The 72,089-nt window shown below is 38.6% G+C and overlaps 4 protein-coding genes, 1 long non-coding RNA gene and 1 other non-coding gene across 6 annotated transcripts; 2 read left to right on the top strand and 4 right to left on the bottom strand.

The window, feature by feature from the left end:
• Positions 1-38,945: 38,945 nt before the first annotated feature.
• On the top strand, positions 38,946-39,383 carry LOC149397770 (uncharacterized). The gene has a single exon (XM_089614346.1). The coding sequence runs from the start codon at positions 38,946-38,948 to the stop codon at positions 39,381-39,383; it is 438 nt and encodes a 145-aa protein (XP_089470472.1).
• A 3,871-nt stretch (positions 39,384-43,254) lies between these two features.
• Positions 43,255-48,560, top strand: LOC149397768 (uncharacterized). The gene is made up of 3 exons (XM_089614345.1): positions 43,255-43,569; positions 45,046-45,411; positions 48,066-48,560. The coding sequence occupies exons 1-3, from the start codon at positions 43,279-43,281 to the stop codon at positions 48,558-48,560; spliced, it is 1,152 nt and encodes a 383-aa protein (XP_089470471.1). The 5' UTR covers positions 43,255-43,278.
• TRNAE-UUC (transfer RNA glutamic acid (anticodon UUC)) lies at positions 47,610-47,681 on the bottom strand. Its single transcript has one exon. It is a non-coding gene; the product is annotated as a tRNA-Glu (tRNA).
• A 578-nt stretch (positions 48,561-49,138) lies between the features above and the next one.
• On the bottom strand, positions 49,139-53,695 carry NUB1 (ubiquitin-associated (UBA)/TS-N domain-containing protein). The gene is made up of 10 exons (XM_089615778.1): positions 53,166-53,695; positions 52,396-52,518; positions 52,159-52,255; positions 51,648-51,683; positions 51,326-51,513; positions 50,698-50,800; positions 50,337-50,596; positions 50,151-50,253; positions 49,986-50,079; positions 49,139-49,755 (listed from the first exon to the last, which is right to left on the bottom strand). The coding sequence occupies exons 1-10, from the start codon at positions 53,474-53,476 to the stop codon at positions 49,409-49,411; spliced, it is 1,662 nt and encodes a 553-aa protein (XP_089471904.1). The 5' UTR covers positions 53,477-53,695; the 3' UTR covers positions 49,139-49,408.
• A 9,276-nt stretch (positions 53,696-62,971) lies between these two features.
• Positions 62,972-65,217, bottom strand: LOC149397766 (uncharacterized). The gene is made up of 3 exons (XR_016297137.1): positions 65,063-65,217; positions 64,898-64,964; positions 62,972-64,206 (listed from the first exon to the last, which is right to left on the bottom strand). It is a non-coding gene; the product is annotated as an uncharacterized LOC149397766 (long non-coding RNA).
• A 1,899-nt stretch (positions 65,218-67,116) lies between these two features.
• Positions 67,117-69,004, bottom strand: LOC149397765 (malonyl-CoA:anthocyanidin 5-O-glucoside-6''-O-malonyltransferase-like). The gene is made up of 2 exons (XM_089614344.1): positions 68,457-69,004; positions 67,117-67,942 (listed from the first exon to the last, which is right to left on the bottom strand). Exons 1-2 carry the CDS (start codon positions 69,002-69,004, stop codon positions 67,117-67,119), a joined length of 1,374 nt encoding a protein of 457 aa, XP_089470470.1.
• Between the last annotated feature and the right edge of the window lie 3,085 nt (positions 69,005-72,089).

Here is a 72,089-nt window from a genome sequence, read left to right as displayed (position 1 = left end):
CTTTTACTATTCCTGTGAGGATAAGTGTTCTTCTGGAATCGTTGTTGGAAATTGTCCTTGACATCTTGTGGGACATTTTTCCCATTCATCTGGTTGAGTCTTTTCATGACCCTGCCATAGTTTTTTGCAAGCATAGCTATAGTATCGTCAATATCATTGTCAGAGTCTGAATATACTTGATCCCTTTGTTCATGAACAGAACTTTTGAGGGCCATCCCTCTTTGTTTCTTTTCCACCTTAGGAAGTAAGAGCTCAAACGTCATGAGAGATCCCATTAGTTCGTCGAACTTCAACGTCTTTAGGTCATGAACTTCCTCAATGGCCGTGATTTTCATTTTGAACCTAGAGCTCAAAGCTCTCAGGGTTTTTTGAACAAGATCTTCATCAGTCATTGGTTTCCCGAGAGAATATGATTCATTGGCGAGGTCACGAATGCGAACGTTGAACTCATCGACTGTTTCATCCTCAAGCATCGTGAGGGCTTCAAAATTGGTTGTGAGATATTGAAGCTTTTGTTCACGGACCTTTGTAGTTCCCTCATAGGCAACAGCGAGGATTTCCCAGGCCTCTTTGGCAGTAGAGCAAGTATTTATCAACATGAAAACATCTTTATCGACACCGTTAAATATAGCATTGAGAGCAGGGGAGTTACCAAGGGCCGCCTCATCTTCAGTGGGGGTCCAGTCCTTTTCGGGTTTTGTGCCAGTACGGGCTCCTTTGTCATCAGTCGTCATAGGAGCTTCCTACCCATGTATCACAGCTTTCCATGTTCGGCTATCAAGGGACTTCAAGAAAGCGGTCATGCGTGCCTTCCAATATCCATAGTTGGTTCCGTCGAGTACTGGAGGGCGATTGACAGAACCTTCTTCTCGGGAACTATCCATAATAGGCAATCAGAAAAAAATACAGGAAACCACCTAAGAGATCAAGGTGCCTGCTATGATACGAATTGAAATTCTGATTAGTTGCAAAGGCAAGATGTCGCACACAATGTGTTGACAATGTGTCCGACAACTTGCTTGAACACAGATTTGGATAAACAACAAAACAGTGCAGTAAACAAAGTACACACGATATGGTTACCCAGTTCGGTGAAACACACCTACATCTGGGGGCACGCTGCCAGTGGAAAGGATTTTCACTATCTTGTAGTCAATAGTACACACGGTTTATATCTGATTACAAGCAACAAATCAATAAAACCTAGAGACTATTACTACCAGTGATCACCTAGACAGGGACTCCCCCTGAATTTGAGCTCCGTCTCAATTCCACTCTTCGAGCAACCTCCTGGCTCGGATGACCTTCAGTCTTCAGTGATACGTGAACCTTCAATCACGAAAAGCACAAGAACCCAATTCTCACGTACACTCAATCTGTGGAAAGTGTTTGAGAGAATACACCACTTAAAATCAAAACACACAGCCTCCCAGTCCGCCGGTCTTGCACGTCTAAGAGCTCTGAGTGTTTGATCAAAAGTGTCAAACCTGCTAAGGGGGAGCGCATGGCTTTTATAGCAGCTGTACAAACCTGGAAGGTATCTCGGGTTTCCTTACCCGGCCTCAAGCGAATATCACAAAGTAAAGACTCCATCAAGCTAAATATCGCATAGTAAAGACTCCATCAAGGCGAATATTGAGCAAATGAAGATGGCAGCGAGAGATATCTTGCAATGAAGTCACCAGCGAGGCAGATATCTTGTAATGAAGACAGTAGCAAGACAATAACTCAGCAATAAGTCATCAGCGAAGCATCTTGAGCAAAACTGGAAACTTGCCTGAAAAAGAGTCTTCATACAGAAGGAAAGATGTCAAACCAGAAGTGGAAACATAACAACCGACATCTTTCCATACCACTTGCACTAAAAAATAAAGCCAACAAAACAACGTATCAACAATATATATATATATATATATATATATATATATATATTATAAAATCAGTTTGTTGCTTTTCTAATAGATAATATTATAAAATTCAAGAGTATAAACGCCTTACACTGCTTATCACTACTACAAATACTATTTTCCGGTGCGGAAGACATTCGGGTGCGACTTTTCGCACCCAAAATTCACACCAAATGAGTCTTTCAGGTGCGACTTGTCGCACCCAAAACTAAACCAGCATATAAAAATTTTCACTGATTTTTTTAAATTTTGGGTGCGACTTTTCGCACCCAAAAGTCCGTCAAAACTTTCGAGTGCGACTTAGTCGCACCCAATGCTTCATCAAAACTATTAGGTGCGACTTAGTCAAACGAAAGCACATTCTGGCAGAAATTTTGATGAATACTATATAGATCACACTCAATTTCGAGTAACTCATTAGCTCTTTCAACCCAAGAAGCATAACAAATTTAGAAAATATCCATGGAGCTATTCTTAGATTGTAAGCCATAACTCACAACATCGGGACAACATCTGTTTCAGTATCTACGCTTCGCTTCAATACCTTGCATGAAGACGACCTATCGACTGGTAGGAAAGTGAGTGTTAAACAATGGAAGATCCTCGCTTGAATCGAACAGATTGATACAGGAGACACTCAATGAAAGGAGAGGAATCGAACGGATTGGTACGGGAGACACTCGACGAAATGAGAGGAATCGAACAGATTGATTTAGTGAGGTTCCCCACATAGGTCACACTCTTCCATTGATAGAAATCAAACACATGTATCTCTTGAATAATTTCTATTTATGCAGAGCTGGATCTAGTACCATGTTAGCTAGGTAAAATAATGAAAATGTATCGGACTGCAAATCCTGGTTTGACCTATTACTTGAAGAGCTGATGGCATTCAAATTTAACTATAACTTTATTTGAAACTCATTTAAGAAGTCATTGATTATTTCTCTCCTGTCATTATTCTCATTAGTCTCTATTGAACTTGTTGAATTAATTACCTATTTGACAGAAATTGGACTTTCAGCTGTCCAATTTGCTCGACATTCAAGAATAAAGGTTTTTTTCCCATGCAATCTATAATGCAATCCAGTTTTGGTTATTTAATGTAGTGATCAACACATTTTCGTTAATCCATGAATAGGATCTATATAGACCCATGAATCCATACATCTCAATCGGAAAAGAATCAATAGAAAAAGTCGATCCCGACTCTATCGTTTTATTTTTTGAAATTGATAGATATATTTCTCAAAACAAACAAATGACGAATTTTACTTCCAAATGACACTTCTTCTCGTCGCATCCGTTTTCAGGATGATCTAGTCGTAAGATTACACTTCTCAGTGAGTGAAGGATTTACCTCTGTGGGGTGTTCTACGTTGTTAAGGGTGAGGAAAAAGAAATTGGTCTATTGAATCCAATGAAAGCTGATTGGGGAGCCTAGACTCGTACTATCAGAGGGATTAATCGAACGGAGAGGCCCAAGCGGAAGGCCCACACGATGGGCTATTAGCTTAGTGGTAGAGCGCGCCTCTGATAATTGCATCATTGTGCCTGAGCTGAGAGGGCTCTCAGCCACATGGATAGTTCAATGTACTTATCAGCGCCTGAGATGTATATCATCCAAAGCACAATAGCATGACAACCCGTTAGAACAACCTACATTCTACATACATAATTGTTATAAAAAATTGAAAGACATCAATTAGTCTAATGAGTTAACATAGTTAAAAGTTAATAAAATAAAAAATAGAACTGGAACACGTAAATATACTCTCGAACAAGACTGCATTGGATTCATCGGACATGATTGGAGTTCCGTTCTGATAGACCTTTGATTGCGGATGTTGATTAAACTCATTTCTTTATGTACACTCATGAAGAATAAATAGTATGTCTTGACATTAGGTAAACTACATTCTGACTCGATATACGGACAACCCACAATGTCTCATTTAAAGATCGTAATTTTCCCCGTTAATTAAATAGACATACCCGAATTATTGTTAATTGGGTAGTTAAATTATGATAATGATCTTATGGGACATTTTGAATCACGCATAGATCTATAGAGACTTACTAGTTGTCTATCTAGGGAAGATATAACTCTATATTTAGAGTAGAAAGCGTATAGCATATTGATAGACATGAAAGATAGCCCTTCTTTTGATGACCATTACTTAGGCTATGTGTCCTTAACTGCATTGGTATATAGTTATGGTATTTAACTATGAACTGTCAAGTCTGTCTATTTCATTAACACTTATTTCTTTTTATATTAATTTCGGGCCCAACCCATCGTTACTATACGCGTTCCGAAGGCACCCCTCTCTTTCAAGGGGATTCACGGCATGTTAAGCCAGACAGCCGGTGGGGGCGAGAAGTATGAGATATGTTTGATCCCGTCAGGGCATTACGTTCACAAGAATGAAACTAAAAGGAATTGACGAAGGCTCGCATAAGCGATGGATCATGTGCTTTAATTCGATGCAAAGCAAAAACTTATAGGCTTAAATCGAACAGAATGATTCAATAGGATAGAGCCTATACGAGATGGAATACACCATATTGTCATAGAGGTATGATTAGAATATTCACATATCTAAACCTCATTGTACTACTGTGATCTCACTATGCGGGGTATAGCTACGAAAAGCTTATATTTCTAGTTACGGTATTCGGAACCAACTGCTTTCACTCACATCTCTGGTGTGGAAATGGTAGAACTCAGTTCATATTTCACTCGGTTGTTCTTGTTGTATTCTCGATCTTACCTCAGTTCATCTCGACGTTATGTATGTTGGGTGTTCGAACTGGAAGATTGGAAGTAGGGTTTGATGTATGAATTACTAAAAAAAAACGTTTGAGTATTTGCACCACCAAAACACCAAATAAGTCAAACTAAAAATTAACCTAATAGATGATCTACTGAGATAATACCACAAGTATAACATTCTCAATAATTTTGAACCAAAATCGATTTAAGTCTAATTTAATTAAAAAATATATGACTATATGTACAATTACTGTTGTGTATTTATTATTTTCTTTCTCTTCATAAAACTATGTTTGTTAAATTAAAAAATATGGGAAAAATCCAACCGCCTATTCTCTCTCTCTCTCTCTCTCTCTCTCTCTCTCTCTCTCTCTCTCTCTCTCTCTCTCTCTCTCTCTCTCTCTCTTCTGTATAAACTTCTTATCCACGCTGATTCTTCTTCTTCTTCACCATTCATATTCGTCTCCACCACAAACGGCTTATACGGCCCAGTTAAGCTGATATATAGGCCTATTTTACCGAGCTCTTCTCATATTCAGTCCCATTTTTCCTTTTTTGCTCAGAGATTCAGTCACTTAGTCCCATTCCATCGTCTTATAGAAAGGTATATAAAAGAGATAAAGGCCTTTTTTTATAGTGTGAGTATTGACTATTGAGTACAATACAAGCGTGTATATATACACACACAGAAAAGACATTGAAAGCGAAAGTAATAATGACAGTATATTGCCACAACAGAACCCAATCAAAGAAAGAATAAAAAAGGCACTCCTTGCTGCTATTAATCAGCCTTGAATCAACGTTAACAAAGTCTCGAAATTATGTTGTCATTGGTGGAGAATCCTATGCTGGCAGATTGGAGAGAATTGGGCCAGAGTGTTTGGGCTTGGTTGTTTACACGTTTTATTTGCACTTGAAAAATGGCATCAACTAATAGCAATTTTGATAATTGGATCAAAATAGTAACAATTATGTTTTCGGAGACTTTTACTAGTAACTGTAAACATAAAAGTATATAGTTGTCATAAAAAGTAGACTTACAAGTCTATAACTAACAACAATTGTAGATACATAAATCTACGGTCACTAGTAAAAGTGTCCAAAAATGTAGATGCTATTATTTTTGTTTAAAGTATCAAAGTTGCTACGGTTGATGCCATTTCCCTTCACACTTTTTGTAAAAATGTGCTATTATTTCCTCAAATTATTATTTTTTTTTAAACCACCAAATTATTTTCTTAAATTTAAAGAAATCTTCAAAGAAAATAAAATGATTAATCAATGGAGGGTATTTTGGGGACACATTTTTTTCTCTTATATGCCATAATCAAATTTTTTTTTTTTTTTTGTTAAACAAATTTAATGGATTTTTGTCCAAAACTAAATAAATAGTCATAGTTTTGGTAGTATCCCATGACTAATTCATCTCCGGAACACAAAAATTCTCATAGCAAAGTGGACAAAATATCAAAATTTAAACAAACTAAATACGACCCTAAACATCAAAGGTAAAACATACAAATCTCCAGAAACAAACATTATTAATAATCTTACTATCCTCTCTAAAAAAACCAACCATATAAGAAACAACAACAAAAGCTACAAATGCACGAATGAGTCCCGGCAGAACAGGCCACGCAGTCAGAAGAGGCATGAGGAAAGGATGGCCACGAAGACACAACTGAGAGGATTGGAGAATAAGGCATCAAATGTGAGACTGAATCCGAGGGACTGACACCGCTCCAAGTATTCAACCCACTTGGCTCAAGAATCATAAGAAACTCAGTGCTAGGGATGAAAACACAGTGGAGAAAAATTAGGCGAGAGACTCAGGATCTACCTTATTCGGAGCAAAGATCCGTCGCGGGATGGGGGAGGCAGAATCCGGCAAGATGAAGGAGACGGAATCCACCACAAGTGACGTTAAATGCTCCAAACATAATGGTCTCTAGATATGATAACAGAAACTGTTTAGGTTTGAAAACACCAAAAAGTGGTATCGCACGCTCCCCCATATGGAAGCGGTGGCTCAAACCCACAAGAGACCTTGGGGTATGCTCTACAAGAATAATAAAAAAAATTACCTTGGTTGTTTGTGTTGATGTCCTTATTGTGGCTCTTGTTTGTGTTGAAAGAATGAGAAAATAATTTTTGTATGGTTATATTTATTTACGTATTCCATATTATTACATGTCTATATTCAATTACAAATAATTGAACTAAAGCTACAAAAATAATACACAAGGGTTCAAGATTTTCTTTAAAACATAAATTCTTATTCAATTATAATCAATCACATCTGTTACTCACATAATTCGAGATGACCGAGAAGGTTACTCGGAGTCCCGAGAACAGGGTATATCCAGCATAGAGTTCGAGTCAAATAGGTCCGAGAACTCACGAACGATAAGGAACGACTCATTCATAAGTCAAGAATGGCCCCTACCGAGCAGAACTTCGAAGAAAAGAGAAATCGATAGGTCAAAGACTAGTCAAAACAAAACAAACACATTTATATAAGCAGAATAAAAGATAAAACGCTCACCTCAACAGTTATGACCGAGAGAAGCAGGAAGAGCAACCCCCATTACGAACATAAATTCAGAGAAATTATTGGGTAATCGTCAGAGACGTAGGACTGATCACCCCATTTATTCGACTCAAGACATCTATAAATAGAAGAGTGGCTCAAAGGAATGGACACTTCACTTTTTTCAAGCACACAAGCCATAGTTTTCACCTTCCGAAACCCTCATGTACTTTCTTTCTTCTATGGGATTAGTCTACAGTTTGGAAAAGTCTTGCCTAAATATACTTGGAATCCTCGGGACTGCATTCTCGGTACCTAGTGTCTTTCGTGAGATATTGTTTTACTAATTTTTTAGGTCAATAGTTTGGCGCTAGAAGGAAGAGGGGGGGGGGGGGGGGGGGAAGAAAATTCGTTGACGTTCAATGGCAAGCTCATTAAACCCACCTGACAATGTTGCTGATCACGAAATCGAACACGAACAGCATAGCCGCAGTCTACCGCTCACGGCAGAAGAAATTGAGGAACTCATCCCCCAACCCAGTTTGGCCGAGCAGTTCAAGGAGATGCAAGAGTGTCTCCTAAAGCTGGAAGCCCGCAACCGGGACCTAAGGGGAAGAATCCAGGCGAAGAAAGTCACCTTACGAAGCGCAGTGATGATTCTTGATGAAGAGCCCTCGCATCAGTCTGGGAAGAGCCCATGTAGCAGGAACAATGGGCTAAGAAGTCTTGAAAACGTGGAAAGGACCGATACGAGAGAGACAATACGGATTCAGAAGGGTACCAGGCCAGTCAGGAAAAGATTTCTGATCGGTATCAACCTTCTACAAAAAAGTTCCGTTTGCTGATCATGAAAGATCGTGAGGAAGGTTCATAGACCGGAGACAGTGCACCGAAAAAGCAAACTTCAAAAAACTGGTGCACCGAACTGAAGAAGTAACTATGGGTTAGAAGGAACCAACCCTAAAGATAGGGGATGCCGTGTCTCCATTCACAACACGAGTGTTAGAACACCCGCTGCCAAACTGCTTAGGATGCCAAGCATCCCGATGTATGATGGGAAAACTGACCCGAGAGATCACCTCGATACTTTTTCATCATGGATGCTTTTACAGGTTGTAGGTCCCGAGATGATGTACCGAGTCTTCTCCATCACCTTAGCGGGATCAGTCAAGAGGTGGTATCGAAAACTCTGGCCTAACTCGGTGGGATCCTGGAAGCAGTTGGCGAGGAAGTTCATGAAGCAATTCGTTGGCTCAAACTCAGGAAAAACTCCCAAGGAAAGGCTCCTAGCCGTCAGGCAGACCCATGATGAAACGCTACAGATAAATAATTAAATGATAAATATAATTATTGTAAAATCTTCAATTTATCATTTATATAATTAACAAGAGTAAATATAATATGCATTAATGAAGGTTATAGCCTTATAAGTATGTATAAATGATTTACTATTCTAATATGTACATTTGTATTATTATAAAAATATGATGTAGTTTTACATCCAATTATAAATAAAAAAAATTAGTATTTTTTTTACTTTGTAATTGGTCTTTTCATATGTATTATTTTTTATCAATCCTTATATATATATATATATATATATATATATATATATATATATGTATGTATATTATAATATATTTTATAAATATTTATTTATCGGATACCTCTTCGATAAGTCCGGTATTTTGCCGATAAATCACGTCGATAACGGTAAGTTCATCGACACAGTTTACCTCTATCCTCACGGATACCCCGGTAAATCAAGGATATCTCTCGATAATCCGGCAAAATCTGAGTCTCTATAAATGTATTTTATTTCTAAAGGTATTATAGGCATATAGACGGAAAAATAATGGACATCCATTTACACCAATTAATAAATTTTTTGTAGCTAATCTCAAATTATTTCATAAATGGTGTCTATTATGTAATTCCTACGTTTCTAAATTACTAGTTAGTTATAGTGCTTTTATTTAATATAGAAAAGATAATAATTATAGTGTTATTTTTAGGGTGATGTAGCTAAATAGCTAATTTAAAGTTATGAATTCGTAAAATAATCATGGTTTTAAATTTAGTGAAATACAAAAAATGTGCAGTAATTTGGTTTCAATTTTTTTTTTCGCCAAAAGAATAATTTTTGGAAAGTGATACATTGTTTTTAATAATTGTAAAAAAAATTTATCTTGACTGTCAAATAATTTTTAAAAATGTAAATTTGACTACTTCACTAAAAAGTTGAAATTTTGACTATTTTGCTAATCAATATAAGTTTCAAATTGCTATTTTGTACAATATTTCCTTCTTTTTATTTGTTTTCCTTTATTAATTTTATTTTCATTTATTTTATAGTTCTTTTTATAAGTTTACGAGCTTGACCTCATTTAAGAATCATGAGACTACGATATGCCAACTTAAACTACAGAAAGGGCTTAATTAAAACTTAGACCGCAAAGTGTTAAAGAAACAATTTTGGGGACAAATACATGATTTATCGTAAAATAAATAACGCATTTTTAAAACTTTAAATAGTAAGTTCCCCTAAAGAATCAGCGACTAAATCAAAATAATATATTTAAAAAAATTAACGATTTAAAATACAATATTATCTGAAGACGGAAAAAGAATGAAAGAGAATAAAATTATTAGGTATATTTATATTTTCAGTGTGTATCGCAACTGGCATATGGCCGAATCTCAACCCTACGAACCCTAAACACACAAACACAGATTCACCAATCATGCCGTCCCTTAGGGAGAACTACTTGCTGTGCCGAATGATCATCAGTACAACAACAGCAAGTGCCTCCGATTCCAACTCCGACACCGATTCCGATCCCGATTCCGTTCACACGCTCTCCGTCAGCGGATTCTTTCAAAGCCTCGGCACCGAGACCCAATATGTGGCGCCGCGTCTGGTCCCGCGCCGAGAATTCTTCTCCGGCGGCGAACAGAGCATCCGACCCCTTCTCGCCGACCTAAGCATCGAATCGCCGCCGCAGCGTCTAGTCGATTCCTTCACGTCGATGCTCTCCGAGGTGACCCAATGGGTCTCCGCGGTCCCACGCGCCTCCGAGGCACGTCTGCTCACGCTCCGAATCTCCATCCTCTCGGCACACGGTCGGAGCGTCGAACGCGAGAGCCTCGAGCTCGCGCTGAGAGAGTCCGAGGCTTTTGCTGATCGGCTTCCGGGTTTCGGGGCCATCCCGGCTGATGATGAGGCCATTGAAGCTCTTCCCGTGGCCGAGGACGGCGAGGAATGTGATCAAGGTGTTTGCTGTGTCTGCATGGAAAATTTTGACGATGATGATGATGATGATGATGGTCAAGATCGGACGGTGGTGAAGATGCCGTGTTGTCATTACTATCACAAAAGTTGCATTGCTCCGTGGTTGAAGAACAGTCATCTATGCCCATTGTGCCGTACACCAATGCCTATCTCGTAAGCCAAAAAAAAAATAAAAAAAAATATTGCTTTTTTGGCTTGCATTTATTAGAGTCGGATATTATTAATGATCACTGAACTTGTTACACCATAGCTAGTTGTGAATTGTGATGGTGCATTGATCAATTTTCACATCTTTTTTCTTATTTCTTTCTTTGCTTTGTTAATTTCTGTTTTTTTACGAACCAGATCTTTACGTCCAGAAGTAAAAGAGACGAGTGAGGTGGACGATGAGCGTGATATTATCTTCGATTTTTGAGGGATTTTTGCCGAAGAAAAGAATCTACAAGGGAGACTGACTATCGTTCGTGGGAGAGAGTATTTAGCGTGCGATCATACTGTAATTAAGAGCCTTTTTTTTCTTTTTTTTTTTAGGTGATTTGCAGATTTTGATAAAAATATATTGGCAGAAAATCCAAATATAAAAAGATATTTTATTTTAAAGAATGTTAGGGTAACTAACTTTCGCCTTTATTAAAGATCAGAAAATTGATGTAAAGGTTATAATATAGCTTCAATTTAATTGAAAGGTTATAATATTAATTAATATGCTATAGTGAAAGGCATATATTTGATATATTTATACAATTAAGTTCTAAAGATAATTGGAAAAACCAAATGTGCTATAAAGAGGTGGACTCTGTTGCGGTACTTAGTCAAGTAGTTATAATATTCGATCTCGCAATGCGCATAAATTAGAATAAGTTTTCTTTTCTTTTGAATATTGAGAGATATACTTATAATGTTAATTTATAAGAAGAAAACAAAAAACTTTTGAGTGAGTGGAATTGTTATTGAGAATGCAGTTGGTCGTCTACTTTTTTTTTTTTTTCTTCTTCAGACTTGTTGCCTGTTTATATCATACGACAATCTTTTCTTTTTCTTTGTTATTAACTCATACGACAACGTTTTGCTATAAGTTGTTCATTATGTTCGTTAATACTGCTTAGCTCTTCTATATATATTTTCTTGTATTCATTTTATCGGAATTAATGAGAAAGTAAGAATGCAATCGAGGTATTGTTCAATTTTTGTGTTCTTCTTTATCTCTTTCTCTCATTCGATTTCATCTTCTCCGATCATTCGATCGTAATATAGTATCAGAGCTTATCCGCTAAATTCACAGTGATCGAGCTTAGTTTTTCGCCTATCTGAATCAATGGGGGAAGGAACTTCACCAACATCTGCCTTGACGACGAGGAACACGGCGGAATCGCGTCAACGGTCTGAGATCAAAGATCCAATTAGAGCTTTTTATCCTCATCACTCTAATTCACCAGGAACAGTGTGATGTATCTCAAATCGATAAACACAATAAATCGCAGCGAAGGATATGCCGACGGGAATCCACAAATCGTAAATCCCCATTTATAATAATTGAATAGAAATCAACAAACAAAGTCTCGTCCGAACCTTCGAGAACATGGACGATGTTCTCCAGGAGTCTTGACGGCTAAACCAAGCAAATCAAAACTGAAAACCCTCCTAAGCATAATTATAGGAGCAACCTATAGGTCAATTTTAGACCCACGGGCTTTATTTTATTGGTTTATTCCTAATTAATAATTAAAAGGCCTAAAGAGATGATTATAGGCTTTTTTCTAGTTGCTGAAATAATTAAAGAGAAAATATCAACAGTATCCTTTCAGTTTAATCGAAATGTGAGATTTATACCCTCAGTTTTTAGAAATATCATACATATCCTGTCAGTTTAATATAAATGACATATGTCTCCCCTAAAAGTATGTTATATTTCAAATACCACTATTTCATTTATTTTTTTACAAAAATAATTTGAATTCTCTAAAATACCCTTAATAAAATAATTTTTTATTTTCTATATTATATATAAAAAAATTAAATTAAAAACTTTCTTTATAAAAAGTTAAGGATTTTTATTTATAAGAGAAATTTTCATTTTTTTTAAAATAAAATAGTAAATAAATATTTATTCTATTAGGGGTATTTTGGAGAATTCAAATTATTTTTTGTAAAAAAATAAACGAAAATAGTGGTATTTGAAATATAACATATTTTTAGGGGAGATATATGTCATTTATATTAAACTGAAAGGATATGTCTGATATTTCTAAAAACGGGGGTATAAATCGCACATTTCGATTAAACTAAAGGGATACTGTTGATATTTTCCCATAATTAAATAAAGCATAAAAAAGACTTAATATTAATTAAGCCCGCTCGGCCCGATTCCTTCTCTGATACATTAGGCTTGCGACTCTATCATTACTCCCCCTCGTAGCGACAACCTTGTCGTCAAGGTTGAATTCTGGAAACTGTTGCAGCAGCATCTCGTGACTCTCCCACGTGGCTTCGTAGCTGGGCAAATTCTTCCACGAAATTAGATCTCCTCTCCGCCATATGCCCCTGTCCGCCGGCCTTCAATCGCACCCAACTCCATGATCAGCTCCATATTATCCTGTAGGGTCGGGGCAGCTCCAGCGAAGCCTCGTGGTCGCCGATTGCCCGCCTCAACTGCGAGACGTGGAAAACCTTGTGGATCGTCGTTTCGGTCGGAAGTGTCAACCGGGAAGCGACATGTCCGATCCGTGCCTCTACCAAGTACGGCCCGAAGTAACGTGCATCAAGCTTTTCATTCCTCCGCTGGGCGAGGGACCGTTGTCGGTACGGCCTCAGCTTCAAGTAGACCCGGTCGCCGATGTAAAAAGTTGCATCAAAACGGTGGGAGTCCTCTTGTCGCTTCATAATCTCCTGAGCGCGTGTCAAGTGTCCTATCAGCTCTTCGAGGCTCCGGTCGCGCTCTTCCAAATACCATTCCACATCGGAGACCGGCGATGACCCGTGCTTGTAGTGGATGAGGCCAGGAGGGTCACGACCACGTTTTCATGCCGCGGTGGTATGAAGTATTGTACCAATACTCCACCCACGGTAACCATTTCACCCACGCCTTCGGGGTGTCAGACGCGAAGCACCGAAGGTAAGTTTCGATGCTACGGTTGACCACCTCGGTCTGCCCGTCGATTTGAGGGTGGTACGTCATACTCCGCTTCAACGTCGATTTCTGAGCACGAAAGAGCTCGCACCAGAAGAAGCTCAAGAACACCTTGTCCCGATCCGACACAATGGACTCCGGAATGCCATGGAGGCGTACAATCTCCTGTAGAAAAGCAGCTACCACTGTCATTGTCGTATACGATGCCGGAGAGCAATGAAATGGGCGTACTTGCTGAGCCGGTCTACTACAACCAAGATGACTGTGTTGCCATCGGAACGCGATAAACCGTCAATGAAATCCATCGACACCTCCTGCCAAACCAAATCGGGAAGTGCCAATGGCTGCAATAATCCCGCCGGTGCTTCTGGATTCCGAGGTAGTACTGGATCTCGAAATCGTATCCCAAAAGTTTTGAGAGCCACCGTTGATGCAACTCGATAACCATACGCTGATCGAGAAGGAATTTGAGGCTCTTCTGGTCGGTGCGGATGATGAAATGCAGACCTAAGAGGTATGGCCGCCACTTCTGGACCGCCACGACGATGGCCATTAATTCTCTTTTGTACACCGATTTAAGCCTGTTGCGCCCAGATAAAGTTTGACTGAAATAGGTGATCGGTCTTTTTTCCTGCATAAAAACAGCCCCCAACCCATACCCCGAGGCGTCGGTCTCGACTTCGAAAGGGCAGTCAAAGTCGGGCAGCGCCAAAATGGGCGCCCTCGACATTGCCGTCTTGAGCTTCACAAACGCCTCCGATGCTTCCGTACCCCAAAGGAAATTATCCTTTTTCAACTGATCAGTGAGAGGTTGTGCTATCGACCCATACCCTTTAACGAACCTCCGATAATTCCCGCATAAGCCGAGGAAACCCCACAATTCTTGGAGCATTTTGGGTTCAGCCTAATCCAGCATGTCTGGTACTTTCTCGGTGTATGTGCCCACACCCGACCCTGAGACGATATGCCCAAGATACGCCACTTGCGGCTGTCCGAACAAGCAGTTCTTCTTGTTCGCATAAAGCTGATGATTAGCCAGCGTCGGGAGAACTTCTTCCAGGTGTCGTAAATGCTCCGACACGTCCTGACTGTAAACTAGAATGTCGTCAAAAAATACCAAGACAAACCTATGTAGATAGGCCAGAAAACATCATTCATAAGCGACTGGAAGGCGGCCGGAGCGTTGGTCAAGCCGAATGGCATAACGAGGAATTCGTAGTGCCCCTCGTGTGTGCGGAAAGCCATTGTTTCCACGTCCGAAGGTTTCATCCGGATCTGATGGTACCCCGACTTGAGGTCGATTTTTGAAAAAACGGTGGCGCCATGCAGCTCGTCCAACAACTCATCGATGATGGGAATTGGAAATAAATCGTAGCGAAGGATATGCCTACAGGAATCCACAAATCGTGAGTCCCCGTTTATAATAATTGAATAGAAATCAACAAACAAAGTCTCGTCCAAACCTTCGAGAACACGGATGATGTTCTCTAGGAGTCTCGATGGCTAAACCATGCAAATCAAAACTGAAAACCCTACTAACCATAATAGGAGCAACCTATAGGTCAATTTTAGACCTACGAGCTCTATTTTATGGGTTTATTCCTAACTAATAATTAAAAGGCCTAAACAGATTATTATAGGCATTATTTCTAGTTGCTGAAATAATTAAATAAAGCATAAAAAAGGCTTAATATTAATTAAGCCCGCTCGGCCCGATTCCTTCTCCAATACACCAGGTCTGTGACTCTATCACAGTGTTAGTTTCTCAACTCCTTAATGGAGATAACTACACTTTCTTGGTCTCGATCGATGAAGATCACCCTATCGGTCAAAAAATAAGTTGGGGTTTGTAGATGGAACGATCTTGAAGCCATAGATTGAGAATGTCGTCCTCTACAATGCCTAGAACAGGAACAACAACATTGTTCTTACCTGGATCTTGAACTCTGTCTCAAAGGAGATCTCATCAAGCATCATCTTCGGTGAATTGGTGTTCAAAGTCTAGAAGGATCTCGAGGAGAGACTTCAACAGAGTAACGGTCCTCGCATCTTCCAGTTGAGACAAGAGTTGATTAACATGGTTCAAGATCAGAAGCCAGTCGCTCACTACTTCACCAAATTGAAAGGAGTTTGGGAAGAGCTCTCCAACTTTCGACCAAATTGCACTCGTGGAGGAATCAAGGATCTGAACCCTTTCCACCAAAGCGAATACGTGATGCAATTTATGATGAAATTGAATGAAAGCTTCACCCATGCATGAGGACAAGTTCTGTTGATGGATCCGATCCCACCAATCAATCGCAATTGAGATGGTCAATACTTCTGATCCGTCAAGCTCCATGGCCATGGCTATTGCTGATCAAGTCGAGAAGTCGATGAAGAAAGATAGGCCTCTTTGCACTCGTTGCAAAATGCTTGGCCACACCATCAACAAATGCTACATGATTCATGGCTATCCACTGGGTCACAAGTCAAGATTCAAATATCAAGTTAACAATGCAGAAGGAACCAGTGCATATCACAATCCATTGATAGCCTCTCCGATGAACAATGCCACAAGCTCATTCAGATGCTTTCTAACAAGATATCCTCTTCTGGCGAGAGAGGAAAATCTGGTGATGTGAACATGGCTACGTTCATTGCATGTTCTTTAAAATTTATTGCAAATTTGACTGATTCTGTTTATGATCGTGATCTTTGGATAGTTCACTCTCGTGCTTCACGATATATAAGTGATGATGGAAGTCTTTTGAATAACCTCAAGGCTATATCTAACTCTAGCATCACGTTGCCAAATCATCATGTTATAGCTGTTTTTCATTGTGGTGATGTTAGGCTTAGCGATGATCTTCTCCTGAAAGATGTTTTATTAGTTCCCAGTTTTAAATTTAATTTATTTCTGTTAGTGCTTTGACTGAGAATTCGACAGTCAAAGTATCATTTTATTCTAACTTTTTTTTAAGATGTAGGATATTTGTCCCAAGAAGATGATTGTAATGGCTGAAAGACAAGGAGATTTGTATGTTTTTACAGGGAAATCTCGTACTAGCTATATCAACAAAGTCACTGTAGGCATATGACATGATCGCTTAGGTCATTTATCCTTCAAGAGACTAGAAACCTTGAAGAACAAATTAGACTATATCTCTCATACAAATAAAAGTAACAGGCCATGTTGTATTTGTCCTTTAGCAAAACAGCGTAGACCTTCTTTTCCTTCTATGAATAACATGTCCCCTAATGCTTTTGATTTAATCCACTGTGATATCTTTGGTCCTTTATCAGTTCCTTGCAGAACTGGACACCAATTCTTTCTTACTCTAGTAGACGATTGTACAAGATTTTATTAGATCTTTATGTTAAAATACAAGTTTGATGTCCACACTATTATCCCTCTTTTTGTGCTATAATCACTAACACCTTTGATACTAACGTCAAAGCCTTTAGGTCTGACAATGCAAAATAACTAACCTTTACTGACTTTTTTGCTCAACAAGGCATCATGCACCAATATTCATGTGTTGAGACTCCAGAACAAAATTCAGTAGTTGAAAGGAAACACCAGCATTTACTAAATGTGGCCCGTGCATTGTATTTTCAATCCGGCATTCATATACCATTTTGGTCTGATTGTATTCTAACTGATGTGTATCTCATTAACCATACTCCAACTCCTTTATTGCAATCTGCCTCACCTTTTGAAAAGCTGTATAAAAAAGAAGTTGATTACAAATTCCTTGTTTTTGGTTGTTTGGCCTTTGCCTCAACCACTCGAGCTCACATGACAAAATTTTAACCTAGAGCATGCCTATGTGTATTCATTGGATATATACCAGGGGTCAAAGGTTATATACTCTTTAGACGTGAACAATAGAGAAGTGTTCCTATCATGAGATGTAGTTTTTCATGAAAACTACTTTCCATTTCATCATACGAATGTTACTTATTCTTTCCTTGATCCCTTTGAAGAAACTGTTTTGCCACACATATCACATGATGTTCATGACATCACTTCTGACACTTTGATCCCACCTAGCACAAGCTTGGATATCGCTCATCACATTGAGGTTTCGCATCATGAAGATTCAACTATACATGATGTTGTAGAGCACACAACTGAGGCACCAACATTGCAACTGCTGAGAAGATCAGAGAGAACAGTGGTTATCACTCCATATCTAGATGATTACCATTGTGGATTGGTCTCATCCTTATTAGGTCAATGCTATATTTATCCACACTCTCTTTATCTGGTTTTGAATTATGATCATCTATCTCTTGTATTTCGGGACTATATTCTATATGTGTCAGTGCATTACACTCAAAGCTACTATCATCAACCTGTGAAGCATCATGAATGGAAGCAAGCCATGGATCAGATTTGCAAGCAATGACATAAAACAAGACGTGTTTGGTTGTTCCTCTCCCTGAAGGAAAGAATTCCATTGGATGAAAATGGGTGTAAACAAACAAGCTCAATTCTGATGGATCTCTAGCCAACACAAAGCCAAATTGGTGACCAAAGGGTATTATCAAAAGAAATGAGATGACTTCATAGAGACTTTTTCTATAATGGCGAAAAGGATCATTGTGAAACTTCTTTTGGCACTAGCAGCATCCAAAAATTGGATCTTAGCTCAACTTGAAACCCAAAATGCATTCTTGAATGGAGATCTATTTGAAGAAGTCTACATGGAATGCCTTTGGTATTTGAGTCTCAGGGGGAGCTTCAATCTACACAAGGAGATTGGAAGTTGGTTTGCAAGCTGCAAAAATTCATCTATGGATTAAAATAGGCCTCATGCAATGGAATCTGAAGTTCACACAAGACATTATTAGATGAGGTTTTGTACAATATAAATCTGATTACAACTTCTTCACTAGAGGCGAAGGAATGGGGTTTGTGGCTATACTACTCTACGTCGACAACATCATAGTGGCGGGTCCTTCTCCTATGCTTGACTCTTTCAAGAGCTACCTCCACTACTACAAAAAGACTTTTAGAAGCGATGCTTGGAAGTAGAAGCGACAAGTTGCTTCTAATAAGAAGCAACATTTGTCGATCAAGTCATTTCTAATTAGAAGCGACATTTGTCGATTAGAAGTGACTAGTCGCTTATAACATATTCCACAAAAAGACAAATATTTTTCCTTGAAAAGTCATACTTTTGAGATTAGAAGCGACAAGTCGCTTCTAAAATATTTCTGCTGATTAGAAGCGACATTGGAAGTGACATGTCGCATCCAATCTCTCAAAATTTTAATTTTCTTGTTGTCTCCGCCAAAATTTATCAATGCTAACAAAAACGACGACGTTTTATGGTATGCTAAAAATTAGAAGCGACTTGTCGCTTCTAAATGTCGTTACTAATCTACTGACATTTTTGGCTCGTTGTTTTCTCCACCAAATTTTTTAATTTTTTTTCACAAAACGACGCCGTTTTATTTCACCTAGACATTAGAAATGACTAGTCACTTCTAATCTAGATGTAATAAATCGCGACTTGCTTCTTCTTCTTCCTCATTTCTTCTTCTCTTTGGTGTTTCTCATTCTAAAACTCTCTCTCTCTCTCTCTCCCTATCTCTCTCTCTCTCTCTCTCTCTCTCTCTCTCTCTCTCTCTCTCTCAGACTCTCTTTTCTGCCTCTTCACCAACCATGCCACCACCACGCCGTCCACAACATGGCCGCCACCGAAGACCATGCCACTACCACGCCGACCACCGCGACAACGCGAGAGTGAACTCAACCACCGCCTTCTCGCCAAACTCTGCTTTATCCACCTCAGCTTCTCCGACTCCCCGCCGCCTTCTCACTCGCCGAACTCCCGCGAAGAAATCAGGCCTCGGAGACTCCTTCACCTACCAAGCCATCGTCGGTGCTGTTTGTTGCCGTACGAAGCGGAGCTCGAGTACTTCCAGAAGGTTTTACACCCGAGGTCCAACGATCGCTGAGCTTGGCCTCTGCTGTCGATCCGTTCTCGTCGAGCCTTTGCACCGAGCTCCTTGCACGCCACCGGTAAGCCTCTACCCCTCTCTCTCTCTCTCTCTCTCTCTCTCTCTCTCTCTCTCTCTCTCTCTCTCTCTCTCTCTTTCTCTCTAAGTTGCTATCTCCGTCGCTAAGTCTCTCTCTATATGTCTGTCCCCTATAGCCTCGGTACTCCGCACGCTACGAGCTCCGCACTCCCACACAACCAACCCCGCGCTACCCTCGACCGTGACGAGTTCCGCAGTCCCGTCGACCTCCGCATCCCCGTTGTCGACCTCGCATCTCCGCCTAGTCACGTCGTCATTTCAGCCCAATCGATCGCATCCCTGTCGGTGAAGGTAATTAGTGGTTTTTTATGTTAATAAAGTTAATTGATTAGTTAATTTAGTAATTATTTAATTAACTTAATTATTTACGTAAATAATTAAGTTAATGAGTTATTTAAATAATTATTTCACATGTTAATAAATTGACTAGTAAGTGGATTAATAAATTTGTTAATAAGTAGTTAATTTAATTAACTAAGTAATTTGTTAATTTAATTAACGAGTTTGATTTGTGTCTAATTTAACTTGTTTGTTAATTTAATTAACTAATTAAATTTGTGTTTAATTGTTAAATTTTTTATTAAATAAGTAGTTAAATATGTGGGCGTTCTAGAAATATGGACAAAAGCAAACCTCTTGTTTTGTTTTATTTCATGTTTGCCAAACTTTAGAAATATAGAGAAACACTGATAATAAAAAAGTCTGATTTGCCCTTATCTATTAACACAATGGGTCTATTTTTGAAGATCTTGGTGCCACGAATCTGTAGGATTTAGAATCATTCAATTTCGAGTTCGTATGAGAAAGATATGGATTTGTGAAGTTTTGATGAAAAAAAAGTAGGAGTGAGAAAGTGACTAATTAAAAAAAATGATGAATCTAGAAAAAAAAAATTATATTTATTTAAGGACAAATATGGAATTTTAACCCATTACCTCTAGTGCCACTTAATAATTAGTCAATCTAAGCCACATCAAACGTTGCAATTGTAAACTAGCCAACGTTTCCCTTAATTTTCGAATCTAGCCAATTTTGATGACGTGTCATATTTATGTAAGATTGTATTTACTATATTAGCCTTCCTTTCAATTCAAAAAGACTAGCCCACGTTTGAATCTTGGTTATATAGTCGATATTGTTATATTCTGTTTTTTGTATTCGGTGTATATAAATATATTGCGTGTATTAATTATATTTATTAATGGTAGTGAATCATGATAAGTTGACCTCCCTTTTTTGTAGCCACATTTAATGGAAATGAGAATATATCAACGTTTCATCAGTTGACCTCCCTTTTTTTAGTTGGAAGATTATCCCATTTTTTAGGGATTAGATTTGTTTTTTATTTTAAAGCTAAAATTTCTCATATATCGCTCACATTTAATCTCTCTCATGGTATCTGGACTTACTGGTAAAGCTCTAAACCTCTTCACGAAGGCTGAATCGGATGCACGTACTATGAATGTAAGCGTCACAGTGTTAATTTTTGTAAATTTTAGTTAATTACAAACATTTTGTAAATTTCTGTTAATTATCGTAAATTTACCGATGTCCAGGTGGAGCCGATCAATGCCGACCAGTTTGAAGTTATCGACGGGGTTATTCACAAGGTTGTTGACGTTGCCAACAAGACCTGTTCATGCGGTGTTTGGAAATTGGATTTGTTCCCATGTTCGCATGCTTTTTCTGCTTTGTGGAGGTTGAACCTCAAGCCAATGTATTTTATACCTCAATACTACACACAAAAGAGTTATGTTCGTATTCCATGGACGTTAACCCAATTGAACATGACGAAGATTGGGTCTTACCTCCAGAAGCTCAACTAATTCATCCTCCAATTCACAAAGTTCAAGCAGGAAGACCGAAACTGAAGCGATATCGTGCTAAGAGTGAGACCTTTCATCCATATCATCAAAGATGTGGAAAATGTGGACGAGCGGGACATAATAAGCGTTCTTGCAAATTGTAGTTATTTTTATTTTTTTTCTTTCATTTTCATACAATTTTCAGTACAACTATGTTTTGAATTTTTGTTTTTCACACTACTACAAATATGAGATTCTACAACGGACTTTCTACAACGCTTAACATAAGCGTTGTAGAAACTAGGGATTCTACAACGCTTAACATAAGCGTTGTAGAATCTGGGTGATTCTACAACGCTTATGGATAAGCGTTGTAGAATCTGGGTGTTTCTACAACGCTTATGGATAAGCGTTGTAGAATCTGGGTGATTCTACAACGCTTTACAAAAGCGTTGTAGAAGAACTTAAATTTCAGATTTCCCACAACGTTACAACAACCCGTTGTAGAACCTTCGCCGCGGCACCATGTGATTTTCGCCGCGGCGAAAACTTTCTACAACGCAAGTTCAAAGCGTTGTAGAAGGATGGACCTCGCCGCGGCACGATTTAAACCTCGCCGCGGCGACAAATTCTACAACGATTTCTTTAAAGGGTTGTAGAATAGAGTCGCCGCGGCGATGGTCCTCCCTCGCCGCGGCGAGATTATGTCGCCGCGGCTGGAAATATACTCCGCCGCGGCGAGAAGGATACCGTGGCCTAGCAGTTTTCTATGAAACTTCCTCGCCGCGGCGATGTAGGACTCCCGCCGCGGCGAGATGATCCTACAACGGTTAGAAAATCCGTTGTAGGATCCTCTCGCCGCGGCGAAGACATATTCACGCCGCGGCGAGGTTTTTAGGTTTTCACTATATAAACCAGTTTTCAGTTTTTTTTCTCATTTTCCTCAAAATACAAACGCGAGACAAACTATTTCGGCCGATTCTGTCTTCATTTTCTCTTCCAAAATCCCTCGCCACGTCCTCGCCGCCCCGATTTCTCGCCGTCGCCTTGTCCTCGCCGCCATTCTCGCTCGCCACATCCTCGCCGCCATTCTCGCTCGCCACGTCCTCGCCGCCCAACTCTCTCGCGCCTCTCTCTCTCTCACCGCCTCTCACTCTCTTTTTAAAGGGTATGATTTTCTAAGTTTTTAAGGTGGTTATTGATTTAATTTCGTGTTGTTGAATATGGATTTCGTGTTTTTGAATATGGATTTCATGTTATTTCCCCGAGTTGCATGTTGTGGTTATTGATTTAACAAAATTAGGGTTATTGATTTAAGGTGGTTATTGATTTAACAAAATTAGGGTTTGTTATTTTATTATGAATGAATTTGAGTTAGAATTTGTGTTAGAATGAATTTGAGTTAGAATTTGTGTTAGAATGAATTTGAGACGTTAGAATTTGTGTTAGAATTTGTGTTAGAATGAATTAGAGTTATAATTTGTGTTAGAATGAATTTGAGTTAGAATTTGTGTTAGAATGGAATTGTTTATGAATTTGATATTGTTATGTTTAAATGAAGTTGGAATTGATATAGAATTTGTGATTGTTGTGACATTGTTAGTATTTAAAATGGTTATGTTGATTGTAGATGTCGAGATTGAATTTTTTATGATTATGCTTTGTGAAGGTGAAAAATGGTTCGAACAAAAAATCCGGCGGGCGCCACGGCTCCGAGCACTTCCAAAGGTCCTAGTAAAAGTAAAAGTAAGCGAGCTCGTCAATCGTCTCCTGAACCAGATTATAACACGAATATCTTCACCAGCAAGGCCGCGGAGGATCGTTACGACAAAATCTCGTCGCGCAGTGTGATCCCTGAGCGGGGATTCAATGTGAGCTCTAACACCGAGATAGGAGTGTCAATCCGCAACAGTATTCTTGGTCATGAATGGGTGAAGTATTGTGCCGTTCCCGAGTTCGAGACGAACTTAAACTTCGTGTACGAATTCTACGCAAACTTACCGGATCACAATGGAGATGTTGTGACGGTCCGAGGTAAAAAGGTCGATGTGAGCATCGAAGCGATCAACGATTTGCTTGGGACCCCAGATGTGCCTTTCGAGAATGAAGGCTATCGGGAATGGTTGAGAACTTGCAGCCACGAGGAGATGGCGAGGTTGCTGTGCATTCCAGGAGAGGATTGGGTCCTTGAAAAAGGGAAAAGGGTACTCAAGCGTGACCAACTCACCAGGATTGCTGAAGCTTGGATTTACTTTGTTTGTGCTCGCCTCTATCCGATCAAGCACTTCATCACTCTTGACGAGGGCCGTATCCAGGTGTTGTTCTGCATCATAAAAGGTCATTCTATCAACGTCGGTCGATTCATCTACAATTGGATGAAGAGTCTAGACTATACTAATGAACGCCACGGTTTGCCATATCCGTCGATCATTACCGGCCTTTGTACAAATGCGGGGGTAGGACGCTCGAAAAGGGATACGATCAAGGGTCCTATGGGGCCTATTACGAATAACATCATCGATCGCTACAAGATTAGGGAGGAACCACAAGAGGAGGAAGCGGAGGATGAGGAGGAGGAAGGGGAAGAGGGACCACCAGTCAACGAGCCTCGATTGTTCTTACCAGCACCTCCGGTAGTCGACCCCGCCACCATCGACTACATAGCTCAATGCTCCAACTATCTCGTCGGCGGGTTCCAACACACGCAACAGTAATGCACCAACAAGCGGAGTATGGCGCCTCTCACATCAACCAACTGAACGATCTCTACTCTCGGTGGGACATCAACCAAGAGAACCAGGTGTTATTTCCTCCATATCCTCAATACTCCGATTATCCGTACCCACCACCACAGTGGCCACCGCATATGGCACCTCCTCAATATCCGGCGCACTCACCACCACCACCACCACCGAATGACGACTAAACCAACAACACCAACTTTAAATTTTAAATTCAAGACTCGTTTGGTTTGTTTAAGCTTCATTTTAAATTTAAATTAAGACTCGCATGGTTTGTTTATGTTTAAGACTCGTGTTTTAGTTAATGTGTGTTTGAGACTTGATTAATATTTAAAAATTATGAAATCTGAATGTGTGATGGTTTTTTACTTGAATGATAATTTTTCTGTTGAAAATCAAGTTTAAAATGGGAAAGAAAGTAAAAATGTGTAGGGTGAGGTGATTCTATTCTAATCTCGCCGCGGCGACTTAGACATTTCGCCGCGGCGTATAACTCTCGCCGCGGCGTGTTTTCTACCTCGCCACGGCGAGACATTCTACAACGCTTTCCAAAGCGTTGTAGAAAGTCTTCGCCGCAGCGGAACTTACACGTCGCCGCGGCGAGAAACTTACCGAGAGCATGCGTTTTTTAAAACAGAATCTCGCCGCGGCGTAGTAGTCTTCTCGCTGCGGCGAAAACGTGTCGCCGCGGCGCAAATAAGCTATAGCCGCGGCGAGAAACTTACCGAGAGCCTTCATATTTGGGAACATATCCTCGCCGCGGCGAGTTGATATTCCCGCCGCGGCGTAATGACCTCGCCGCGGCATGGAATATACGTTGCCGCGGCGAGGTTTCTACAACGCTTTTTTAAGCGTTGTAGAAGGGTCCTCGCCGCGACAGGATTTGTATCTCGCCGCGGCGAGAGTTTGATATTTTTATACCGAGAGTCTGTGTTTTTTAAGAACTTGTCTCGCCGCGGCGTGGTGATATTCCAGCCGCGGCGTAATGACCTCGCCGCGGCATGGAATATACGTTGCCGCGGCGAGGTTTCTACAACGCTTGTTAAAGCGTTGTAGAAGGTCCCTCGCCGCGGCAGGATTTGTATTTCGCCGCGGCGACATTATCCTGCCACCGCGAGAGATGTACTCAGCCGCGGCGATGTTGGAGAAATGTAAATGACATTGTATAGAGAAATTTTGAATGAAAAATAACGTTGTCCACAGGAGAATAACATAAAATCCAAAATGAAAATACATTATCTAAATGTTCAATATCAAACAAAAATAGGATCTATATCCTTACGAAGTAGATGTGAAACATCGTCATCATTAAAATCATCCACCTCTTGATCAATTGGCGGTAATCCTGATGTGAACGGAGGAATGCTAGACATGTCTTCGTCTTCTTCTTCGTTACCGTTTCTCGCTTTCATATGAACCACTAACGATAACTCAGGATTTGCTGGATCTGAAACATAAAACACTTGACTTGCTTGCGAAGCCAAAATAAATGAATCATTCTCGTAGCCAATCCGTCTAAAGTCGACAATTGTAACTCCTTCATTATCAACTTTAACGTGATTATTGTCTGCCCATTTGCACTTGAATAATGCGACTCGCAACCCGCAATAATCAAGTTCCCAAATATCTTTAATGTATCCGTAATACTTCATAAAAGCATGTTTTGGATTCTTATCTTTTGCCGACGAAACATGTAAAGCTTCAGCAAACAATGTAACACCGCTATTTTGTACGGGATGCTTGTTGTCTCGTTCCCTTGTGTAAAATGTAAAACCATTAACAGACCAAGCAGTGTACCTTGTAACCATTGAGGACGGCCCGCCAGATAGTTTACTCAACGTAGATGAATGTCCTGCCTCTATAAATATGCGTTTTCCAAGCCAGTTCTGAAACAAACGGTTGTGCTCTTCTTGCAACCATTTTTCATTTCTACCCTTCTTTGGATTATTCACTCTCAACTCATTCAAATGAATATCCACAAATGGCTTGACCTCGGAAACGTTGTGTAGCACATGGAGACTTGCTTGCTCCCATTCTTTTCGGTTGACGATCGAATAACTACCTATATATAATGAAACAAATACTTAAAAATAATGTTCATATATAATTTAAATAAACAAATAAAGTGTTAAAAAAAATACCTTTAGATAGAGCTTTTGAATCAAAATTGGTATTCTTGGGTAACCCAATTTCGTCTGTTTTAGCTAAATACTCAGAACAAAACTCAACCGACTCTTCTGCTATGTAATTTTCAACTATGCTCCCTTCCGGCCTATTGTAGTTCTTCACGTAGCTTTTCAACACTTTCATATAACGTTCGATTGGATACATCCACCGTAAAAACACGGGCCCTCCTAATTTCACTTCACGTACCAAGTGGACGGTTAAGTGGATCATTATGTCGAAAAACGAAGGTGGAAAGATCTTTTCGAGCAAGCACAGAGTTTTCACCAATTCTGACTGCATTAAATCCAATCGAGTTGGATCGATGACCTTCGAGCAAATCGAGTTAAAGAATACACATATCTTTGATATTGCAAACCTCACATCTTTTGGCACAATTCCTCGTAAAGCAAGAGGCAACATTTGTTGTAGCAGCACATGACAGTCGTGCGTCTTCATTCCAGTAAGTCTCAAATCTTTCAAAGACACGAACCTCTTATAGTTTGACGAATGACCTTCGGGGACTTTAATAGAAGCAAACCAGTTACACAATTTCTTTTTCTCCTTTCGATCTAGAGTGTACTTTGCCGGTGGTAATTTTGTTTTTTTCCCACCCCCCTCCTCGGGATGCAAAATGCTTCTTATATTCATCTCTTTGAGATCCAATCGAGATTGTATTCCGTCTTTCGATTTATTTGGATCATCAAGAAGTGTACCAATAAGCGATTCGCAAACATTTTTCTCGATGTGCATAACATCCAGACAATGCCGGACGTAGTGTGTCTTCCAATAAGGAAGGTCGTAGAAAATCGATTTCTTCTTCCAAGGATTCTCTTTGAACGATTCTTTAGTACTAGCACTCCGCTTTCTTTTCCCAAGCACTTCATTGACGTTTTTAACCATCTCATAGACATCTTCACCAGACAAAATTCTAGGAGGGGGTCGTTCTTCTGAATTTCCATCAAACGCTTGTTTCAATCTTCTATACGAGTGATCTCTTGGTAAGAATCTTCTATGACCCAGAAAAACAGTTTTCTTACCATGCTTCAAACGGATGGAAGATGTGTCTTTCATGAAAATCGGACAACCAATCGAGCATTTCACAGAGTATCCTGACAAGTTTCCATAGGCCGGAAAATCGTTAATAGTCCACATTAACATTGCCCTTAAGTTGAACGAATCTCCACGGTAAGCGTCTTTGACTTCCATCCCTTTCTCCCATAACATCTTCAAATCATCGACCAACGGTGCCAAATAGACATCAATATCATTTCCTGGTTGATTCGGTCCTGAAATCAAAAGCGTTAACATCAAGAACTTTCTCTTCATACATAGCTTTGGAGGGAGATTGTAGTTCACAAGTATAACCGGCCAAACACTGTATTTACTGCTCATCATGCTGAACGGGTTCATTCCATCAGAAGCTAGACCAAGGCGCAAATTTCGAGTATCAACACTGAAATCCTTATACTCTAAATCGAATGATTTCCACTGTGCAGCATCAGCAGGATGTCTCAACATACCATCATCGATACGCTTTTCGGAGTGCCAAACCATGTTCTTCGCGTGTTTGACACTATTAAACATTCGACGAAAGCGCGGCATTGGAGGAATGTATCATAACGACTGAAATATATTTAACGAAAATCAGTAATAAATAATGAATATGAGCTACATGTATTTCCTAATCAAGTGATGAAAATGTACGTACCTTAACTGGAACTCCTTTAACCCCGTTACATGGAATTTTACCCTTCTTCCACCGTGACTCTTTGCACGTCGGACATTCATCTAGATCTTCATACTCGTGTCTATATAAAACACAATCATTTGGGCACGCATGGAATTTCTCGTACTTCATGCCTAATGTACCCAAAGTCTTCCTTGCTTCATACATACTTAAAGGTACTTTATTGTCTTTCGGAAATGCTTCTTTCAGTGTTTCCAACAATAGAGTAAAACTAGTGTTAGTCCAACCCCCCGACGCCTTCAAATGAAATAATGTAACTAAAAATGACAACCCCCCGGTCGCTCAACAAAATCGTCCTCCAAATCATTCATCATGCCGCACATATCATCAATATCATCTTCAACATCATCCTCATTTGCCGTAGAACGAAAAACCTCACCATGGTAGAACCATATTTGATACGAGGTCATTATTCCATATGCAAACAAATGGGTCCGAACGACATCAATCGAAAAATGTCTATGATTTCCACATTTAATACAAGGACAACGAATAGATTTCAAATCTACCATGTTCTCTCTAGCAAAATCACAAAACTCATCTACACCTTTCCGATATATCTCATTCAATCTATTCTCCCACATCCACTTCCTCATATTCATAGAAAAACCCTAATTATACAAAAAATTACCAATTCTAATTAGTATAAACTATCAAGAGAACAACAATTAGAAGAAGTTAAAGAAGAACTTACAAGATTTGAATGTGTAGATGAGACTAGTAAACGAGGACGCTCTAGAATGAGTAGAAAAGGTACTGGAAATATTTTTTCGAGTGAGGTTATGAGAGAGTTCAAAGTGAAAAAGACCAGAAATGAGAATTTATATCACCAGTCTCGTGTCACTCGCCGCGGCGAACTTTCTACTTCGCCGTGGCGAGACATTCTACAACGCTTACCATAAGCGTTGTAGAATGTCCTCGCCGCGGCAAAAATATGCGTTCGCCGCGGCGACATATCACGCCGCGGCGAGGTACAAATCCCGCCGCGGCAGGAGTCCTGCGCCGCGGCGGGAACAAGTCATCGCCGCGGCGAAAAACTTACCGAGAGCACCATGTTCCAGACATATACTTTCGCCGCGGCATCATACAATTCCCGCCGCGGCGAATGTATTCCTCGCCGCGGCGGGAATTAGCCTTCGCCGCGGCGAGGCTTCTACAACGCTTACTTAAGCGTTGTAGAAAGGTCTCGCCGCGGCGGAAATTGTATATTGCCGCGGCGAGGACATCTAGGGTTACCTCGCCGCGGCGATGCCACATTTTCGCCGCGACGAGACGTTTCTGGGTAACTCTCGCCGCAGCGAGAATTTGGTTTCGCCGCGGCGAGGATCCTACAACGCTTATTCTAAGCGTTGTAGAATCATCTCGCCGCGGCGAGAAATACACTTCGCCGCGGCGAGATCCTACAACGCTTAGAATAAGCGTTGTAGGAGCGTTAAAAAATCTGAAATTTTCAAATTTTTTTAACTACCCGCGCCCATTCATATCTATACTTAGCGTTTTTTTTCCCTCTCATTCTCATTTCTTCTCATCTCCACTACTATCTCTCTCGTCCTTCTCTCTCTCCGCCCGTCCCTCTCTCTCTCCGCCACTCTCTTGCCGCCCGTCCCTCTCTCTCTCCGCCACGCTCTCTCTCTCGGCCCCTCTCTCTCTCTCCGTCCCTCACTTCGCTGAACTACCGCGCCCTCCCGCGCGTTCTCTCCGACCCTCAACTCCCTCTCCTCTCCGTGCGCCGCGCCCACGCCGCCCTCTCTCACCTCGCCCTGCGCCCACGCCGCCCTCCCTCGCCGCGCGCCCTCACCTTGCTCGTGCCCACCCTCGCCGCGCGCCCTCACCTCGCCTCACCACCTTCTCTTCGCCGCCCTTGTGCTCGTCCAGCTCCGGGTAATGTTTTTGAACATTTTTACATGAACTTATTTAGTGTGAATTCGATATTGATTTGAAATTAGGAGATATTGTATTGGATTTGAGTTTATTGAATTGAAGTTTGATATTGATTTGATTTGAGAAATATATTTGATAGTAGATTGAATTGGGATTGAAATTGTGTTTTTGTTTAGAATCGGATTGGATTTGAGTTTATATTGTGATTGGAGTTGAGTTTATATTTGATTTTTGTTATATTTGAGTTGAAATTTTGATAACATTTGAGTTGAAAATTGAAATTATGATTTGAATTTTGTTTATTAGATTCAATGTCGTCCACTACTACTACTTCTAGCGGTAGTGGTAAAAGAAAAATTAGAAGACAACTAGCGCTTAACTCCGATGAACAAGGAAAACGAAGAAACACCCTTATGGGTCGGGTTAATAAGGCTAAAACACTTGGTAAAAAAATCCCGGTACAATTTGATGATAAAGGGCAACCAATCGGTAAAGAGGGTGATGAGTTGTCGAGTTACTTTGGCGTGTTAGCAAGAGAACACGTTCCACTTTCGATGCGTGATTGGAGATGTAAAGACAATGCCCAAATTAAAGAACGGATTTGGAACGAAATGCAAGAAGGATTTACGATTCCTATCGAACAAAAACACGATTGCCTTATGAGAGTCGGAGAAGCCGCAAGGTTATTTCGTCATGAGATATACAACGATCTACTCAAAGACATAATCAACGAACCAATCGCCTTAAAGAGACCGGCTTGTATTTTGAAATACTATACAAGTATCACCGAAGAAGATTGGATAGCATTTGTTGAGTATAGACGAACCGAAATGTTCAAACAAACATCGGAACATGGGAAATCAAATATCGGAAAAAGTGTGTACAAATCTCGAACGGGCCGAAATGGATATCGAAAGCTTGATCAAGAAAAGGTTAGATTCATTTTTTTCTTTTAGTTATTTCAAATGTTGCAATTATTTTTTAATTTATTATATAATTACTTCTTACTAGCATGACAAAACGGGGGAATGGCCTACGAAAGAGGAACTTTGGATTGACTCGCGAATGAAAGACGTAGATAACTACAAGGATGAGAAAGACAAATTGATGGGAGAAAAAATCGTAAGTTCTTTACCTTTGTTATAACAATTAACCTTGTAATTTTATTTTCAAATAATTTTATGTGTAGAAAACGTTATCACAACAAGCATCGCAAGGGACATGGTTGCCGGAATCGGGAAAGAGTGTTTTGCAAGAAGCTTTGGGAACGTCGCGAGTTTGCGGTCAATCCAAACACACGTCGCGTTTTAAGTACTTTGTTCCTCCAACGCCCAACGAAGAAGTAATGAAGATGCGTCGGGAAATGAGCGAGTTAAAGTCTTTGGTGATGAAGGCATTCGGTGGAAATGGTAGCATTAATGTCGAGTCGCCTAGTGTCGAGCAAGTGAAAGAGAATCTCAACGCGAAGGTTGTTGATGATAAAGAGATGGCAAATGTTGAAGAACACGTCAATGAAGCGGTCTCTTTAGGTATGTTCAATTTTTTTTTTATCTATTTATTAAAGATAAATGTTTTGGTATTAAGTTATTGATAAAATTCTTGATTCGCTTAGAACACGACGATGTTGATGATCGTCCGAAGATCGATCCTATCATTGTTGATGATCGTCCGAAGATCGATCCTATTGTTGTGGAAAAACCAAATAGTGTCCGTGCTAGTTGCTCTTTGAATCCAACCACGCCGGTGACACCGAGTTCGGATGAAAGCGTCGAGTGTCTTCTTTTCATTGATGACACCGAGTTCGGAGGCACAATTCATGTTGCAAATGGGCGAGCGTACATGAATGGAGGCGTAGTTCATTTCTCACCTTTGGAGGAAGGAAATTTACGCGTGGCCGTTTTGGGGGTTTTGATTAAAAAAGCAAAATTGCCAATTCCCACCGAAGAAGCTCAAACCGTTGAAGATGCTATAGGCGGGTTTGTCTCGTGGCCGAAGAGACTCATGGAAATGGACTCGGGAATAGAGAGTCGCGGTCCGGTTGTCAAACAACTCTCAAAGCTCGGTTTTGAGAGTGAAGCTAGCATCGATGATGCTAAGAAGATTCCGTACAAGGTGATTAATCCAAAGTATCGATTGCTCGCTCAACATGCCAACAAAGTAATGTTACCGGAAGGGGATGTGATTATGGTCAATGTTAGTCCAAGTCTCGCGGCTATCCCGATTCCGGTGTCATTTGAAGACATTTCCGATTTTTTGCAATACTTGAAAATTGGCGCGGGGAGCATAACGGTTTATATGGAGTAAGAGTTTTCTTTATATGCGTTTTTTAATATCAATATTCAATATTTAGTGTTTTGATCAACTAAATATTTGTTTGTCATAGCTATCTACGATCGAGGCTAGAAAAGGCGAAGAAGACTCGAAATTTTTGTTTTATAAATCCGAGCTTAAGTTCGTATATACAAAATGACGACGAGGAGGCTTATTTGTCAAAACGAGTCAAGGACGTTGGAAACGTGGTACGACATTGCAAATTTGGTGAACTAGTTTTGATGCCGTATAACAAAGGTGCGCATTGGATGCTCGTTGTCCTCGACCTTTGGAGAAATAGCGCTATGTTCTTTGACCCGTTGAGAAATAAAATCCCAACGGATTTAAATCGATTGATAAAAAGGTAATATTTTGATTTCTTAAATAATTTTTATTATAAACCGTTCTAGATGTTTTTTCTCTTATAATCTCCGTGTTATATAGGGTTCTTGTTGATTTCAAGCTCGAGCATCAAAACGCCAATAGTAACGGGCAATCAACGTACATCAAGGCTTGGGACGCTCCGAGACAAACGGGAAACACGGAATGCGGGTATTTTGTCATTTCTTATATGCGTGATATAGTCGTAGGAGGTGTAGGAAAATTAGAAAATAAGAAATCCTATACAAAAGAGGATTTAGAGAGAGTTAGGGAAGAATGGGTAACTTATGTACAAACATTTATTAACTGTGACGATTAGCTAGTTTTTTCGAAGATGTATATATTAGATTTTGAATGTTTTAAAGATGAGGATATTTGAGATGAATGTATATATTAGATATTTTTTGTATTGAAGATTATTTTCAGGTGCTAGTATCGTGTAAAAAACAGATTCTGGATTGAAAATAAATGATTCTCGCCGCGGCGAACTTTTTTTCTCGCCGCGGCAAGTAATTCGAGCCGCGGCGGGAAATATTATTCGCCGCGGCGAGACAAGATACCGAGAGCAGGCAAATTAGAAATCTTAGTCTCGCCGCGGCGAGATTTTTTCTTCGCCGCGGCGAGTTTTTAAAAAAAAATTCATCCCCTTCCTACAACGCATGATAATCCGTTGTAGAATACTCTCGCCGCGGCTAAGATTTGACTTCGCCGCGGCGAATTTCTCGCCACGACGAAGTGTATTATTCGCCGCGGCGAGTTGATTCTACAACGGATTATTTTCCGTTGTAGAATGTTCTCGCCGCGGCGTGGAACGTACCTCGCCGCGGCAAATAACTCGCCGCGGCGACGTATATTTCGCGCCGCGGCGACGTATATTTCGCGCCGCGGCGACGTGCTTCTACAACGGATTGAAGATCCGTTGTAGAATATGTCGCCGCGGCGCGAATTATACGTCGCCGCGGCGAGATGTTTGAAAATGTTTAAAAATTACACAATGGATTCAACCCGTTGTAGAAGCTTCTACAACGCTTAAGAATCCGTTGTAGAAGCTTAGTTTCTACAACGGATAATTAAGCGTTGTAGAAAGCTGTTGGATTCTACAACGGATTTTTAAGCGTTGTAGAAGCTTCTACAACGCAGGATTCTACAACGCTTAAGAAGCGTTGTAGAATCATTCTACAACTGTTTTTAAGCGTTGTAGAATCCTATTTTTGTAGTAGTGTCAATTCAGTTTGGTTTTTAATAGTTGAATAATCTAAGTCTTGACTTGGTTTATTTCTGTTAATTATGTTGCACTTTATTCAAATTCACTTGGTTGATTTCTATTAATTTTGTCAATTTGAATCGTTTATTCTAAGCCTAGTTTATCTATCTTCTGTTTATTTTAGCTTAAATTATGATACCCTTTTAGATGGTTTTTCCACATCTATGTATCTACACATTACTTTCTATACACAAGGAAAAAATAATTATACGTAATTAACATAAAGAAACCATCTCCAGAATCATATAGAAGAGAGAGAAAGTCTTCGTGCATTAAATGATTTACCCATTTCACACGCATAAAACAAAAAAAAAATTTCAAAATTTATTTCCAAAATTTGAACGGTTAATGACATGTATTCAATGATGTGTTTTGACTTTGACCTATTCATTAAATAAAAATTAGCTTCCTCTTTTAAATTTGCTAAATATCTACCGAATCTCATCTTAAATGGCCACATATCCGACTAAATTGTGAAAACATCAGATATTAATTACGTGTACACAATTCTAACTGCTCAAACGTGGGCTAGTACTTAGATCAACAACTTATAAGGAAAAGGGTAAATAAGGAATTTTATACCCGTAAATTTCAGTAAATGGCTAGATTGCAAAATTAACCAAACGTTGGCTAGATTCTAAAAACCATGTTTCAGAATGGCTACGTTGCTAGTTTGCCCTTAATATAATTGGCTATTTTTCTAAAACTCTCTAAACGTGGGCTAAATCCCAAACCTTCCGTTTAAGGTGGCCTAGTCAGTTACAAAATTCTAAATATGTTAGGTTTTAATTTGAAATTAAAATTGTAATTGATTAGGTGGTTTATAATTAATTAAATTGATATTATAATCATAATTGTAAAATTAACTTCTTTATATATATTGATTTAAATTGTTATAATACTGATGTAACCGAGCAACTGAGGCTCGGTTTAGGATTTAGTTGTTTAATAGGACAGTTTGGCCGATATATATGTTTTTTATAATGAAATTGCACGTTTTTGGTTTGTCGATATTATTGTAATAGATCTAGGATTAAAAATAATTTATCGCTTCTTGTAAGCGGCAGATAAAAATTCTTTAAAACATGTAAAACGATTTTACTACCCAGACAAAGTGCATGGACATGTAATCCAAAAAAAAGTATAATGAGTTTTCACTCAGTACCAACCTCGCTTGAAGCTTGAGCGTTGAGCAGCTTGTGGATTGGTTGAATCGCTCGTCTCCCCACTTAGCTTATCTTCTTCGTGTTTTCTAAAATCCGAGCATCCACGATAGTTTCTACCACTAGAGTCTTCGAGCATGGAAATGATTTAGTGTGTGGGCACTATTAAACACAATGACCTAAGAACTAGTGTTAGAGCTAAAGATTGGAGAAAGAAAGAGCGAGAAGAAGAGAGGGAAAGAGGAGTACACGGCCAAGAGGAGAAAGAAAGGCACACCAAAACTTGTTTTTAACATTGTGATTGTGGTGTGGTATTTATATGAGAATGAATTGCCTTGAATCAATTCGATGCAAAAGATGCAATTACCTTTGTTCTATTATTGCCGAATATCACATATTAATGAGCACAATATTTGTTTCTCATTCCTAGCATAGTAATACCAAGGCTGGAATTTACTTTCCCTTTCTCTTTTGGACGTGTAACATATAGCCATGTGCTATAAATTTGTTTCCTCTTTTCCTTTTTGGTAAGCATCTTCATACATCAATGCAAAAAATAACTTATCTCTTTCTTTATTTGATGATGGCCACGAGATTATCATCTAGAACACGCTTCTAGATATTTATTTATTTGTTCAAGACAATACAAGAAAAGCCCATGTAGAATTTTCACATAAAATTCCATAAAATGAAATTCAATCCTCATAGCCCAAAACTAAGTCTTGGCCATGTGAATGAATTCACATTATCATCAAATGATAATGTCCAAAATCTTGTTTTGACATTTATACCATCTTATGTCCTAATGGAAAAAATTGCCCTTTAGACAATCTTCATAAAATTCGTCTAGTTCAACATTTGAACTTGTTTTGACTTAGCTACTAGTTTAAAAAATCCTACTCTGATGACTAGTGTTAGTGACATTATGGATCCAAATGAACAAAGCTTGAGCTAGCATACTTGGACACAAAAGTTCACAAACATTTTCCAAGTTCAAGCTTAATGTCAACTGACTCCACTAAAGAGTTGACACTGAAAATCTCTCGATTCAAATGAATATATTATATACTAAAAAATTCTACTTAATTGTGATGAGTGGATCCATTGAATATTATCTATGTTTACCCTTCAAGAATATCATCAACTAGATGAGATTTATAAAATTACCATTTTACCATTCTATTTGTTATTTCCTCAACTTCTTTGTCACTTGTGAATAAATTAGAAACAATGTATTGACGAGGAGCTAACAAATCACATTGATTCATCCAAAAGAGTCATGACTCAATTTGGACACTCACCAGTTCATTTATTCACATTCCAAGGAAGATAGCATGAGGTGATATACATTGCATTTCAGCAATCTTGTACATGAATTCCATATCTATGAGACCTTCACAGAGTCCGCCCGCAGGAAGCGGTCTTCTTCCTGTTCTCTCGCCATTTCAAGTCAGATCAATCAGCACACGGCACCTCGGAACCCTCCAGACCGAGCACGCGTCATCTAGATCAACGGCAGAGAAGCACCATCCTCATCTATAAATAGAAGAAGAATCAAGCTTCGTGGATACGTGTTTATCATTCTAAAAACCTCCCAAATCATTTTTATTTATTTTCAGTCTTGGTTGAGCTCGTTTTCATCCTGTTTGAGTTCGACTATTTTGTTGTATTCACTCAGATCAACTTGCAATAAAATGTTTATTACGTTCAGTTTATTTACAGCTTATTTCAATTCTATTTACCACGACTTTTGAGATCCACAATATAAAAATATAAAAACGATATACTATTTATAATATATAGTTCGTGATTGTTGAGGAACCGATCCTAACATTAAAAATTTGGCACAATCTGTTGGAATTTTTATCAAGAATTATAACCTCGAAGAATTGAGTTAAGCTTGATTACAAAGTATGGCTAACAAAAATCAACAGATTGATTTGAACACGGGGGTCACCGCCGAGATCAAATATCTTCTGGAAACTCTAGTCGGTGGATTGACCTAGAACTGCGAATACCCAGTAGTCCACTCGAGCTGGTTTGGAGTCACTTACTACTAAACAGGCCGCGCTCAGGGCCGCTTACGATGTTGACAAGGCTGGAGCCGTTGCTGAGGGCTAGTCAACCCGTCCGATCGGAGAGAGGGAGAAGATCGAGCTCTCCCGACTGTGACTAGCTTAGATTTCTCGAGAATCCATGTCACCACGTCGGGGGCTAGATCCTCGTACCCGGTGTTTCAGCCTCGAATGTATTCGGAGCCCGAGATATTCACGCCGAGCACTCTGCCGAACTTGAGCAGACTTCCCCCTCCTCCTCCAAGAGGACCAACAGCCTGTCCCAAAACAAACCATTCTCCCTCAGGAATGGGGAATTTTTGCGAAACCAGTTCGATAGATGCTGTTGGAGCGACAGCTTGCTTTGGGCACCCCCCAGCGTAGGTTGATCCCTCTGCGAACCCGACGAGAATTCCAGCGCGGAATCAGCCAGTCAGTGGTGCAAACACCACTGTCACCACGGTGACTCCGGAAGGAGTCGAGCCCGTAACCGTCAGCTCCGAGCTGACCGAGATGGAGCTATTTCGTAGATTGATTGATGATAGATTCCAAGCTGTCCATGCCAAGATACATTCTGGTACCAGTTTGGCTCCTGAGATCGACCGATTGGTGGCAGAGACCGGTCGGACTCTATTTGCATCCAACATAAGCAAGGTCAAGATCGGAGATGCCGGAAAGGTCAGACTCCCGAAATACTCGGGGACGACTAATCCAAAATTCCACATGACAGTTTTCCGTATCGGCATAGGTCGAGCTCATCTTTACAAGCCTAAACTATAGGCAGGTTACTACTAGCTGTTCACAGAGAACCTAACTTGAGCCTCACTAGATGGTTCTCCAGACTTGAGGAATGCTTAATTGGAAACTTCCAAAAGCTATCCACTGAATTCCTTAAGCACTATTCCATGCTCATCGAAGATGAGGAACCTATGGCTGAACCTTTGGAATACCCAACAGACAAGCTCCTAGACCTTCAAAAGCTACATGACTCGCTTCAAAAGCATCATAGAAAAAATCTTGAACGTCGATAACGAATCGGCTGTAACCGACCTGAAAAATGGTTTAAGGCATGATTCTCGTTTCGGAGAGGAGATGACGATCAACATGCCACCTATTGTTGAAGATGCGATCCACCACGCATCAAATTTCGCAAAGGATGAAGAGGAAAGAAACATCCTTTCCAAGAAACATGGTGCCAAGAAATTTCCTCAAGGAATTTCCAATCACAGAGATTCACAACCTCAAGGGAGCGAACACAATACGAAATGGAACGGAACTCCCAAAAAGGCAAACGCTCCTCCAGGATTTGCGTTCAATGTGAATGATAAGGATCGTGCCGAAGGTAACAAAAAAAATTGGACCCGAGATCCTGACGCTTATTGCGAATTCAATAAAAGCAATGGCCATGCCACCCTCAACTATGAAACAATGAGGAAGGCTCTGGCCGAAAATTTTACTAAAGGCGAATTGAAAGGGATTTACTTGGGACCTCTTCATAAGAAGAAAAAATTTTACTCACAACCTAAAGGAAATCCTTCTCCCGGTAAAAGGAGAAGAAGCGATGATGAAGAAACTCAGCCTGACTCACAAACTAAACCAATAATCGACTGCATTATAGGAGGTTCGGAGTTATGTAGAGAGCCAATCAACTCCACTAAAGCGTACCTGCGCAAGCTGAAAAACACCCCCCCTGAGGCTCGAGTCGGAAGATCAGGACGAAGTCCTGATCTCCTTCAAAAATAGCGAAGCAAATGCCTAGCCACGCCACATGACGATGCTATGGTCATCAAACTGCATCGTGACCCAAATTCTGGTCGATAGAGGAAGCTCGGTTGACACTATCTTCAGAATTACTCTGAGGAAAATGAACATAAGCAAGGTCAAGATCGGGAGGGAATGTACCAAGCTGACCGGTTTCAATGGGTTAGTAACACCTTCCATGGGAGTAATTAAACTCCCCTTCAGGACAGCTGGAATAAACAAGTTGGTCGAGTTCATGGTTCTCGACTGTCCGTCCCCGTTTAACATAATACTCGGACGATCATGGATTCACGGCATGAAAGCCATCCCATCCACTTACCACAAGTGCATTCGCTTCCCAACTCCTGAAAGAGTTAAGGAAATCTTCGGGAGCCAAGAATCATCAAGAATATGCTATATGAGCAACTACAAAATAAGGACGGAACGAACCGATAACATCCAATAGCAGCTAATGACCATCGGTGTTGCCTCTCAGCCGCATAATGAGGAGATAGATGAGGAATGTTTAGAAGAAAAATATTCCCATCGCCTTAAGCTAACTACCCACGTATAGCTCAATGGAACCAACCCTAAACGTTGTGTTGGAATTGGGTCCGAGCTTAAGGGAAAAATAAGAAGAGAAATCATAACCTTCTTGAAGAAAAATAAGGATACATTTGCGTGGACCACGGAAGACATGCCGGGCATAAGCATCGATGTCGCATCTCACCAACTCGACGTCGACCCAAGCTTCAAGCCAGTAAAATAGAAACGTCGAAAACATGGCCATGACGAAGCCAAAGTTATTAACGATGAAGTGGAACGCCTGTTAAAACCAGGATCAATCCTGGAAGTAAAATACCCAGACTGGTTAGCTAACACGGTCGTGGTAAAGAAAAAGAATGGTAAGTGGCGCGTTTGCATCGACTTCACTGATCTTAATAAAGCTTCTCCAAAAGACAGCTTTCCTCTACCACACATCGATCAGCTCATCGAGGCCACGATAGGACATAAGATGCTCTCTTTCATGGACGCATTTTTGAGGCATAATCAAATCCTGATGCATCATGAGGACCATGAGAAATGGCCTTTATGACAAACCGAGGAACTTATTGCTACAAAGTAATTCTGTTCGGTCTGAAGAATGCTTGTGCCACATATCAACGAATAATTTGCTGAGAAAATTGGCAAAAATATGGAAGTTTATATCAATGACATGCTGGTTAAATTACTCTGAGAGACTGACACATCGCACACTTGGAAGAGTTCTTAGAGACACTAAAGAAGTATCAAATGAAGTTGAACCCGAACAAATGTTCGTTTGGAGTTTCATCAAGAAAATTCCTCAGATATCTAGTCATGTAGCGAGGGATCGAGGCTAACCCCGATCAGATTCACACCCTACGTGAAATTCCATCACCTCGAAACCGAGGAGAAGTGAAAAGGTTAACCAGCCGTATAGCCGCGCTCAACCGATTTATCTCCCGATCAACGGAAAAGTTTTTACCATTCTATCAACTCCTGAAAGAAAATACGGAATCGAAGTGGAGCGAGGAATGCGAAAAAGCATTCCAACTCTACCTCTATGTAGCCGTATCGCAAGCAGCGGTGAGCGGTGTCTGGGTTCGGGAGGATCGAGGAGATCAAAAAGTGGTATTCTATATAAGCAAATCCCTTGTCGACGTTGAGAGACCACGCCATGGAGAAATTGGCATTAGCCGTTATCACTTCAGCTAGGAAATTAAGACTGTATTTCCAATCACATACGGTTGTCGTAATGACAACTCAGCCGCTGCGAACTTTTCTTCATAGTCAAAATCAGTCCGGAATACTAACTAAATGGGAAGTGGAGCTAAATGAGTATGACATCAAGTTTCGAGCAAGAGCCTGTACGAAATCATAAGTCCTAGCTGACTTCCTTGTAGAATTGCCAAGAGACACACCTGAGACCAAACCCGACAACGGTGTTTGGACTGTAAATGTGGACAACGCTTCTTCCTTATAGGGATCTGGAGTGGGAATACACATGGTGTCACCCCATGGTGAGGTAATCGAGCAATCGTTTCGGCTCAATTTGTTGCGTCAAACAATGAAGCTGAATACGAAGCCCTTATTGCGGGAATACAATTGGCTAAAGCTTGTGGCCGGGCAAAGAAAGTAAGCGCGTACTGTGGTTTGCAACTCGTTGCTAACCAGTTTAGCGGAGAGTTCAAAACGTGAGATGAACGCATGGAAGCCTACGTAAAGGTAGTACGAGATTTAGCAAAAAAATTCATGACCTTCGAGCTCACAAGAATCCCCCGGGGAGATAATTCATCTGCTGACGCTCTGGCAGCACTAGCCTCAACGTCAAATTCAAGGCTCACTCGAATCATCCCAGTCGAGTCCATTAAACAACCTTCTATCACCATTACCATTGACTCAATAATGGCGATAGAAGTGGGGGACTGGAGAGACGAGATTTTGAAGTACATCACACGCGGTGATGCACCCGATGATAAATTGAAAAGACGCAAACTGAAACAAATTTGCGCCAGATTTTGCATCATCGATGGTGTCCTTTTCAAAAGAAGTTTCTCTGGTCCCTACCTCGGATGCGTTTCCAATAGGGAGTCATCCCGCATCCTCTTCGAGGTCCAGAGCCACGATGGAGGAAGAGCCTTAGCCATAAAAATCAAAGGCAATGATACTTTTGGCCAACTATGGTCTAGGATTGTGAAAAGCAATCCCGGCGCTGCGACAGGTGCCAAAGGCACGCCCCAAACATAAAACGACCATCCGAAGTGATGTCCTCAATTTTGTCACTATATCCATTCATGAAATGGTCAATGGACATAGTAGGGCCAATACCTATTGCACTTGGAGGGCTAAAATTTTTATTGGTCCTCACTGACTATTTCTCCAAGTGGATGGAAGCTGAACCTTTCCCCTTAATCAAAGACACCGATGTCCAAGCCTTCATCTGGAAGGACATCATATGTCGACACGGGGCACCACAAGAGATCATCGCTGAAAACAGCGCGCAATTAATATCAAAGAGGTTTAGACAGTTCTGCTTCAGCCAAAGAATGAGCTAAGAATGTCTACACCCAGATTCCCACAAGGAAACAGCCATGACGAAGCCGCCAACAAAACAATCGTAAGCTCCTTGAAAAAGAGGCTCGACGCTAAGAAAGTGCGATAGGCTGATGAACTCCCAGGAGCACTTTGGGCCTACCGTTCCAGTCCAAGGCGCCCCACTGGAGAAACACCATTCTCTCTTGTGCACGAGGTCGAATCAGTAATACCCATCGAGCACAAAATAAACTTATACACTCTTTCATTGGTTTGTCTTAATAATGTCTCTCATTTTCATATAATTTTAAACTAAAACTGAATAATGAAATGAAAACAAATTTAAGATAATCTTTCTAAATAAGCCATATACGTCCTCCCAATACTGTCGTATTGCCTTCATACTTATATGAGCAAAATAAAAAAAATTGTATGCCTGAATTCAACAGAATATATTTTATAAATTAAAATTCTAGCAAAATAAATATAATTAAATATAGAACATTCTAAATAATAAAAATAACTTGTGCACTTTTTTTCGCCTCATTCAACGTAAATTAAGCTCTTGAAGATAAGAGTGTGTCGCATAAAGCACCGAGTCAGATAAAATAAGCCATCAATTATGTGTAATGGAAATTTTCTGCCATACTTAATGGCTTATAAAGAGGGGACGCACACAAAACATGAGGACGTACTATTTCTCTCTCCACAATTTTTGGCAACTTTTAAGTGATAATTCTGAAGAAGATGAAAAAGCTAATCCAGTACATAGAGAAAAAAAAAAATTTATGCAGACTCAAATTGACGCCTTATTTGAGAAGCATCAACAAAACTTCTCACGTTCTATAAATCATCAAGCAAAACTCTCGAGGTCTCGGTTTTGGTAGAAGAATGATCCTCGTACCAGTCACGAGATATACATTTTTTTTTTAACTTTTAATAAAAGCTATATAGACAAAACATTTATCGCCCCAATAAATGCGATCATTTAGGTAAAAGAAAAATTAATTTTGAGGGAGGCAATAAACCCATTATCTGACATATTAATTAGGATACATTAATAATTTTAGGGTAATTGTTGTGTTATAGCCTCACATATCTACTACAAACACGGATAGCCAAATAAGATAGAATTGATTGACCTTGAATCTAATCAAAACCCCTCTCTCTCTCTCTCTCTCTCTCTCTCTCTCAAACAAGAGCGAAATATAGTAATAACCTAATAAATAATGTCTCTTTCTTAACAAACAAATTCTACAACATATCTTTCTCTCTTTCTATAATTAACAAAGAAAATAATTGGGTGAATGATGAGAAAACTGTGTCCGAAGATCGACAAGGACGATGGGCTCGAGACGGTTCTGGAGGTTCCGATACCGGAAGAGATGTTCAAAAGCATGGGAAGCAACGCGACGATGAGGTTCCAGAACATGCTGACGTGGATGAAAGCACAGACCTCGGACAAGTGGTCGGCTCCGATCATTGCGAGTCGCCTCAACGAGCTTCGGTTCCTTCTCTACCTCGTCGGCTCGCCGCTCATCCCTCTTCAGGTCCAGTTGGGCAATCCGGTTAATCGTCCCCTCAAAGACTCTTCCATTGTAACTAACAGTTCTTCTCACTCATATCCTATTTTTATGTCGTGCATGTAAATGTTTCCATACGTTGATAAAAAAAATATATATATTATCATATAGTAACATAAGATTATTCAGTATTAGTGATTATTTTCTCTTCCCATGTACCACCTAAGAGATAGGGCAATAGAAAGAAGAAAAAAAAACATGATAAACTACGATGTTCTTTGCTTTCTTTTTTTTTTTTTTTTTTTTAAATAAATTGTTCTTTTCACTTTTCGTATGTGTTTGATCAAATAAGTTTTATTTTCCTATATGTTGACAAAAATTTTCTCAATGCAAAAATTTATAAGAGTTGTTATATTTTCGTGTAAATCTCTACCGTTACCTCATTTCTTACCATTTTGTTGTGTGGTGCTCTAGTCTTATAAATTGGATACAATATATACATATATATATATATGTATATATATATATATATACATATATAACTCATAGTTCTGATCCATATGTAAATATATGCATCTATGAATTACTAACTAAAATTTTACGTTGACTTTATTCACTCAATACGAAATTTCAAAATATTTCTTATACTTTTTTTCTAAAATTTCTTACCACTTTTCTTACGCTCTAGCCTTTTGTATTCGTTACCAAATATATACATGACATAAATAAATAATTTCAGAATTCGCAATTCATTGTCACTAGAACAAATATGGGCATCGGTGTGACAAAAGTCGCACCCGATGCCCAAAATATCGCACCCAAAAATTGCTTTTGATCCATATGTCATATGCATCTATGATAACTAAAAAAACTAAAATTTATATTTACATTTATAATAACTTATAGTTCTGTTCCTTAAGTATATGCATCTATGAATAAATAATTAAAATTTAAGTTGACACTATTTGCTCAATTCAAAATTCAAAGTATTATTTCTTATATCTTTTTTGTCTAAATTTTCTTACTACTTGTATCATGCTCTAACCTTTTGTACTTGTTACCAAATATATACGCATAACATACGTACATAATTACAGTTTGGACTCATAGTCGTTTTTATCCACACAACGCATCTATGTATAACTAACTAAAAAAAACTATATTTTATTTCTACATACGTTGAATAAATTGGTCACCGAATATACACATATATAACTCAGTAGTACTTCTGATCCCTAAATATATGCATCTATGAATAACTAACTAAAACTTTATGTTGACACTATTAGCTCAATACAAAATTTCAAAAAAAAAATTTATCGTTTTTCAAATTTTCTTACCACTTTTATTACGCTCTAACCTTTTGTATTCGTTACCAATTATATTGTACATATATAATTGCACTTTGGAATTCATAGTTGCTTTGCTTTTGATTAATATACATATATGCATCTAGCTATGAGTAACTAACTAAATATTTGTACCTACATACGTTGGCACTATTTGGTAAAAAAAATCTTTTATATTTTTGTCATCTAACTGTATTGGCAGCAAGCATCGACGGCGAAGTACATAATGCAGCAATACGTGGCGGCGACGGGAGGTCAGGCGGCTCTGAATGCGGTGGGCAGCATGTGCGTGACGGGGGCAGTGAGGATAAGCGCGTCGGAGTTCCACCGTAGCGACATTGACGCAGAAGGCCAGAGGGGAGAAGACGTTGAGGTGAAAAAGGTGTCGTCCGAGGTGGGAGGGTTTGTGGTGTGGCAGAAGAACCCGGACATGTGGACAATGGAGCTTCTCGTCTCCGGATGCAAGGTCCTCTGCGGAAGTAACTCCGACCTCTCTTGGCGCCACTCCTCCAACCACCGCTCCCCCGTCTCCACCGGCCCTCCTAGGCCTCTCCGCCGATTCTTCCAGGTACTCTATCTCTCTATATATATGCCTTGCACTACAAGAAATAAGGGCTTTAGCCGCACCATCTGTCGCAGCTGAATCCCAAAAAAATTGTGGCCAAATTAGCTTTCGTAGCCGCGACAAAAGTCGCGGATACACACTCCCGTCTTTATTGTGATACCTCATACTAGACAACAAAATTAAAGACACCACGTCAAACCTCGTTTGAAAAGTCAACATAATTTTCACCCATAGGATTTAAACACGTCAATAAAATAATATTCAATGACCAGTCAACAAACTACCACGGTTTAATGTAGCACCATTTATATATAATAATGACAAATATCATAGAGTCATCTCAGTCAAGTATTATAGTCAATAATAAGAATGCATTACAAAAAGGTGTATGTCCACGTCATTCGTTGGAATGCATGCGACAATATGTCTACAATGAGATCTTTAATTTTCAAACACTTGGAGTGGAATTAAGAGAAAAAAAGGTGAGCGTCCACGTGCTCAGCAGGAGAACCATTACCCAACCTATGATTTTATTCATTTTAATACATATCATACCATATTATTTTATCAAAAACCATATTTACCAACTTTACGCTATTGATTGGTTATTAAAAGAAAAACTTATAACTAAAAAATACTTTATAATGCAACCTCTGACATGAAGCCAAGAGTAGCCACTTTAGACTATAAGGTGTGAGCTGGACGTGCCTCACTAACCGATGCCAGACCCAAAGTAACTGGGCGAGGTGGGTCCAACGACCGATAACCCCGAATCTCACCCCGCGTAAAGCCGCTGCGCAGCAAAGGGAAACGGAATGCGCCATCGCTCCCTTCAATCAACTTTTTTGGACAATAATGTTCCCGGACGGAAGCGCATCGCCCGATCACGAATACTTTGATTCCAATTTAATTTGTATAATCATACTAGGTTATAATTATTCGAAAACTATATCCCATCGACAAATTAGAACAGGCATATTTGGTTTAATGCTTCACCTAATCATCTACTATACTACTAACCATTTAATTAAAGAAAACTCTCATAAAAGAAGAGTAATAGAACCCCTACCTTTTTGGACCCCAAACGGGACTCAACAGAACTCATATAATGTCATTTACCATCGACCGGTTGTATTGAATTTGAAATTTCTTGTGAATTTGGTTGAGCGAAAAGCACGGTTGCATTCGTAATGACGAAACAACTTTGGGATAGTCTCAGCTTGAAATTCTGACACCGATGTTCCGGCGGCCGCGGTGGTTCGGCGACGGTCTGACGATAAAGGCGTATTCCGGCGATTAGTCCCACCCTACACATTTTCCCCTTCTAAATACCATGACGAAGTCAATTTCATCAAAATTACAACACATCAACATAGATCTAGGTTTTTTATTTCTATAACGTACCTCGAGCAAAACAAAGCATCCACGACCACCGATCGGAGAAATTACATGAGAGCTTTAGTTACCCATGCCATGAAACTTCATTTTTATGCCGACGGTGAAGACCACCTCCCTCTGGTAATCGGAAAATTCAACATTGGGGCAAAGGTCTTTTCCGGCGAATGTCCACAACAATGAACCGAAATTTTTAGAAGCATAATGAGTGTTTTCTTAAACCTCTCTTCGACACAAGTTCATAGCACTCGAAATCACCCAATTCAAAGCTCAAATGATGAAGATATGGTCGATTGAAGTTTTGAGTATAAAAAGAAATGAAAATTGAAAGAGATTGAGAAAGAAGGAAGTGATGAGCGAATAAGGGAAAATAAAGAGAAGAGTCCTGAGAGTGACTGCAAAGTTTAAAAAAAAATTAAATAAATAAATAAAATCATTTCATCAAGTCAAAAGGTTTAATTTGACTAAAATATTTGTGGTTTAACATTTATATTCTAAAAAATAATTATTTTAATGATTGAGGTAAAACTTAATATAATTATTTTGGGAGGGCAGTTCTAGAAAATATTCATTCTTATAGTTAAAGAATGTTATCAGCTTTTTATAATTTATTTCAGAAGTTATTCTATAACTTGCAACTGTAAAAATATGTGTAACAAAATTTTAATCTTGTCACAAGAATAGAATAATTAAAAGTTATCTTTAATCAGCGTAAAAAATAAAAGAGCAAATCATAGATTCTATTCTATACCAAACTTAAATGAATTGTAGAACTTAAATACAAACAGCAACAAAATATTAAAAAATTCCGTTGCCGGGAATCGAACCCGGGTCGCCTGGGTGAAAGCCAGATATCCTAACCGCTGGACGACAACGGATTGTATGATTAGTTTACTAATTAATATAAAATGGACCCAACTTTAACTAATGTTTATTTTTATGCTCAATTAATATACATAACATATGTATTTTTCAACAACAGATCAGTATATGAAATAATTTTTAGTGTCAATTAATAATAAATATGAATAGCCATGTACGTACCACGCGCGCTGGTATACCGACTGTAATCTGAATATATATATATATATTGCCATCTTGTGGCTCCATATGATTAAATTCCAACAATAATGTGATGAGAAAGAGCGCGCAATTGACGAAAAAGATGACATACCAAAAACTTAAATCTCATTTTAGGCCAAAAGTGAGGTATTAATAAAGATTTGGTGTCATGCCATATATGTTTTTTTTCGATGGGGCAGGGTTTGGACCCTCGGGCGACGGCGAGCCTATTCAGTGACGCGATGTGCATAGGCGAGAAGGAGGTGGAAGGAGAAGAGTGCTTCATATTGAAGGTTGAGGCGGGTCCCACGAGGGCGGTGGGAGGGACGGGGCACGAGATAATCCACCACACGATGTGGGGCTACTTCAGCCAGCGCTCGGGGCTCCTCACGCAGTTTGAGGACTCGAGGCTCCTAAGGATGCCCGGCGACGACGTCTTTTGGGAGACGAGCGCCGAGTCTGTGGTGGGGTCGTACAGTCTCGTTGATGGTGTCAACGTGGCCCACGGGGGTCGGACAAGGGTAGTCGTGTTTAGATATGGGGACGGCTCGGCCAATCACAAGAGGGAGATGGAGGAGTCGTGGGAGATCGACGAGGTTCACTTCAACGTCTGGGGATTGGGGGACGATTTCTTTTTGCCTCCCGTTGTTGTTGACCGAAGTAATGACGCTCGAAATGACGATAAACATTTTTAAGGAGATTGTAGCAATTTAGTTCTTTTTTTTTTCGTTCTGACATTATTATATTCAATTACATTGGACATTCAACCACAAATTACAAGGATTAACTCTACACTTACATATTCGAGACTTTTAAAAAAAAAAAAAAACATTTTAAGTGATTGAACTCGTCTTAACATATTTCGAAGCCTAAAACAACTTCAAAATTAGGCTTTTATGTTAATTTTTTTAACACACAATCTAAATTTTGTATATGACAATGATAAGGAACTCACTAATATATATATATATATATATATATTTTAATAAAAGTGGGTCTTCCAAGTGTAAAGTTGTTTGTTTTATTTTTTTTTAATGGAAATTGTTAAAATGTCCAAAATATCGGCCTTCATAATAAGTGGGCTTAGAGTAACAGCTTTATCACCCTCGAACGTGAGCCGGATTGAACTCATGCTCTCACACAACCAAATAACCTCATAGATGAGATAGTATCACTTAAATTAGAAACCCCTTAGACCAAGCTATCCGGGTCATAATACCAAAACCCCACAACATAACATGTGTGCCATAAGAACTGAATTTGGGAACGGTGGTTCAATAGAAGTCATAATACCAAATGTTATTTACTGGATGGGAATATGTTTTCCAAACATGGCCAACAGAGCTACACTTGCATAATTCAATATCTCACCAAACGTCGTCGGCTAATGCCATATTAAAATAAGCTCAAATTAACCCAAAAACAAAATATAATTATACCCCCGTTTTCGTTTGTCTAAAAATCTACACCGTAATCTTAAATGCTATTTACGCCAGATTTTATTTTGTTATATTCTACTCCAAAGCGGTCATTATCAACACTCCTATTTACTGGCCGAATTTAGAAGCGCCAAGTACTCCTGAACCGCCTCGCCTTCTCTTGTGACGTCGATGTCGTAGTCCGTCAACGCATCAACGTCCGCCAGATCGTCGGCGAGTTCATTTTCCATTTCAATGTCTCGTTCTTCTTTTTCTTCTACTACTCTCGTTTCGTTCTCCTCGTCTCCGTCGACATTTTCCGCGACCGGAGCAGAGGACGAACTCGGTGCTTCATTGGGAGGAGCAGAACTAGTGTCGTTGCTGTTAGCATCGGTTCCTGGGTCGGACCGTGACAGTAATTGTACCATAGCCTCGTCCATGGTTTTCGCGCCCGCCCGAAAAGCCTCGACCGCTGCAGAGAAGTTATGTTAGGAACATGAGGGTAATATCGTAATTAGAACTATCATATATATAAATTATAAAACATAAATAAATATAAAAGATCGCAACTATCTTTGATTTTTTCTTGCTTTTGTCAGTAATGAAATACCAAATTGTAAAAATAATATTTAGAATCTTGCAGTGATAGAATGAACTCCACATGTAACAATAAAAAGTAAATATGGTCATGACGGTACGCACCTCTAGATCTTTCAAAGCCCATGAGGACGAGCTGTTCAATGTAAGACTCGGTCATTTTTACTAGTCTCTTCCTTTTCCTTGTTTCGATAGCGAGCTGCAGAGATAAAGAAAAGTTGTTGAGGTTTCCAAAGATCATAACAGAGGTGGTGGGAAAATCAAACGGACCTGTATTGTCGCATTGATCGCTGGGTCTGTCAAATCGTCCAACGCCTTTTGAAACTCGTTCTCGTTCCTCCTAAGCGCTTCGGCTCCTAGGATCTTCTCATACCTGTAAAAGAAAAAAAAAAAATTAAGACAAAATCGTTTGATACTCTGGGCGTATCGCTATCCATATGGTAAAGATGTCCGTACCCGATGGAGACGAGGACTGTTAATTTCTGGAGATCCACGGGCTTGTTCGACTCTGTTTTTCCGTACTTCTTTTGCTCCTTAATCTCCTCATGGTGCCGAATATCCTCTTCTCTCTTCTGCTTCCTCTTCTCCTTCTGCTCGACGAGAAAGTCGATGGCGCTCCCGACATCTTGATTGCTGATCCGCAATGCTCTCTGTGCCTCTCGTTCTCTGAAGCCCATGCTCATCACAAGCGATAAAGCTTCATCTGGAACATGCAGCTGAAAAAATCGGGGAAAAAAAATGCAATCAACATTTAGAATCAAAAGTCCGAAAAAACCGATGTCGTAATAATAAAAACCCGTTTCGGCTTTTCACTAACCTGATTAAGCTTCTGTTGCGCAGACTCCAAAACCTTTCTCGATCTATCGAACTGACCTGTGTGATAGGCTACCACTCCCTCCAGAAGCTCCAACCGCAGAATCCTGAAATCAGCCGACGGAGATTTTAATTACAAGCATTTGTGGGTGTGGTGAATAAAGATGGAAAATGAAATCCCTCATAGTTTCCATGTGTTGTTCGGATTGGAGGAAAATGATGGGATGGAGCATGTATAACTAAAGAGGGAATTTCTTCCATTTTCCTTGGAAAATGGAATAAAAAAATGAAATATATCTAAATTTCTACATGTGAAGCTCAAATTTGTTTCTCTTTTATCACTCTCCCCTTTCTCTTTCCCTCATATTTTCCATGACTTCCAAACACAACATAGAATTCAAATTTTCCAATTCCTTCTCCTTCATATTTTCACTTTCCCCCACATATCCCGGGTTCCAAACAGAGAGACTAAACCGGAACCCAAAATCCTAAAATGTAATTTTTTATCTGAAAAAATCATTCTTTCGTCTAAAAGACTGTTGAAAACTTATTAACCCCTTTTTTTAACCTGTTTAAAAAAAATATTAACCGGTTAACAGTCAGGGGTCTCTTGAGGTGAAGAAGGGACTCACAGAGCAAGCTCGGGTTGGCGACCCCCTTGAAGGAGTTTGACCCGAGAGGAGTCTTTTCCGTAGGAACGTTCGATGCCTTTTCTGGCTTTCTGAAGCCGCTCGCCGGCTACCGAGAGCCAGCTTATGTCTTGGAGCATGAAGTAGCACCACACCATATCGATTAGCAGAATCGGGGGATTGTCAACAAACTGAGGGAGAAGAAAAGAAAAAATATATATATATATATATATATATATATATATATATATATATATATATATATTAGAACAAAAGGGCTTATTGATTGCAAAATCGGAGAAAGCTAATTTGAATTGTGACTCACCTCGAGGACCTTCGGATCACACAGAGAGAATGCCTCCTATAGATACACAAGACATAAGGGTCAAGCTAATTTTCAAAAAGAAAAAATAAATCCAAGGGAATGCCTCAGTTCTAAGTTTATTGTTCAAAATTTATCTCGAAATCAACATTTCAATTCAGTTTTCATTGTTAATTAGCCCAAATGGCATCATCAGAAAAATCTAAAATATACATTATTATACAAAAGTTAATCAATATGATGATTAAGGGATATTTCTGTTAATAAAACATAAGGCTAATTAAACAATACACAAAACAGAGAGGATGTTTATGTACAGACTTTAAAATGTAAGGAACGATTGAACATTTCCATAAAAACACATGGATATGGATATGGATGAAATTTTCCTTTATCCTAAAGAATCAAGCCCCCTAGACAATAACTATCAAGGTACGACTTATAATACGTTTTTAAACCAGGAACAGTGCATAAGATATAAGTTGTTTAAAAAAATATCTAAGAGGAAACTGACCTCTCCCATAGTGAGTACTTCCAAGGCGTCTTTGTAGTTTTTCTTTCTAATAAGCTGCTTCGCATTCGTATGAAGCATCAAGCCCATCATGATTGCTCTGTCAAAACAATAATAATCAGAATAAAACACTTGAGCCCTCCGATCAAAGTAAAAAAAATAAAAATAAAAAATAAAAAAATCAAACAAAGCAAACAGTAACGGGACACTGAAATGGGTAGTTTTGTTATCAGGAAATACCCTCTATCAGTCTCAGATCCCAAGTTAACTCGACGCCCATTCTGATCTTCGAGCTCTATGTACTGATCTTCAAAGGCCGCCGAACCATCAGCATGTCTTTTGGAAAGTGACGCAGCGGCTGCCCTGGTGATCCAACGAAAGTACGGTATGAAGTTATACACAGGCACATTGAAAAGTACAAAAAAAAAAAAAAAAAAAAAAAATCAATTAAATTTTATTTTATTTCCTTGGCTACTATCATCATATGAAGAGAAGAGGACTGATCAACAATTGACCAAATGGAGCAATTGGGCAATCAAATACAACTGTAATATCACCAAGCTGGGTATGAAATTGGTTGCATATACTCAGGAGATCGTAGCGAATGATGGTTTACAAAACGTCTCGAACACAAGGAAAAGCAAGAATAGCAAACTCATACCTCAAAGAACCCCCTAAATAAATTTCTACTGATCAGACAAACGAAACATTCAACAACAAAGTTCGCAACCATACAAAAAACGATGAGTAAAAAAGCATACCTACTTTCGAATCAAACAAAAACTAATAAGTTCCTGTGATTTTTTTTTTTCCTCGGAAACTTGATCCTATGAGTATGTTCAATTCACAAAAGTACACACGGAAGTGGGATATGGTCAACTAAGTAAGATATGGAAGAAAAAAAATATATTGAAAACCTTATAGCAAACAACAGATGATCCACAAATTCAGTTTAAACCATCAAATTTGAATTGGAAATTCACACAGAAAAAACCCATGAAAGAGCTTACTTGACTCTAGCGAGCCTCTTAGAGCGTTCCTCTTCGGCCAAAAACTCATCTTTCAACGAAGTTCCCTCTTGGGAAGAAGAAGAAGAAGAGCTAACTCTCGTGGCTAGAATCCTGGCATTGTTTTTGAGGCCCAAGTGAGCCAAGCTCTGATCGCCGTCCTTGAGAAGCTTCCCACCGGATATGAGGCTGATCGACCCGGGCCCACACCCGGCTCGCTGGCCCACTTCTTCCCTCAGCCTCGCCACCGTCCACGATTCAAGTTCCGCCTCCACAACTCCGGCCCAAACCCCGCCAACTTTGAGCTTCGACATCGAAGATATCAATTGATGAAGAGAGAGACCGTTGATTTGTATGTTGTGTGTTTTTGTATATATATAGATGTCAATTGAAGGAGAGAGAGACTGTGATTTGTATGTTGTGCGTTTTTGTGTATATATATAGATATCAATTGAAGGAGAGAGAGAGTGGCTTTCGATTGTTGTTGGAGTCGGACTTTGTTTTGGTGGTTTTCTTGTTCGACAAGAACTTCTGCTTTTCTTTATCCCCTAATTTAATATAGGATTATTATTATCTACTAATAATTTTGGACAAAAATTTAATATGTCAAAATTAGTTAAAAAAAAAAAGAGAACTGCTATTCGTCCCGATTCACGAATTTAAACGATGCACTCAGGGATTGACAAGTATACAATTTACAACAGTGTTTATCACTTTTTGGGAAAAGTCGCGAGTCGTAACTCGCGCTTAAAATCATTTCCGTAAAAAAAATGACTTTTTTTATATTTGTTGGTATAAAACTATCATCAATGAAATTTATTTTTTCTTTTATATTTCGTATGTCTAGGTTATTTACATCATCGTCACTAATCTACCTGATTTATTGACATTGTCGATATTATTGTTTGTTTTTTTTTGCTGGAAAATCTGAAGAAAAAAAAAGTATTCAAGCAATCTGAACGAAAATCAACAACTACACATCCGAAATCAATCTCTCGTTTCGAGCCTCTCTCCATTTACCGGTGATGATTTAGATTTATTTGTCATGACTTTAACTTTAGGGTTTGGGTTTGGGTTTGGGTTCGGGTTTTGGTGTTTTGTTGTCATTTTGGACGGAGAAGAAGAAGAAGAAAAAGAAGAAATAAATCATGACGGAGAAGAAGAGGAATTGACGTGGAGGCGGAGAGAGAGAGATAGAGAGAGAGAGAGAGTTATGTCCATATCAACGTGTTTCACGATTTCACTCCATTTCAAAGCCTCGTATACACCTAATAATTTAGGAAATCTTGCAAGAAAAAAAATTGGTTTTAAGAATCTGTAAATTCGTTTGAAGATCTATTGACATTTTGTCTTTTTATTGACAATAATGTCTATAAATTTTTAAACGATTCTGGAAAATTCTTTGAAGATTTATTGACATCGATGTCAATAAATTTTCTGGATGTCAATAAATCTTCAAAGAATTTGGTCTGTTGAAGATTTATTGACATGCATAAAATTTATTGACAACGATGTCAATAAATCTTCAAAGAATTTTTCAGAATCGTTTGAAAATTTATTGACATTCATGTCAATAAAAAATAAAATGTCAATAAATCTTCAAACGAATTTTTTTTTTCTTCAAATTTTCAAAATTTCTATTTTTTTTTTTAATTTCACATACGAAACGAAAAAATGATATATAACTTAGTCTTTGTGACAATAACAAAATTAAATACAAAAGAAAATAAAATAATATTTTATCAAGGGTATTTTTTTGTACTTACACATATATGGAAGTCATACTTTTTGGATTAATTTTGACTTATTAGATTTTGGTCCTAAAGTATTGAGGAGGTTATAGTTTAAGAATAATCTCATTTTATATTAGCCCATGGCAATGATAGCCAACTCGTTACCTTGCTTTAACGGGTCGGGTAATACCCGTTTAAAAAGTGTTAACGAGTATCACCCGTTACCAATTTAATAGGAACTGTTATGAGTAGCGAATATTTCATTCCGTCCCCGCTAACACGATCCGTTACAATTTTAAACAAATAAACATAATAAATTAATAACCTAGTTAATATACTGTAAGTTAGTATTAAGAAACAATCACTTTTTTTTCGATTCTTGCATTTGAAACAAATTCCATGTTGTAATTTTGATTTGTTATTATTTTTGTGTTGTAAAAAAAAATTTGGTCCAGTTAGTTTTTTTTATTTAAAGGGGTTCACGGGTGCGCTTTTTTGGCACCTGTTACCCGGCAAGTATGCCCGTTACTCGTCCCGTTAAAAATAACGAGTTCAAGGGTATCTTTTTTAAACGGTATGGATAACGAAACAGGCGCACATGTACATTCAAACCCGTATCCGTTGTCAATTCTACTAAAATGCTAGTTATATATCTAGGTTAGACCTGTTTTTTTTTTTTTAAATATATGAAATTAGACTTCTTTCTTATTTTTGGACAAAAATTCCCCTAAAACCTTTAAAACCCTTTTTTTCTCTCACTTCTCTCTCTCATTCTTCTCTCGCCGACCGTCCTAACACTCAACTCACTCCCAACGGTCTGCGACGGCCATTTGACGATTTCAGCTCCTCGACGATGTTTTAAGCTTCTCCGGCGACCAAAACTTCAAAATATCAAAAAAGGTATGATTTCAATTCGATGGTTAGCGACGCCTAGCGATAAGATCTTGCAATTAATATTTTGCAATGATTTGTGACGGTTTGCAAGAGTAACTTGCGATGAATTGCCACAGCTTGCGATGGATAGGGATAAATTTACAGGGCGAATTATGTACGGTGGGAGCACCGCCCTAAAAGTAGTTAAAAATAAATTCACTGACTGAATCTCACAACACGTCTCGAAGGGACTTCGTTCGAGCATTTTATTTATTTATGGAGAGCAAGCTAAAATTCTCCAATGTACTCATACAATCTTTTCTTATTGTACGCAAGTCTGACCCGGAAACAAGAGGAAAAGTAAACTTTAGATTAAGGGTCGAGGCAGTCAAATCTGGGCACCTCGAATATGCCTTGATCACTGGCTTCAACATGCATGCTGGGCCGTCAAAGGCTGATTATGACGAGCATAAGAACAGGGCCGGCCCAAAGTACTACGGGACCTTAGGCAAAAATAAAATTTGAGGCCTTTATTTTAAAAGCATATAAAGAAAAAGTGGGTCTTATACATAATAATTTTTATTTTTTAGGCCTTTTTTAAAAAAAATTAGAGCTTTTTCAGATTAATTTTTTCACTAAAAATTTGAGACCTTAGTCCATGACCTAATTGGCCAAAGGGTAAGGCCGGCCCTGCATAGGAACAATAAGTTGTGTCTTGAGTACCTGAATGACGCGAATAAAATCAAGTATCATGGCATGGTATTGACGTTCAAGAATTGTGTTGAGGCTGATGATGCTTTCTTGCGCGAGAGAGTAGCAAGAACATCGAGAATAGATGACTGGTTGAATATATTTTGTTCTTCTTCAGTGTGGGTTGGGGGCAAATCACTTGGGATGGAACTTTTACGTAGCTCTCCACCGACATGAACCATTATTTTAACAAAAAAAAAAAAACGCGCTTCGAAGTTGGTCGATTCGGATGTCAAGCACAATTTGACAAAAAAAAAAAACCTGCATGGCCTTCAATATTAGGTGTACGCGGCTATTCCAGAAATTGGAAAAGCCTTTGCTGATAGTGTGGCACATCGAGTACCATGATTCAATCATGATCAATCAAATCCTATGTGACAAGAATAGATTCCGAGAATAAAATAAGCAAAGAAAATGTAACTCTACTTTTCTTTCCTTTTTTCTCATGCGCGCCACGAGTGCGTTTGATTCAACTGGTGTAATAAAGAAAATCAAAACCTCGTACGGAAGGAAAGAGACTCAGAACTTTTTTTTTTTTTTTTTTTTTGAGAAACAAGACTTAGAAAGGTTGTGCTTGTATACAAACAAAAGCAAGTACAGACCATCATCGATACATCCACCCAGGGGCAGAGCTACGTGGGGCACCAGCGGGTGCACGGATCCCCACTGGCTCGGGACAAAAAAATTAATAGGCTTAATTATAACTATTAAAAAATTAAATAATGCATATAAATAAATATAATATGTACACTTATAATGTCACAAAGCTGTCACCGCTCAAATGGTCAAGGCTTAAGGGAAATGTCGGTAGGGTCCTAAGTTTGAATCCCAGGTTGGACGAAGATTTTCATTTTATTTTTTTAATACAAACAGCAGTGTTTTTAAGAGAAAAGTCCAAAAAAGTATTTATTAACAAGTCTTCTTTCATCTTCAATGTTAAAAAAAACTCCAAATAGTAACCATATACACTTTTTTTTTCTAGTTTCTCATTTCAACTATTCTCCTTTCTTGTTTATCATTAACAAGGTAAATGTTTAATATATGATTTATATGTGCATTGCTCATTTTGTATTTTGTATTATTAGAGTTCTCTAATCTTTTAATGCATATTATGTGTTTGATGAAAGTCCCATAATGATTTTTTTTCCTCTAATCATTTGGTGTTGATTTTTTTTATGAGTATAGATATGGAGAGATATTTCAAAAGAAAAGTAGACTCAACAACGACATTAATAGAAGAACACGCTAAACGTGCAAAGAAGAATTGAACAGTCGTTTCAATGAGGTAAATACTACATTGCTTCTTTGTGGCGTGTTTGTGTCCTGATAATTTGTTTGTTGCTTTCGAGAAGCAAAAGCTTTTTCAACTTGCCGGTTATTATCCAAAAGATTTTTCTGAAATTGAGCTCATGGAATTTGATGATCAACTTGAATACTATATTGTTGATATGCGCTCGAGTGTAGAGTTTTCATATTTGAACGGGATTAGTCATCTTGCAAAAAAAAATGGTTGAAATGGGAAGAGATAAGGTGTATCATTTAGTCTACCGACTATTGACATTGACATTGATTTTGCCGGTTGCGACTGCTAGCGTTGAAAGAGTGTTTTTTGGAATGCATCTCATGAAGACCAACTTACGCAATCGTATTGGAGATCAGTGGTTAAACGACAGTTTAATTATTTATGTTGAGAAAGAAATTTTTTATTGTATTGATAATGAAGTCATTATAGATAGTTTTGATAAATTTAAAAACCGTCGTGGAAATATGTAATATTTTTATCGAACTGGATATTTTTATTATATATTATGTATCTTTAATTTTTTTTTGGTCCCCCTGAATTCAATTCCTGGCTCCGTCACTGCATCCACCGATATAATAGTATTTTATTTTGTTTTAAAAAAGACGAAGGTCTTGCAACGCAATCATGGAGAGATTACGATATCGATTACGATTCCGATGAATGGTGATCGGGTCTTCGATGCAATTACTTCACAAACACAAGTTCAGACTTGTTGCAACTCTTGTCCTCTTCCAGCAGAAACTTCCTTGTCGCCAATAATGGCTATCAGGTCCTGTGTGATTAATCAACTATGCTCTCTATGTATCTCTCTGATAAACAAACAAACTCTTATTTTAGGTCAAAATTGCAATCTGCATGGGAAAACTGTGGGAATATACTTCAATGCACTTGATGTGAACTCATCGGAAGAAAATCGTCGGAGTTCAAATTTGAGCGGACCGTCTATCAAAAGGTTTGGATATAGACGAAGCTTTCGTGTGAAAAAGCCTTCGAATTAAAATGAGATCGATTGATAACACGATGGGATGCGGAATCCGCGTCGATAAATCGGACGAATGCCACAAGAATTTCGAGCACAAATTCTTGATAAGTTCTAGAGCTAAGCGAATCCTCTCATATCACACAAACACTCAATTTTTAATATATTTCAAGATGCCCAAAGCAATAAGCTTACAACCACTATATATAATGAAAATAGTGGTTTGAGGATGGCAAGTTGTAAAGAAAAGGAGTTTCGTGCCTAACTTACCCCAAAAAAATTTCCAAAAATAACTAAGGAACTTTGTGTCACGTCGGAAACAATGGTCTTGGGTGTTCCGTGTAATCTAACAATTTCCTTGAAAAAAACATTAGCAATATTGGAAGCATCATCAGTTTTGTGACATGGTATAAAATGTGCCATTTTAGAGAATCTATCAACAACAACACAAATCAAATTGTGACCATGTTTGTTGCGTGGGAGTCCTAAGATAAAATCCATCGAAATATCAATCCATAGTGCGTATGGGATGGGCAATGGTGTGTAAAGACCGTGTGGCTGGACTTTTGACTTGTCTCGTTTACAAATCACACAACGTTCACAAATGTTTTTTACATCTCTAGTCATTTTTGGCCAAAACAATGTTCGTGTAGTGTGCCTTGTGTTTTTGCCTCTCCAAAATGTCTCATTAATCCTCTCCCATGTGCTTCTATCACAAGCAATTTTCGAAGTGAACTATGTGGTATACACAATTTACTCTTTTTGAATAAAAAATCATCATGGCTATAATAATCACCAATAGTCACATTTTCACAATTTTCGAATACTGTACCAAAATCAGGATCATTTTCATACAACCCTTTATTTTTTTCAAACCCCAATATTATAGCATCTAATGAAGAAAGAAGTACGTACCTTCGAGAAAGGACCCCGGCGACCACATTCTCCTTACATTTCTTGTACTTGATGATGTCAGGAAAAGCCTAAAGGAACTAGATCCATTGTTTGTGCCTTCGGTTGAGCTTGTGTTGTCCTTTGATATACTTCAATGTCTCATGGTCGGTGTGAGTGAAGAATTCTCGACAAATGAGATCATGTTGCCAAGTCTCAAGTGCGCGAATCAAAGCGTACATCTCCTTGTCGTACGTTAGATAATTTAATTATCTAACGAGGCTCCACTTACACTACTACAAATTTACATTTCTGGTGCGGATAGGTATTAGGTGGAACACGTCGCACCTAAGCAAATATTAGGTGCGACATGTCGCACCTAATACTCCTCCAGGCGACTAAAAATTTCGCTTATGTTTAGTGGTATTCGGTGCGACAATGTCGCACCGGATATAAAAATGTCGCACTGGATATAAAAATGTCGCACCTAATATTTTTCGGTGCGACAAATGTCGCACCCAATACTTTTGTCGCACCCAATACTTTCAGGTGCGACAAATGTCGCACCTAATGGGTTTCAAATTCAAACCTATCAAAAAAATCCCCCCGAAAATATTTGGTCGTGTGATTTCATATTCGGTGCGACATGTCGCACCGAATATGACTATTAGGTGCGACATTGTCGCACCCAATAGTTTTAGGGTATTATAAATACTCGAGCCTCCTTCTTCCTCGCTCGAGCGCTCAAATTTCGCTCTGCATCTTTCCCTCTCTCTCTCTCTCTCTCTCTCTCTCTCTCTCTCTTCGACGCCTCCACTCAGCCTATCTCCGGCGACTTGCGTCCTCTCCGCCGTGAACATCGCCGTCCTCCAAGGTACACCTCTCTCTCTCTCTCTCTCTCTCTCTCTCTCTCTCTCTCTCTCTCTCTCTCTCTCTCTCTCTTTCGCTCTTTGTCTCACCCTCTCTCTCTCAATCTCACTATGTCTCTCTCCGACCAGGTCCGTCCCGCCGCCCGTGACTCCGCCCTGCCGCCCTTGACCATCCCTCGGCTCAGCCCCGGTCCTCCCTCGGCCCTCCCCCGCCACCGTGACCATCCCTCGGCTCAGCCCCGGTTCGCCCATGACCACCCCTCGGTTCAGCCTCGGTCCGTCGAAACAGCCCCCCAGCCCTCCCGCCTAAATAGCCTTCGGCCCTCCCCCGGCCCGCTGCCGCCCAAACAGCCTGCAGCCCTCCCGCCCAAACAGCCCTCGGTCCTCCGCTGGCCCGCTGCTGCCCAAACAGCCCCCGGCCCGCCCTCGGCCCACCCGCTGCCGCCCAAACAGCCCTAGGCCCTCTCTTGGCCAAACCCCGGCCCGCTGCCGCCCAAACACCCCTCGGCCCGCCCTCGGCCCTCCCATACTCGTCCCAGCCCGTCCCCGAATTGCCGCAGCCCGTCCCCGACCTCGCCCCGGCTTGGTCACTCACAGCCATGTGTCGTAGCACGTTGTCGTAGCCCGTCCCATGACTCCCCAACTTCTGCCTGCACCGCAACCAGGTGGCACAGATCAGCAGTCGCCAGGTTCCACGCCTGGTTCTATGGATTTCTTGCGAGACCGTCATTACGGAAGCGGCGGAACGAGCGACAGCGCGTCAGGCAGCGGCGGACGAGGATGAGGAAGCGGTTCCCGAAGTTCTGGCAACTTATTCGGTAGAGGGAATTCTACTATCGATAAGTTGTATAGGAAAAAAAAATTAGGAATTAACTTTTTCGTTTTTGTTAGACTGTATTTGTATTTTTAATTAAGAATTCTATTTTCATAATATTATTTCTAATTTAAAATTTTGTTAATTAATTTTTATTTAATTGTATATGAATTTTGATTTAGTTTTCTAATTTATATAATTTTGTATTTTTTTTTAAATTAAAATAACATATTCGGTGCGACAAAGTCGCACCGAATATAATGGCGGGAAGATTATTCGGTGCGACAAAGTCGCACCTAATATGAAATCACTCACCAATTTCAAGATTTTTGGCAGCAAAACAGATTGGGCATTAGGTGCGACATGTCGCACCTGAAAGTGTCGCACCTAATAATGATACCTTTAGGTGCGACATGTCGCACCAAATACCTTTAGCGACGGACTTTTTTATGTGCGACTTTGTCGCACCTAATAAACTATTAAGTGCGACTTTTGAGGTATTTGGTGTGACAATCGTCGCACCGGATGCCTATACTTGTTCTAGTGTTAGCTTCTCACAAAAGTACACCAACGGACGACCCTCTTGCATGAGAACGGCCCCAATACCTACTCCGAAGGCATCACATTCAACCTAAAAAGTTTTAGAGAAGTTAGGCAAGGCTAAAAGGGGTGCTTTTGTGAGACGGTCTTTGACTAATTGGAACGCCTTTTCTTGAGCTTCGTTCCATTGGAAACCAACATTCTTCTTGATTACCTCAGTGAGCGGGACAACGATGGTGCTAAAATCTATGAAGAATCGCCGGTAAAAACTAGCGAGCCCGTGAAAACTTCGAACATGGCCCGCGTTGGTTGGGATTTGCCATTCTTGGATTACTTTCACCTTCTCTTGGTCAACTGTAATCCCTTTGCTATTGATAACATAACCAAGAAAGACAAGCTCATCGGTGCAAAAGGTGCACTTATTGAGGTTAGCATATAACTTTTCCGAGCGGAGAGTTTCCAAAATAGTCCTGAAATGTAACAACTGATCATCCCATGTTTTTACTATAAACAACAAACTTTCCTATGAATGATCGTAAAATATAGTTCATTAGCCTCATAACCGTACTAGGTGCGTTTGACAATCCAAAAGGCATAACTAACCACTCATATAGGCCATGCTTAGTTTTAAAAGCCGTTTTCCATTCATCTTCTTCTTTCATGTGATTTTGGTGATATCCACTCTTTAAATCAATTTTAGAAAAAAATTCAAGACCCATACAATTCATCTAGCATTTTACTGTAATGTGGTTGATGGCCCGACAATCAACACACATCCTTCATGTCCCATCTTTTTTTTTTTTTTTTGTAACAAGAAAACTAGTACAGCGCAAGGACTCATGCTTTCACGGATGTACCCTTCGGATAAGAGCTCATCGACTTGTCATTGGAGTTCTTTGGTCTCATTGGGATTGGTGCGGTAGGCTGGACGGTTGGGAATTGAGGGTCCACCGGAAAAATCAATTTGGTGTTCAATTCCCCTGATTGGCGATAACCCGGGCAGAATGTCCTTTGGAAGTACGTCTTCTAACTCTTGCAAAGGTGGCACAACACAAGATGGTAAATTTGATACAGAGTTAGAAGTAAATAGCACCTTTGCTTGGAGGTTAACAAGTAGCAGAGGCTATCCAAAATGATGGGCTCTTTTTACCTCACCTTTTATGGCGAAGAAGTTTTTTTTGTTTTTCATTTTCTCTCTTTTTTTCTCTCGTATCAGGTTCTTATTTTTTTTCCTCACATTTTTTACTCTCATGTGACACTCAATTGTTTGCGCTCTGTCTCCCTCACATTTTTTTTTATACATTTGTGTTTATTCTTGGAGAACTTGTTTTGGAGTAAGCAGTGACAAGGTGATGTCGTTGTAGTTATGGCGGAAAGTGTACTTGTTGGTGAAGCCGTAGTGAAATATTTTTTGGTTGAATTGCCATGACCGACCGAGTATTATATGTCCGGCCTCCATCCGGACTACGTCGCAAAGGACCTCGTCTTCATATCTTCCGATCTTGAACGGAACAACTTGTTGAACAACTTTCACACCTCCATTATCGTTGAGCCAGTGGAGCTTGTATGGTCGTGGGTGGTTGGTCATCGACTTATACTTTACAATTCCCTTGGTAAGTAGTTGACTTACATCTCCACACCTACCTCGATCTCCAACCCTTGCTGCATTCTGGACTCAATGCTTTCTTTCACGTGACTACCAAAGCTAACGGAGTAAGAACCTGCAGATCGCTGAGCGGATTAAGATACGCTAACATATTAGCTAGTCAATTGAGACTCAATAGAGCTTGAAGAGACTTGAGTTCGCTGCCAGAAATACTGAATTATAGGTTGTTGTCAATAACTTGACTCGTTGCTTATTTATAGAATTGGGTTCCTTGATCGAGAATCCGAAAGTCTCGTACCGTAAAACACAGTACGCAAAATGAATTCCTCAACCGAACAGTTGTAGACATCAAATAAGGAATTCATCGACTTTGAACAAATTCTAGATTTATCATACAAGTATTTTACTAAACGTTAAAATCATAACTTTATTATTTCCGATTTAGCCATTTTAAATAGGGCCTAGGTTCCAAACATCAGCAAAGCATAAACCGAAATTGCATAATCAAGACATGAGCACAACAACGAACACAAAATTCACAAAGTCTTCGATGATGAACTAGACGTGCGGCAATCGGACGTAAACTCACGAGTTTGATTGTCGAGTCTTCTCTTATTTTCCGAATGACTTTCGCTGAACCCGAGCGTAACGAAACCTATCCGCTAAGCTTCAACTCTTCTGAAAGGCTGCATAACCAAGCACAAACACAAGACCGATCTCATATTCACATACACATTCTCTAATCCAAAATTTTGAACTCAAAATCAATTCAATCCAAAAGCAATCTCAAAAAGCTCAAAGTCAATACCAAACAATATAGCCAAATAGAAAATCCAAAATACGAACTCAATAATCTCATAACGAGAGTAGCTAGATAACGCATCATAACGTTAGCTACACAAATTGAAACGCAATGATTTCAATATCATAACTTCCGTAGCTTTCAAACGATATATTATAAGCATATATGTGACCAGAATACTTATCTGAAAAACAGCCCGTAATAGTGATTCACAGATTCGGAGTTCCAAATTTCACTACTTTAAAACACTATTTTCGAAAAATCATATCTAATCCAATACTCACTGGATTGACATATTATTGGAAATTTTAGAAAGCTCATAAAGTCTACTATCTAGGAAATTTTTTTTAAAAAAATATCTCGAACCATGTCAGATTGCCCATGTCTGTTTACCAACCTGTCCAATTTCAGTTTAATAAATCAAAACGAAATCTAATCAATCAGCAACATCCACCACAATTTCAAGGTCATACCAACACAAATCCATCATCAATATAATATTTACTCAGAATCAAAAAGCCCTAATTGAAACCCTAACTTCGAATTGAGAGTAAAGGGATTCGAAATTTCTCTACCTCGTGATGATCTCAAGCTATGTTGCGAGCACAAACCTTCCACCCGTTGTCAAAATCACGTTCAAACCTTGAGGAGAGACAAACAAACACGAAGGGTCCTAGAATTTCAGATTGGAAATTGAAGAAGAATGACGAAGAAGAAGACGGGATGGAGAAGAAGACTACCTCATGCGGCTCTCCGGCGATGCGTTCGACGAACAGCTCCAACCGAGCCTTTCTCTTCTTCGGCGTCTCTCACTCTCCCACAGTTCACGCCGACTTTCTCTCTTCTATGTTTCTGGAACTCTCTGTCACGCGTACAATGAAGAAGGAGCTAAGGCAGCATGGCTTTCATTTGAGAAAGAATAGAGAAATTGCTCATTTAAGCCCTTCGACTTTTCCCACCGCCTCAAATTGACCCCGAAACTCGAACTCTATTTTGAATAAATCCTTGAAAATGTGTTGCAAATAGGTCCTATCCATATAACTCCTTATTCAAACCAAGGGAAAAAAATGCCGTTTTCGTTGCCGTTTCGAGGCTCCGGATTTACGGAAAATCGTCATGCCGATGGAAAAAATGTGGAAAAGGGCAAGTGAAATGCCGTTTTCAAATGCCGTTTTTCATGGAAAACCGGCGTGCCGATGGAAAACCGTACGGAAAAAATGTGGTAAAATATATTTAAAATATAAACATGTAATACATACATATATTTTTCAATTTTTAAACATATATAAAGAAAATACATTATGTATATAATTTTTTTAATAGAAAATTATACATATATATATAATATTTTATAGATGTGTGCTATTAATAATACTTAATATATATATATATATATATATATATATATATATAAAATTTATAAATGTGTGATATTATCTATTAGAATTGTCTCATAGTATGTGTGATATTATATATAATAGAATTGGATGTTATATATAATTTTTAAATGTGAGATATTATCTATTAGAATTGTCTCATAGTATGTGTGATATTATATATAATAGAATTGGATATTATATATAATTTTTAAATGTGTGAGATTATATATAATTTATAAATGTGTGATATTATCTATTAGACTATGTGCGATATTATAATTTATAAATAGAGGTTAGACTATGAGACAAATATCTAATAATTTAATATATGTAATTTTGTTAATTTTTTTTAAAAATGAAAGTAAAAAATGATAGGTAAAAAAAAACGACAGCAGCAAAAAAAACGACTATGTGTGATATTATAATTTATAAATAGAGGTTAGACTATGGGACAAATATCTAATAATTTAATATATGTAATTTTGTTAATTTTTTTTAAACTGAAAGTAAAAAATGATAGGTAAAAAAAACGACAGTAGCAAAAAAAACGACACAAAAAAGAAAAACGACAGAAAAAAAACGATAGACAAAACGACAGACGACGAAAATCGACGAAAAACGACAAAAAAACGAAAAACGACGAAAAACGACACCGAAACGAAAAAATAGCTTTCGTCTACCGGAGACCTTCCGGCAGCGACTTTTTCACCGGAAATCGACGATTTTCGTCGACATTTGAAACCATGATTCAAACACGCAATTGAATGAATATTATTTATGTGATTTAAACCGAGAATTTTCTCGCTTGTTTTTAATTAATTTAAATATATTCAATGTGTCTCGGAAGTAATTCTCACTCTTCAGAATTTATTTATTAAATTAATTTCTTAAAAACCTCTTCAAAAAATAATTTCTTATTTGAGACGAACTCGATAATTTCATTCCCTTGTTCCGTGATTTCTCATCACCTTAACATACTTAAATTAATTCAATAAACATATTGGACCATAATCAATTCGAGAATTTATTTGCAACAACGAAAGCTCGTTTATTGAGTTCAAATTACTATAGAGTGATACAAAAGTTTATACTTTACAATATTTTCTACATAATTTGTACAATAATGTTAAATATGTTTGCTTATCTACATATGTAATGATCAAGTTGAGGATTTATATGTTTATATAATACAGTTGAGGGGATTAGGGACTTCATGTACCAAAAAACCTCTCGGGACACAAAAATGAAAAGATATTTACAAAAATCAATGACAGAGAAAAATCAATATTTATGAATTTTGCCCAAGAAAATCCGTTAATGTTGAAAGGTAATCTGGATTGTTCTTATTTTTTGTTTTACGGTAAAAAAACTAAGATAAGCTGAAACAGAGAAGTATAACTTATGCAATGGAACTTTTATACAAGCATTCCAGACTCAAGACCGTGACGGAAATTAAATACAAAAGCTTCCATGTGAAGCTTCTTAAGAGCCAGCCCAAACTCGATCCCATCCCCGTCTCTCGCGTCTTGCATAACGATTGCCCCGTTGGAAACCACGTCGGTCTTTACCGGCCGTCCCCACCCAAAATCCGCGGCATAGGTCTCGAACCGAGGCGACCCAGCCACCGAACAGAACTTGTCTCCAGGGTTGGAAGGAACAAAAGAAGCCCATTGGAGCACCCAATCCTCAGCCTCATTCAACAGCCCGTCGCACCCAAAGCTCTTTATTACTTCAATTATTGGCTTCAAAGCCGAACCCAAACCCTCTCTCCAATGCGCCATGAGACCTTTCCCTTTGGCCACAGCCATGGTGCCAGTGATGCAGTTCCCGAAGTAATTCGGTGGCAATGGAGGGTCTAAGCGAGACCGGCAATCGCATGGGATTGTTAACATCGCTTTAAAATCATCGGAGTCTACTCCCTCGGCTTTGACCAGGCACACCCACACATAAGCGCATACGACAGAGAACGTGGACGCACGATCGACTACGCTGGTCTGAGAAGCTATGGTCAGTCTGATCTTCTCGATGTCTCGACGAGTCAAGGTGAATGTCATACGGACCGAATCTGGCAGAAGTTTTTGCTCCATTGGGTTCAAGCTTCTGTTTCTTGGTCCGTCAAAGCTCATCCAATTCATCGCGTAGATCTTTCCAAACCCACCCAAGTCTTGGACGGTTGTTCTATCATAGGACGGTGTTAGCTCCGACGGCAGGGAAGAGAAAAACCCCTTGGAGTCGAGCGACCTGCAAAATAAGAAATTAAATAAATGCCAAAATTGACAAGTTGTGCTAATTTGCTAAAGTTGGTAACATGAGTTATATTCGAGTTACCATAAAATAAAAAAATTGTAGCAAAAAGTATACCAAAGTAAAAAAAATCATTAGAGGTATCAAGAAGTCCCACTTCGACTGGAGATATATCATTTGTGCTCCTTATAAAAGTCATGTATTACCTCTCCTATTGTCAATTGGTTTTAAGATGAAACCCCGTGATACTTTAATATGGTATCAGGTGTATCAGCAAGTCACACATCGATCGGAGATGTATCATTTGACCTCATTATAAAGGTCACGGGTTACTCTTCCTATTGTTAATTGGTTTTAAGATGAAACTCCATGATACTTTAATAAGAGAAAAAGCTATAAACTAATTTGAAGAGAAAAAAAAAAACTAAACCAAAAAGAAGTAAAACTGATCCAAGTAAATTTGATATGCCAGTGTCAATTATTAATCTTTATATAAAAATCTTGTCCTTGCCTGCATATATGGGCCCAAGACTTCACGAACAGGTGTACTGATTTTCCGTCGAGTACGGCGTGGCGAAGTGTAATCCCAATGGAGAACCCATTATCCTGAAAAATTGTGACTTGCACGGCCATCAGTGCAGCTTTTTTGCTAGAGACCGCAAAATCTGGCAATAGGGCAAGGTAGGACTCGGTTTCCGAGGCCACATCCATGCATGAGAGGATGTTGAAGTCGAGATCAGGGGCTGGCTCGGCCACGGAAAATGAAACACCATCGCCTTCGAGGTAGTGAACGAAAGGAACGGTCGAGGATTCAGGCCAGACAAGGTTTCCGGCGAGGGGAAGGAAGTGGCGGAGAGTGAGGGACAAGGATTGTTTGAGCCTCGGAATAACGTCGGAGCTCCACGTGTCAAAGAAGTAGACACGTTTGATCGAAGGAAATCTTAAGAAAAGCAAGTCAAAGAAAGTGAGAGGAAGATGTTTTGGAGTAGTAGTGGTAATAGTATTGCTTGGTTCCACATTGCAGACCTCAACGATCTTCACTCTTTCTCGGTGTCCCATCGGATAACCAAGTAGTCCAGAGTCAAAGCTCTTTTACTATTTGCCTCTTTTTGAGGGAAAAAAAGTCTTATTTATATTGTAAAAATTTTGGATGATCAGAAGTCTAGAAATATTATAGACACTACACAATTTAGAAGAATACTAATAGCATTCACAATTTATCATTTTACTATCATATGTCTAAGTTAACTACAAAACGTTCTAGACTTATTTGTACAAATCTAAATGTATCCTTATCTCTTAGGTAATTCTATGAACTTATCTATAATAAAAAAAATTAAAAAAAAACTTCTAGATATAGTAGAACACGTTTCTAGAATTGGGATTCCATGCTTTGGACTCTGCTAATATTTTATTGGCTTATTACAACATTGCAAGAAGAAAAACATCAATGTAGACTAAGATCCAAAATCGTTCGCAATATATTTTTCTATTAGAGATATCAGTGCCTTCCGTTAAATGCTTAGGAAAAACATTGTTATGTCATCAATTTCAAACATTCAAAAACAAAATCATTAAATCTAAGTCTGTTCCTTCACCCTCTCTTTGGGGAAAAAAGTCTTATTTATTTTGTAAAAGTTTTGGATGATCAAAAGTCTAGAAACATTATATACACTACAAAATTTAGAAGAATACTAAGAGCATTCACAATTTAACATTTTACTATCATAATTCCACGTTAACTACATCATTTTCTAGATTTATTCGTACAAATCTAAAATCCATCCTTGGGTAATTCTATGAACTTATCTATAATAAAAAAAAGCTTAAACATCAAGATCTAAAATCATTCCCAATATATTTTTCTATTAGAGAAATCAGTGCCTTCCGTCAAATGCTTAGGAAAAACATTTTTATGTCATCAATTTCAAACATTCGAAAACAAAATCTTTAAATCTAAGTATGTTCCTTCACCCTGTTTTTGGGGAAAAAAAGTCTTATTTATTTTATAAAATTTTTGGATGATCAGAAGTCTAGAAATATTATAGACACTACACAATTTAGAAGAATACTAATAGCATTCACAATTTAACATTTTACTATCATAATTCTAAGTTAACTATAGAATGTTCTAGATTCATTTGTACAAATCTAAAATCTATCCTTATCTCTTAGGTAAATCTATTAACTTATCTATAATAAAAAAAAACTTCTAGATATAGTAAAACACGTTTTTAGAATTGGGATTCTATACTTTAGACCCCGCAAATTTTATATGGGCTTATTACAACATTACAAGAAGAGAAACATCAATGTAGAGTAAGATCAAAAGTCGTTCGCAATATATTTTTCTATAGAGAAATCACTTCCACCCGTTAAATACTTAGGAAACACATTTTATGTCATCAATTTCAAACTTTCGAAAACAAAATCTTTATATATAAGTCTGTTCCTTCACCCTCTTTTTGTTGAAAAAAAATTAAGTCTTATTTATGATCTAAAATTTTTGAATGATCAGAAGTCTAGAAACATTATAGACACTACACAATTGAGAAGAATACTAATAGCATTCACAATTTAACATTTTACTATCATAATTCTAAGTTAACTATAGAATGTTCTAGATTCATTTGTACAAATCTAAAATCTATCCTTATCATTCTATGAAATCAAAATTAAAAAAAAAAAAAAAAACTTCTAGATATAGTAGAACGCATTTTAGAATTGGGATTCCATGCTTTGGACCCCACAAATTCTTTATCGGCTTATTACAACATTAAAAGAAAAGAAACATCAATGTAGACTAAGATCCAAAATCGTTCGCAATATATTTTTCTATTAGAGAAATCAGTGCCTTCTGTTAAATGCTTAGGAAAAACATTTTTATGTCATCAATTTCAAACATTCAAAAACAAAATCTTTAAATATGAGTATATTCCTTAACCCTCTTTTTTGGGAAAAAAATGTCTTATTTATTTTGTAAAAATTTTGGATGATCAGAAGTCTAGAAACATTATACACACTACACAATTTAGAAGAATATTAATAACATTCACAATATACCATTTTACTATCATAATTCATAGTTAACTATAAAACGTTCTAGATGCATTTGTACAAATCTAAAATCTATCCTTATCTCTTAGGTAATTCTATGAACTTATCTATAATAAAAAAAAAAACTTCTAGATATAGTAGAACACGTTTTTAGAATTGGGATTCCATGCTTTGGATCCCGCAAATTCTTTATGGGCTTATTTACAACATTACAAGAAGAGAAACATCAATGTAGACTAAGATCCAAAATCATTCGCAATATGTTTTTCTATTAGAGAAATCAGTGCCTTCTGTTAAATGCTTAGGAAACACATTTTTATGTCATCAATTTCAAACTTTCGAAAACAAAATCTTTATATATAAGTCTGTTCCTTCACCCCCCTTTTTGTTGAAAAAAAGTCTTATTTATTGTGTTAAAATTATAGATGATCAGAAGTCTAGAAACATTATAGACACTACACAATTTAGAAGAATTCTAATAGCATTCACAATTTAACATGTTCATATCAGAATTCTAAGTTAACTATAGAACGTTCTAGATTCATTTGTACAAATCTAAAATCTATCCTTATCTCTTAGGTAATTCTATGAACTTATCTATAATTAAAAAAAAAACTTCTATATATAGTAGAAGACGTTTATAGAAATGCAATTCCATGCTATGGACCCCGCAAATTTTTTATGGACTTATTATAACATTATAAGAAGAGAAACATCAATGTAGACTAAGATCCAAAATCCTTCGCAATATATTTTTCTATTAGAGAAATCAGTTCCTTCCGTTAAATACTTAGGAAACACATTTTTATGTCATCAATTTCAAACTTTCGAAAACAAAATCTTTATATATAAGTCAGTTCCTTCACTCTCTTTTTGTTGAAAAAAAGTCTTATTTATGATGTAAAAATTTTGGATGATCAAAAGTCTAGAAACATTATAGACACTACACAATTTAGAAGAATACTAATAGCATTCACAATTTAACATTTTACTATCATAATTCATAGTTAACTATAGAACGTTCTAGATGCAATTGGGATTCCATGCTTTGGACCCCCAAACTTTTTATGGGCTTATTACAACATTA

This window comes from Urtica dioica, chromosome 5 (genome assembly GCF_054948205.1).
Source record: "Urtica dioica subsp. dioica isolate 48M chromosome 5, U.dioica_male_clone48M_v1_H2, whole genome shotgun sequence".
Classification (NCBI taxonomy): domain Eukaryota; kingdom Viridiplantae; phylum Streptophyta; class Magnoliopsida; order Rosales; family Urticaceae; genus Urtica; species Urtica dioica.
The sequence above is the reverse complement of the archived record's forward strand: the minus strand, read 5'-3'. Positions and strand labels throughout refer to the sequence as shown.

Bases quoted from the DNA above. Each gene is read 5' to 3' on its own strand.
- LOC149397770 (XM_089614346.1), top strand. From the start codon at position 38,946: ATGACGATGCTATGGTCATCAAACTGCATCGTGACCCAAATTCTGGTC.
- LOC149397768 (XM_089614345.1), top strand. From the start codon at position 43,279: ATGATGAGAAAACTGTGTCCGAAGATCGACAAGGACGATGGGCTCGAG. The intron at 43,570-45,045 runs GTAACTAACAGT...CTGTATTGGCAG, and splicing joins CCCTCAAAGACTCTTCCATT to CAAGCATCGACGGCGAAGTA. The intron at 45,412-48,065 runs GTACTCTATCTC...TCGATGGGGCAG, and splicing joins CTCTCCGCCGATTCTTCCAG to GGTTTGGACCCTCGGGCGAC.
- NUB1 (XM_089615778.1), bottom strand. From the start codon at position 53,476: ATGTCGAAGCTCAAAGTTGGCGGGGTTTGGGCCGGAGTTGTGGAGGCG. The intron at 52,256-52,395 runs GTATTTCCTGAT...TTGTTTTGACAG, and splicing joins GGATCTGAGACTGATAGAGG to AGCAATCATGATGGGCTTGA. The intron at 50,597-50,697 runs GTTAGTGAAAAG...CGATTTTTTCAG, and splicing joins CGCAACAGAAGCTTAATCAG to CTGCATGTTCCAGATGAAGC.
- LOC149397765 (XM_089614344.1), bottom strand. From the start codon at position 69,004: ATGGGACACCGAGAAAGAGTGAAGATCGTTGAGGTCTGCAATGTGGAA. The intron at 67,943-68,456 runs GCAAGGACAAGA...CTTATTTTGCAG, and splicing joins TCTTGGGCCCATATATGCAG to GTCGCTCGACTCCAAGGGGT.